Below are 63,590 nucleotides of genomic sequence, written 5' to 3' on the forward strand. Positions count from 1 at the left end.
GAAGCTGCAGCCAGGGCAGAAGACAGCAGCCATTTCAATGTTTCCCAAGTCACAATAAGAAGTGGGGCAGGGAGAGGAGGTGCCTGGCCTCAGTTGGATGACCCACTGCTGCCCTGAGAGCACCTAGGTCTGGGATTGTACCCAGACAGAGAGCTTTGTGTGGAGAACAAAGAGTCCCCAGGCCAGAGCCAGTCCTCCCCTCATAGGGGCAGGGTAGGGTGGAGCCGCTTCATTCTGGGACAGGCAGATTTGCTGTGCGCTCTGACACCCCTCCTCCTAACCCCATTACTGTCCTGCCCTGCCTCTTCAGCCCTGCCCAGCTCCCTGGCCCTCTCCGTGATGCTGTCACCTGCTTTCCCACGCCCAGCGCTCCCCAGGGCCTCCCCCCCAACCCCACCTCAGCCTTCTCTTCTCAGTATTCCCCAGACTGGCTTGCCAAGGTCACTGTCATCTCTGTGTTATTTCCAGTGAACATTTTTTTCAGTCCTTATCTTTGTTGACTATTTGGCAGCATGGCGGCTGAATTTTGAAACCGTCCGTTCCTGTCTTACTCCAGGGAGGCGCCTTCTCTGAGGACATCTATACTCCCTTCTAAAACAGCATGTTTGTGAAGCCTGTATTCTGTTGGCACTTTCCATCCCTCAGAGAGATTCTCCTTGGTGCAAGGCAGGTGGAAGAAAGAGATAAGGAACCCAAGGCTCCAGGCAACCCAGGAGTTTCCCCAAGATCCCATAGCAACAAGTGATGGGGTCTTTATTCGAACCTAAATCTGATGCTTTGCCCTGAGTCTAGCTCGCTGGCCTCTCCACCTTTGTGGCCCTCATCCTTACCTCCTTCGTGGACACTGCTCCTGCTCCTCCCCTTTCCCGTCGTCCCCTCCCCCACACCCTTCTTCCATCCACTGCAAGCTTCTTTACACAGCTCACATGCCCCCGTTGTTTTGTTTTGTTTGCTTGTTTTGACAGTGTTTTACCACTAGCCCAGCTCTCACTCCCAGATGCTACTTACACATTGCTGCTGTTGTTACTGTTGTTCTTAAGACCTGGGATTTACAATGTTTCCATAAGGTAGGTGTGGTGCCAAATTTGCTTTGTGTTATCTTATTAAACCCTTGCAACACCACCAAGAGACAGATATTGTCACACTGCTTTCCTAAGGAGACTTTAGTATTAAAAAGGTTAATCCACTTATCTCCAGGCCAGCAGAAGCTGATAGGCATCTGACTTTAAAGGCGTTTGTCTGAAACACAGTTTTGTTAGGTAGCTCCGGCTTGCCTTTAACTGCCATCCTCCTGCCTCAGACTCCCTAGTTCTGGGATTACAAGCACATAGAACCACACTTGGTTTAGTCATTGTCTTACCCGCTGACTAGACTCTTCCGGAGGTACCTTTAGCACCTTATATTTGAAATAGCTAAGTTTCAACTTGTCTGTCCTACACCAGCTTGCCCAAATCCTCTCTTCTTGTGATGGCTTTTTTTTGTTGTTGGATTTTTTTGGTGTTGTTCCTGTTGCTTTCTGTTTTTTGTTTTTGTTTTGTTTTGTTTCAAGACAGGGTTTCTCTGTGTAACCCTGGCTGTCCTGGAACTCACTCTGTAGAACAGCCTCAAACTCATAAATCCTCCTGCCTCTACCTCCCAAGTGCTGGGATTAAAGGTGTGTGCTACCACTGCCCACCACTACATGATGGCTATTTTAATAGACACTATTATATTTTTATCCCCAAGTGGACAAGCGTCTACAAGACTCTTCCTTTCTCCTTCCCAAATCCTGTTCTCTAAGATTTAGAATGCGTATTTCAGTAAGTGTCCTTCTGCCTGAATAGAGCAAGAAGCTGAATGTCTTGTTGCTGTAGTTGGATGGTTGGTAATTTGAACGGGGGAAGGGGAACTGTGGACCTATTGAATGTGTTAGTTCTTGATTTCATCTTGAGACAGGTCTTTTTTATGTGGAATTTGCCAGGCTAGCTGGGGGATTCTGTCTCTGATTCCATCTTCCTGTAGGAGTGCTGCTTTACCCTGTGTCAGGCTTTTATGCCGGTGCTAGTGATTTGAACTTTGGTCCTCACAGCAGCACATTAAGAGCCTTGGGGTTATTTTAAAGTCTGGGCTAGCCTCAAATGCATTAAGTAGCCGAGGCTGTCCTTGAACTTTTGATCCTCATACCTGTGCTTCCCAAATGCTGGGATTACAGACGCACGATGCCATCCAGGGCTGTGTGCACTCTAGGCAAGTCTTCCTCCAGCTGAGCCACATCGCCAGCCCATAGCTGCACTTGACTTTACATGCCATCCAATCAACGCTTCTCGCAGGATTTCTCATGGCTCCCAGCCACCATGATGGCCACCTTCGTCTCCTTTCCTGTGTCCCTGTGCTCAGTGAGCATGAAGCTGACCAGTTCCCTCACACCCTTACCTCTGAAACTGTCAGCGACAACTCCAGACTCTCGGCCTGACTTTCAAAACTTAAGGCATGTGTCCCACCGCTCCTGCGGCCCCAGCTCCGACCAGGCCCAGCACACAGCACTGCCTTCTGCTCATCTGTCCCCATGCTGTGCCCTTCGCAGGCAGGGGATGCCTTCTGCCTCATTATCGTCTCAAGATTTTTCCACTAACACTGAGCCTAATGTTGTGTGTGCTCAGGTGTACAAAAATCAAGTTTCTCTGTTTTATAAAAACCAAGTATATGAGTCCGCTGAGCTGGCTCTGAGGGTACAGGTGCTCACTGCCAGACCTGACAGCCAAGTTCAGAGCGAGCCCTCCAGCCTTTGCTTGTCGTCATCATCAGCGTCCCAGGCCTTCTCCAAGCCCCTCCCCCACTCTTTCATTCAGAACTGTTGGGATTCTCAGGCCCATCTGGATAATCAGAACAGACTTCCCATCTCAAGATCCTTATCCTAATCAGCCTTCAAAGTTCTTTACTCACATTAGATGAGGTTCACAGGTTCTGAGACTTCAGACCTTGGGCACTTAGGGTACCATTGTTCAGTCTACCACGGGAGGGTGGCATAGGATTCCACAGTCTTCAAAATGCCCTCTAAAGAGCGTTTAAGCCTGGGACTCTGAAATTGTCTTCTCTCTCTCTCTCTCTCTCTCTCTCTCTCTCTTTCTCTCTCTCTCTCTCTCTGTGTGATAGAGTTCACTATGTAGCACTAGATGGCCTGAATCTGGCTATGTAGACCAGTCTAGCCTTGAACTCACAGAAATCCATCTGCCTCTGCTTCCTGATTTCTAGAATTAAAAGCATATCCTGAGCTACAGAGATGGTCCAGAGGTTAGAGCACTGACTGCTCTTCCAAAGGTCCTGAGTTCAAATCCCAGCACCCACATAGTGGCTCACAACCATCCATAATGAAATCTGATGCCCTCTTCTCCCCTTGCAGTCATACATGCTGGCAGAACACCACAAACATAATAATAAGTAAATAATAAAGGCATATACTACCATGTCAGGCCTTAGGTAGACACTTTTACCAAAAGCGTTATTATTAAAGTTGTAGGTGAGTTTTCAAAATTGCAAGTCAGTGTCACCACCCACTGAAATATCTGGTGCTACATTTGGCTAGCGTGTGCATGCACAGAAGCACCGAGGGAGGGAAGAGAAGAGGCAGGGCTACTGCGGCTGGTCTATACAGCTGTGATCACACAGGCCAGGTCAGACTTTTTTTTTAAACCAAAAAGTAGAAAAATGTACTTTTACTTAAACTTAACCAGGAGAAGAAATACGTAAAAATGCAATAAATGAAGTCAGGTTGAATTATTTCTTCACCTCCAAAAGCAGTCATTCTTAAAAGACCTCTCTTGAATTTAGAAAAATGCTTTCGATTAAGAAGCCAGAGTAGGAATTTTACCGTCATGTTTCAGTTTTATACACTATTAATTGACTCTGCACTGTGAAAGAAAATGTGATTAGTGGCGTCGTCCCTCCACCCTCCTCTCCTCTCCAGACTATGTTGCCAATGTTGTTTTTATTTTATCAAGATTTATAATATTTACATTTTGTTCTGCAACTAAAATTCCCACAGTTTAATCTTAACCTAAATGGAATTAACGTTGCCGCCAGCCCTTTCCTACAGCTCTTCCTTCCTTCAGTTGTGGTTCTGATTAATTTCTTGGCTGACTGGATTTTTGTCTTTAAAAAACAAAAACAAAACCCACAAGGTTTCATGTGTCCCAGGCTGGCCTCGAACTCACTGTGTAGCCGAGGATGGTCTTGACCTCCTGACCCTCCTGAGGGCTGGGATTGCAGGCTTGATTTAAGCAATCCTGGGACTGAACCTTGGGCCTCACCCATGCTAGGCAAACACTTCACCAACCGAGTCGCATCCCTAGTCCTGAGGTTTCAGGGTTTTTATTTTTCTAGACAGGTTCTCGAGTTCTCAACCCCACCCTCCAGGTTCTGGAGTAACCTTTGCGGTTGGGGTCACCCTGATGCCTCCGAAGACACGGCTTACCTTTGCCCGTGGGCTCAGGTCTCTTACCTGCGAGGTGCTTTCCCGGCCTCACCCCTTCCCGCCAGCTGACTCACCCCCCCACCCCACCCCCTTCCTGCCATATCCCTTTCCCATCCAGTGCTTGTGTGAGCTGCTGTTTCTGGCTCATTTGCTACATCGGCAACATTGTTGCTTTGGTCCCGTATGATTTCTCTCTGTTCTCTCTCCCTGTTCACCTCATCCTGTTTTATCATCTTGTCCTTGGGTTCCTGTTCTTTGTCCTATCGATTTTATACTATTAATAAGACCTACACCAGGAAGAACCTGTGGGAAATATGCTTTTCTTCCTTTGGTTATGTTTTCTCCTAGGTTGGTGCGAGTGTGTGCACGTCCTGTTCCAGGTTCCCTTCCTCCCGTCCTCCCCTCGGGCTTCCGGCTCTTTCCTTCTGGCCTGTGGTCTTTGTGCCCGAAGGCCATATGTATGTTTCTTTTTCTGAGTGCTACGGCTCCTGCTTCCCTCTGCGCTTTCTCCTCTCGCCCCGGCCAATTTATCCTCTCTGGAAAACAGCTGTTGCTCTTGGTTTGCCACACCAACTCAAGGTGGCCAGGGCTACCAGTCAGCCTTCCTAATGCATGGGAATTTGTCCTCCCAGGACCCTCGTGGGGCTTCTAAAAAGTCCCCTCTCGGCCACGCTCTGACCTTCCCTGTGCCTAATGCACTTAACAGCAAGGCCACCGTTGGTGTGGATTCTCATTTGTCAGTTCATCTTTTCTGAGTGCCACTTTTGTGAAAGGGAACTCAAAGCTTGTGTTACTTTTGAGGAGGGAGTTGTTATTGAAGAGATTCCTCTAAATTCCTTTGGTGTTCCTGTTGCTTTTCTACGGCTACTGCAAAGGCCATATCTGTGGCCACGTCCGACAAGCTACAGACACATCGTGCAGATGTGCCCGGTACATCCAGTCACCTAACACCTAACCTGCAGCACCACAGTAGTGTGTGCTGCTCTGCCTATTCCCTCTGCACAGAGCCCCAAACAGCCCAGCTTCTCCCTGGGGCCATTGCCTGAGCCTCCTGAGAACCTGCTCTGCCCCCTGGTGGCCACTCCCCAAGCCGCTGCCCTGGCCTGTTCCCCAGTCAAGGAAGACTCTGGCCTAGAACCGCATCTCTTTCAATGTAACTTGTCAGGTTAGGACCTTACAATATCCTCCAGTCTGTCTCATCCACTAAGACTGTTCCGGGCAGCTAAGCTGTTGCAGATAGACTGGATCATTTTGCCTGGGGTGGGTTTTCCAAGGTTTGAGATATTTAGTGCTAAACCTGGGAAAGTCCCAGGCAAACTAGGACCAGTTAGTGATCTCATTTCTCAGACACACAATGTCTTCAGATCAGCCTCCTCAGCCAGGACCCATCAAACCACCTCCTGGAATGCATGTGCCAGACCGGCTTCCCTTCAAACGGATCCTGTTACCCAGGCCTCTCACTGTGCACCAGCAGTTAGGCCTCCCCCTCAGAATGTCATTACCAGATAAGGTCTCTCCTGCTGCTCTGCTCAGGCCTTTTTTATTTTACCTCTCAAGAGAGGTGAAAATTATAACCCAGTCCTTCTTTCCTACAGGGCTCTAGCCCCTAGTTGTCAGAGAGATGGAACCTTCTTAGGTGCTCTTGGCTGTGGATACAGAGGGCATGCAGGCCTAAGGATATACAGGGGTGCAGGACAGCACCAAGATTCAGAGGCAAGCACTCTGTTCTCTCTTTGCGACAGGAGATCTCGAATCTCATCCTATACAGGTAGTAAGTGCCCTACTGCTGGAAGCTCTCAGGGCTGGGGGCTGCCCAGGGGTGTTGCCTGATAGTTACCTCTGCCCCGCCTAGCTGCTGGGATGCAAACCCAGGATTCTGACGTTGATAGTCATTGGCCCCAGAACAGGAATGAAGGGCAGGCACGTGGCCGAGAGGGGGCAGCAGAATCTAGAACAGACAAACCCTGGCTTTGGCCAGAAAGGAGCAAAGGCCACAGACTGGGTCTGCATGTGGGGTAGGAACTCAGGGGGGCAGAGAGGAGGGTCGAGTCTGGGAAGAGGAACCAAGACTGAGCTGAACATAGGCAAAGAGAAAGGCATGTATACAGAGACCAGGGCAGGAATACGGAAAGACAGAGGCAGATAGGGAGAAGGGGGGAAGGGAGACGGAGGGAGGGGGAGAGACGGAGGGAGGGGGAGAGAGAGAGAGAGAGAGAGAGAGAGGAGAGAGACGCTAGGAAGGAGGATGAGTAAGAGAGCAGGGGATAAACAAAGAGGGAAGAGAACACCAAGAAGAGATAAAAGACAGAGGAGAGAGATAGAAATAAGACAGAGACATGAGGAGAGAGATAGAAATAAGACAGAGACATATGGAGATGCCAAGGTTGGGAGCAGAGGCTAGAGATGGCTCAGTGGTTAAGAGTGTGCACTGCTCTTCCAGAGGATCTGAGTTCATTTCCCAGCAACCACGCCAGGTAGCTCACAATTGCCTGTAACTCCAGTTCCAGGGGTTCTGACTCCATGGACAGCCATTCGTGTGTGTGTGTGTGTGTGTGTGTGTGTGTGTGTGTGTGCGCGCACATACTTAATTAAAACAAAATAAGTTTAAAAAAAGAGAGACTGGGACCAGGACAAAGACTACTTATTTAGAGACAGGAATAGGAAAGAGACAAATATAGAGACAGGAATCAGGTCAGAGAGGAGAGGGGTGGAGGGGTTGAGAGTTCTAAGCATACAACAGCCACTGTGGGAGGAGGAGAGGTCCTGTAGCCACAGATAGATAGATCAAGCATAGAGGGGTATCCCCTTCCCAGGGCACCTTAGGGAGCAAACAGAACTAATGTCTGAGAGGCTGGACCACTGGGCCACTGCTGCATAGGCTGGGGATCCAGCCTCTTCAGAAACGTTCTGATTCTCTGAGTTCTGTTTTAGCTCCAAGAACAGAAGCTTATACTCATCCCAGGCTCCCCGAAACCACCCTTGCAAAGGGTTGCAGAGAGCTGGTACTCAAGGGGGCAGTGGCTGCCGGTAGTCAAGACCCTCGAAAGTGAATGGTCTATGAGGTTAAGGGGAGAGGACTTGCAAGGACGGACAACCACCCTCATAGTCAATGACACTGACCAGAAGGGCTTAGGACAAGGGTGATCCCTTGAGGTTGGGGGCAGGGAGATACCCCAGTTCCTCCCCCCCGCATCAGCCTCCAAGGCTCGAGCAAGCCCCCTTTCCTTGTTCTGCCCCCTCCTTCCCAAGCCCAACATAATTGCTTTCCCATGTTGCTAATGGAGGCCAGATTGCTGATGCCCAAGCCCTGGGTGGGCGGTGGGTGGGTCAGGGCTGACCAAAGCTCTGAAGTCACAAAGGCAGTGCAGGCTAGACGCCCTCTAATTTCAGCCCACCCACCTTAAAGATAGACAAGGGGCAAGGTTCTAACACATTGCAGAGATATGATATTCTTGGCAAGAGAGTTGGTAACCCCTGATCTCTCTAGAACCTTGCTGGACCTAGCCTTAGCCACACCTCACTGGCCCTAAAGAAACAGGCAGAATGTGGGGGCGGGAGAATGTCAGGGCGCAGGTGCAAATCCACGGCTATTTCTCAGGATGACCACTCTGGGGGTCTCATTCTATGTCCAGGGAGCCACAGGTTAGACAGGCACAGTGGCACGTGCCTTTAATCCTGGCACTCAGGAGGCAGAGGTAGGCAGATCTCTTCGAGTTTGAGGCCAGCCTGATCTACACAGTGAGTTCTAGGGTAGCCAGAGCTGCATAGTGAGGCTTCTCTGGGTTAGATCTTTTCTGTTCACAAGTCCCTCCCTTGAACAGACCGGAGGACAGGAAATCTTTGCTCCTCAGACCCTTGCCGGGGACTAACTCAGTCTGTGCCATGTGTAGCAGATGCACCAATGCCCCAGGTGCTGTGATCTTCCTCCTGGGGCACGGTCCCATGTGGGCCTGCCAAGGCTACTGAAAAGTACCTGGTCTAAGAAGGGTGGCATTGTGGTGACATCAGGGGGATTCTTGGTGGCATCCAGCACTTGCTCTGGGGAGTGTGAACTAGAGCAGATGTTGGTGTAAGGCCAAGCCTACCTCTCAGCCTGGGACTCTGGCCTCTTCCCGTTCTACATTACAAGTCTGCCGACCTGACTCCAGGTCCGGGCGTTTTCAGCAAAGGAGCTTTAGTAAAGTGACTTCTGTAAGAGCAACTGGACCTTCAAATTGGGTCTCTACATAGTCCTGGCTGTCTTGAACTCACTATGAGACCAGGCTAGCCTCCAACTCACACAAATCTTTCCTGCCTCTGCCTCCCAGGGGCTGGGATTGAGGCATGTGGACCATACCTGGCTGTGACTGCACCTTGAGCGGGTATGGGGCAGCCAGAAGTCAGAACTTAAACCCCAGTTTAGGGACTGGAGAAGTATGGAGTCAGACCAAAGCCCAGACCCTCTACCTCCATCCTCTACTTCTACAATCAACATCTGAGGTTTAGCCTCTTGTAATCCCAGTTCAAGCCCTACCCATGTCCTAAGGAGCCTCTGCCTTCAGGCTGCCGTCTTGCTTGGACAGGCCCAGGGCTCTGAGCTCTGACCCTCTGTGGCCTGGCTGAGTGCTAACCCTGACCCGCTGATTCCTTAGGACGACACCGTCTGCCTGGGCACTCCTAGAAGGTAGCTCTGAGTGTGACTCAGAAACAGCCTCCAGCCAGCTGAGCCAGACAGGCACAGCCTCTGCAAATGACTGAACACCCCATGGGGGTCCACCCTGCACTCGGACCCTTTCCCACACGTTTGCCCCTGGCTGCATACTCCAGAGATGTCCAAACCCTTAAGGAGTAGAGCAGATTATCCCTAATGATTATGGCCTGGAAGCTAAACCTCTTTGCATGCTCCACAACCTTGTTTCCCTCTCCTTCCGTGCCTCAGGCAGGGAATGAGGAGTGGTTCCCTCCCAAAGCGGTTCTGCTCCGAGGGCTCGTGAAATGGTGACGTTTAATGAGAACTCCCTACACCTCCCTCCCATGTATATACATCTATAAAAAATTCAAATACAGCAAGTTACCATTGAGTCAGACTAGAAGGGACTGACAGGACATTAAATACTGGGGGGTAGGAAAGGGCCAATGGAGGATCGTACAAAACAGGGGCAGAGGTGGAGGGACTGAAAAGTGTGGGCACCAGGGGGAGGGGGATGGCTGGGCCCCCCCAGTGTCAGGAGCTTATAATCTGATGGTGGCAACAGAGACCCTGGGACAGACAGGAGGCTGGGGCAGGAGGAGAAAACTATGGATATGGGGTGGGGGCTCCCCTCAGGTCCCCCAAGGGCTCCTGGGAGTCGCTGGCGTTGGAGGGTCCAGCCCGAGGGGGGAAAGATGAGAGGGGTCTTTGGTGGGTGGGTTAGCTGCATGGCCCTCCTCTCTGGATGGAAAGGAGGGCCGGCTTGGTGAGATGAGGCTAGGGGGACAGACGGCAGGCCCGGGCCTGCCGGGGTCTCTACAAATTGTGTCTGAAGAGAATGCAAAAGGTCCTCCTGCCCGTGTGCAAAATAGAAACCGGGGTCTGCAGGCTCAGCTCCGGCCTCCTGCTCCTCTGCAGGTGCTGTGGCATGTCCCCATGGGATGCAGGGCTCTGGGGAAACAGGCAGGGGACCGACCGTGAGGGCTGAAATTCAGGGAGGTGTCCCTAAGGCCCACCTTCCCCATGCCCAGCTACCTTCAACCTACCAGATCAGGAGATTGTTGGCTGTGGCAGCAGCGGCAGCCAGGACCAGAGTGACAGGGACACTGGGCAAGAAGGGTATAGAGGGTCCTCCGCCGCTGCCAAGCTCCACAGGGTCACAGATCTTCGTGGTGGGTGGGGGTGCCAGTGAGCTGGTCGTGCTGGTCGTGGTCTCTGGGGAGCATGGGGGAAACTCAGGGCAGAGCCAGGGCCGGGTCCCACCCAGAGCTGGGATTTTGTGAGGTCACTCTGTTGCTGCTTCCTGATGGGGTTAGTGTTGCCTTTCCCATCCCGCTTACAGGTGACCAGTGCACCCGGAAGTCCCTACCAAGGACATATAGAAAGCAAGCACTAGGAACACAGGCATTGGGCAGATGGGTAAGTCTGTCACATCCAGAGAGGGTGTGTGGCAGAGGCTCTGATGCATAAGCACAGGGCGGGGCGGGGCGGGGTGGGGGACAGGCAGGCTCACCAGGGGCCTGGGCTTCGGTGGTGAGGTGCCTTGGTTCCTCAGTCCAGGGTGTGGCATGAGCAGCCACGCTCCAGTCACTCCACGTCCCAATCTCATTGTCCTTGGCTGCCACCTGGATGATGTACTCCTTCCCAGCGTAGGCATCGGTGATGGTGTGTGCTGTGCCATCAGAGAGCTCCACCTGCAGGCCCAGGCATGGGATGGGGTAAGAAGTGAGCCCCCAAACCCACAAGGGAAGCAAAGACACATCTACAGAGAGGGACAGCAACGTATCCCTGGAGGGAGTGAGGGCCTTCCTGTGGGGAGAGGGCCACAGCGAACAACCTTCACTCTCCGTGGGAGAGTAGAGCCATCAGGACCGCGGCCTAGGGGAGGCCCTCAGGCATGAGGGAGGCTACAGTGCCTCCAGAAGGACTTTGCTCAGTAACTGTGAGGCCGTTATCCAAGACAGGGTGCCAAGGGGGAGACTGCTGGGGAGCGCTGTGGTGGTGGGCTACGTCCTCTCAGTGAGCCGTGGAGTAAAAGGTCACAAGCACTGAAGCCTGTGGAAGCCGCAGGGAAGATGCTGAAAATAAAAGCTTGGCTCTGTCTCCCGCTAACTCGGAGGCCAAGCTGCAGAGCCTCCATACCTATAACTGAGTGCCGACGACAGCGCCTGCCTTAGGGTTATAATGAGCCTAAGCCATGAGGATACCGCCAACTAGACTTCAGCCAACACTGTCAGTGTGGGGATCAGCCCAGAGCCACCACCACCACCTAGCCCCCGCAGGGCCTCTCCCAGGAAGTCTGTCCTCAAGTGTTACCACCCAGCTAGGAGTAGGAAGGATGGGGACAGCCCCTAGGGTGACGGATTGAGACTTCCTTTCTCCCTGAGGCAGGGCATCACTACCGCACCCCGGCTCGCTGGCCTCATCCTGCTGGTCTTCCCCCCACTCTCCAGGGCGGCCTGCCTGTCCGGCGCCCCTCCCAAGCCCAGGCTGGGCTCTGGTTCATCTCAGCGGCACCCGCTGCCTCATTAAGCCGCCTCGTAAACAGGGGCAGCCGGTGGGGGCGAAGGAGGGGGCCTCTCTGGGCCATGTCTGGCTTTAGGGCCCTTTTGGTTCCCGTTCCAAACTTCTCCCCAGAAATATAAGGTCTGGGCCACCTGACCTGCTAGTCTGTTATACACGTGCATGTGTGCCTCTGTGTGTGTGTGTGCGCGCGCGTGTGCACGTGCGTGCGCATGCTCTCATGTGCAAGAAGCCCCTCTAATTCTGGGTCTGTGGTCCTGAGGCCCTGGTAAAGTAAAGGTCAGGGTCACGATGGAATACACTTGATCCCAGACCCTGCCCGAGCCAATACTGCTCCCAGCCCTGGAAGATGAGTGGCCCCCAAAAGCCCTCCTCTCACAGTGGGATGTGTGCCAGTTCCAATCTGCACCCCAGTTTCCCCGTCTATAAAGATTCCCTCTGGCTGGTCAGCTCCCCTCTCTCTCCTCTTGGCCTACAGATCTCCACATGTCTTTCCCCAGAAGAGCCATGGGGTATAGACCAAGCTGCCACCTCGCTAGTGGACTTGAGACACTACACTGCTTGCCAAGGATCTCTGCACAGTGACAATCTCAGGCCTGGCCCCTCCTGGCTAGGTTGTCACTGATCCTTAGGAGAAGGGCCCTTCAATTAACAGGAGCTGTTACTGCCGCCCACTGGCCTCGAAGCCCTCTCCTCCGTCAGCTACAAGTGTCAGACACTGCCCTCAAGCCTCCCCCTGGCTGAGTTAGGACAGAGCAGGTAACATAGGATTCCCACACTGAACTCCAGTGCCTGCCTTACCCGTGTCCATGCTGAGACAGTCTGTGAATTACCACCTCATCCCTATTGGTTTATAACTCATGGCCCATATTTTCCCTGAATATCCAAATGATCTTTTTCTCTGCTCTCCTCTTGCAGTCACACACCTGTTTCTCTCCAAGATCAAGGACAGGGAATATATTCTACACAAAATTCAAGTTGAAAAGAGCCACAAGTCTAACCATTTCCAACACCTGTGAGACCGGGAAGAAGGCTGTGCCGTGCCGTAAAACATGCGCAGTCTCTGCGACCACAGAACACACATGTTCTCGGAGTAGAAGTGAGTTCTGCCCACAGTACTGTCCTTGGCATGTTGGTCCCAGGCATGAGTGCAGCATGATTCCTGCTGGGAGCCGTGTGTGTGTGTGTGTGTGTGTGTGTGTGTGTGTGTGTGGTGGGCAGTGTGCCAGGTCCACTGCAAGGCGTGTGCACTGCAACGCGCAGAGCTGCTGCCTGTACCTCGTTAGCGGGGGAGGGGGCTTGTGAAACCAGACCCTGGTTATTAGCAATGCATTAGGCTCGGGCAGCTGGCCAGGCAGGAGGAACTCCGGACTCTGTCAGGGAACACATGAGAGAGAGCGTGAGTAGCCTTTGTGGGGGCCAGGCCTACAACCAGGACAGGCACCTAGGAATCAGATTACAGACTTTAAAGGCCAGACAGGAGAAAGGCATAAGGAGATGGCACTGGAGCCTGGTGGGGGTCCAAGCTGACCCCCAGGAGACAGACTGGCTTGCCTCATGGAACACTTCCAACTCTAGTCCTTGCCCAGAGCTCAAGGGCCACCCAGAGTGCCCACAGCCTATAGGCCTGGGGGGCTCTCGATAGGAGAAAACCCACAAGTATTCATATCCCTGGCCATTTCCTAGGCTCTCCATCATAACTTGACCAATATCCAGACCTCTCCCCATACTGACCCTTGTCCACTGTTTGATTCCTAGCCCAGGCTACCACCTGACCTATAACCTCAAACTGACCTTTAATTTAGGCCTAATTGATTGATTGGACACTGATAATCCTCAGGATCTAAACTCAATCCCTAGACCAAACTCAATCCCAATGTCTGGTCCTAACCCCTTAGGCCCATTAGTAGACCTCTGAGGAGCGGGACCATTCTGTTCTTTGGATCCAGCACAGCCCCACGCCTGGGCTGGGCTGACTGCCATTGGTCCCCTGTTGGTGGCAATCCTACCTGGAGCACCGTCTCCTCTCTCACTGTACCACGCACACAGCTCAGGGATCTGGGCAGGGCAGGGTACTCACATGCTGCCACTGGTCCAGGATGAGAGGCCGGTAGCGCAGGAAGAACTTGAGAGGAAAGGATTCAGGATCAGGCCAAGTGGAGGGCGTCTGCCACGTCACCTCCAGGCGACGGGGGTTGCTGGGCACTGGCCGGGCCACCACATTTTCTGGAGGATCGGGCTTCACTATTCAGGAAGACAAAGCTTCATTAGTGTGCCCGCCTCCAGAACAACCGTCTGCTGTCAACTCCAGCCCCTGATCAGCCATCTCGAATGCCAACAATTGACAGTCACAGTCACTGTCCCTCCTCTCTGTCGCCAGCTCTGGCAACTACAGTGAACAAGCATCTGATTACCACCTCTGCTGGGTCCCCATTGTCGCCACTGGCTGTCACTAGTGAGAGTCACCAGCTCTTGGTGGCAACATCCTAGATGTCAGCCAGCCTCTATCACAACTCCATTCCCACAGTGTCCAGCATCCTGAAGACGAAGCCAGTGTGATTCCCGGACCATCACCTCTAGTGCCACCCTCTTACACCACAGCACTCATGGCCCCAGCCAGCTTCCCCTCAGGGTTTTTTTTTTCCCCAGTTCTCAACTGAGCCTGGGCTCCCTCAGAAGAGTCTGGATTTGAGGATGCTCTGTGGGTTAGCGGTAAGCTGGGGAATCTAATAATGGCGGCATCTGAGAGCTCAGCTCTAGAACAACAGTCTGACTGAATATGTAGCTGTAGCGCTTGTGGGGAAGACAGGAAGGGAAGACAGAGTTAGAGGAAGGTAAAAGAGTCTCTGAGACCGATAAAGGGTTTGCCTGGGGTGGGGTACAAGCAGGCAGAGCCTGCAGGGTGAGGGCAGGCAGAGGGTCTGGATGGGATAAGAGGTGGGGAGAGGGCAGTGTCTGTCCTTCTCCTGTCTCCTGTTCTGACACCTCATTCATCACAGGCCGTAAGGAAGCCATTAGCATGGGGTGGGGGGAGCCTGCAGCTGCGCAGGAGTCTGGCCCAGCTTGCTGCCTTTCCGCCTGCTGCATGTTCTCTGAGCCAAAGAGACAATGAGAGGAGCCGCCCGAGGCGTCTCCCCCGCAGGTAAAGGATGGCCGTGTTCCTACGGTCACCGGCGCATATGGAGGCACTGTGCAGGTGTGTGAGCGTTGCCAGCAGGGCTCATGCACGCCTCTGACACGCCCACTCCCAGGACACTCAGCAGCCACCCCCCATTCCCGCACGCACCAATGGTGAATTCATCGAAGGTGATGGCCGTGGTGTTGTGACCCAAGGCGTTGCTGACACTTATGGAGACCTTGTACTTGATGGTGGAGAACAGGTGCATGTAGCGAATGTGGCAGCGGTTCTTGAGGGCTGGGTCCTTCTCACAGACCATAATCTTGGAGCCATGCCTGGAAAGGAATGAGGCCCAGGTACTGTTACCAACATCAAGGGGCAGGCTGGGGCAGGCGAGGGGAAGGAAGGTCAAGCCCAAGGCCAGGCTGGGGTCTTGGACTCCGGACGTGATGAGGAGAGGGGGAGGTCAAAGGTCAGGGCTGGGACTGGGTCAAGAGCGCGGTTACTCACAGCACAGTCACATTGAAGGTATTGGGGATGTAGGTGGGGGTGGGCAGGTGCCAGCTGCAGTAGAAGCCCTTGGGGTACGTGTTGGAGCGGCAGCTGAGCACAGGCTCCCGAGGCGGCACTGGGGGTGAGGACAGGACAGGGAGGTCAGGGTCCCCTGGAAGCCTCTGGTCTCCTGTACTAGTCTGGGGACAGGTGGGCCCCAGAGCCCCAGCACTCCCCCTCCCAGCCTATCATCGATGCCAAAGGTGGGGGTTGGGCTGTCAGCGAGGGTCTGAGGCTTCCCAGGCCACAGAGAGCCAGATGTTTAATTAAAGAAAAACAAGGCTGTGCGGAGGATTTCTCCCCCCCACACCTGCTCAATGGAAGGCAGGAACTGTGGGGAGCAAGGGGGCCTGTGGGCCTCAGCTCATCAATCACAGCATGGACGTGATGTCTCAGGGAATTGTCTCTGTCCATGTCTCGTCACGCTGCGTCCACTTCCAGAAGAGTACCACAGAGACTGAAGGCCTCCGAGTGGCCCACTCTCTACCTGCCAGGGTGACCCTGCATGTTTTGGAGAAGAGACGCGCGCGCGCGACTCCCCCACACGCCCTCCTCCCTGCCCCTCCAGGCTTCCCATCTGTTGGTTGACAGATGAACGGGCCTGGTAGCCACACAGGAGTGCACATGGCTAGACATGAGCATGTCCATGTGTGTACATATCTTCAGGCATCCATGTATGTGACACACGTGTCTCTGACACGATGGCGTGATTGGAGATGCCAAGCATCTATGCAGCTCTTGCTCATGTCACCCATGTACAATCATATGTGAATATTTATGTGTACAAGGTGTCTGTTGGAAGAAAGTGGCTGATCCCTTGATGTGTCCCCCACTGGTTCCTGGCTCCAGTGGCCAAGTCTACCAGCGCCTTAAGAAAGGACGTGGCAATGATCATGGCTGCCTTCAATTTGGAATAGAGGTACAAAGAAGGGTACTATTTTGCTTGAGGTCACACAGCAACAGCACTGGGATTCATCTCAGAAAGGTATTACAGGATTACGTTGTTTGGGAAGTCCTTTCTGTTGTCTCACTGTGGCTTTTGATGCTGTGAGCACTTAGATCAGCTGTCCCACCTTCGGGCACTGGGCAAGGCGTGAGGACAGGCGGCTCAAGTTCCTGGAAGGAGGCAGCTTCTGTGATCTGACCCAGGCGAGGAATGTCTGTGGCTCTGCAGACATGACACCTCCCTTCTGTGCTCCTCCCGCCCCCTGCCTGACAGGTGGACAGGAAATGGGAGGGGGAGCTCAGCAAGCCGGGGACAGTGAAGGGGAGTACACGTCTATGCTGTTAGGCTCACAGTGTGGCTGTGGTGACCCTCGGGGGACTGAAGCTTCCACCCACAGCATACGTGATTTGGGGGGACTTCATGCACACACCTAGCGTGTACAGTCTGTGTCTAGCTCTGCAGCGGGAGATGAGGGCAGGAAGGCACCAGGAGAACTTCCCTGAGCAGGTGGAGCAAGGCGGCCATGGGCAGGGCCGCCCCTCCCAGCTCACGGGGGTGGGGAGAGGAGGGGGCAGGAGGGGAGGGCACACAGGGGCCACCTTGCATTCTACCCGCCACTGTCTGCCTGTCCATCTTACACTGGACTCCTGTCACCCAGGGTGCCTGTCTCGTTCCTGCCCTATCTACCCACTGGTAGGGAGCATGGGGGTGGGGTGGGGGTGACCAAGGACACAGGAAGTGCCTTCTGGGGGCCTGTGGGCCAGGCCAGAGTTGGCATGGGCTCTAGGAGGAAAGGACATTCCGAGGTCGCTGAGAAACCTCCACTCCCCGCTCCTGCTGCTGCCCCCCCTTCACCCCCAGCTTCAAAGGAGAAGAGCGCTGGGGGGGGGGGTGGCGGGGGTTGAAGCTGCAGAGTCAGCTCTGTTGCCTGCCCGGACTGTGGAGGGCAGAGCAGGCCATGGCACTAGACTCACAGCCCCCTCCCCTGGCCAGGCTCACTATCTCCACCCCTTCCCTCTCTCCACCCCTTCCCTCTGTCCTCCCCCCTGCGGTCCAGTTCCCCTGTCTGAATGGGCAGGTCACAGGGGGGTAGGGGCCAGGCAGGGGGTTGGGCTGTCATCTGGCTACTCCTGCCTGGCCCAGGGCCCTGAGTAGAGAAGGGTTTGGGTTTCCTGACAGGGACCAGGTTTCTCAGAGGGAAAAGAAGGAAAGAAAAACAAAGAAAAGGAAGAAAAGGAGTGACTTGCTGCAGCTGGAGCCCAGCTGAGGGGCCGGGTGGGCGGGGATGGGGGGGCTGTGTGAGACCAGGAGCGAGGCCGTGGGACACTGTGGGATTGGGAGGCCCTGTTGTGAGTGTGCTGTGAGCTCCGGAAAGCTGGTTTTAAGTCACTGTGACTGCGACGGTGGCTTCACGTGTGAGACTCTTGGTGGTGGCATAGAGGCTATGTGGGGCACACTGCCTGACTGCCTCCGGGGACACTGCTTAGTTGGAGGCTGTCTATGAGGGCAAGGCTGTGATTTTATGCCCTCCAGCGTGCCACTGGATATGTGATGGAACTGAAGGCTCAGTGTGCTTTTTTTTCTTCTCTCTTGAAACAAGGTCTCATGTAGCCCTGACTGGTCTAGAACTCACTATGTAGACCAGGCTGGCCTCAAATTCACAGAGGCCCAAAGGCCTCTGTTTTCTGAGTGCTAGGACTAAAGGCATGAGCCATCACACCTGGCTTTGAGTGTTCTTTCCAAACTATGGGTCTAAGAAGATGCTCTGAGTTCCTTGCATGTCCACACATGGCTGGGCCAGGACACGGGTGTCTGAGCAAACTCCTACATGTGCATATGACAGTGTCATACCTAGGGATACGGCATAATCTCAGATGCCCAAGCACCCAGAGTTCCTCTCGTGGGGTTCCTGAGATGCCTGAGAGACTGTGTCAGCTGGGGACAGTGTCTGAATCCCATCCAGGGCCGTGTGCGTGTGCGTGTGTGCGTGTGCCTCTGCTGGCCTGAGGTTTGTTTGTTTTCCTCCTAATTGGCTTGTTTTTCCATGTCCAGCCCACCAAACCGCATGTTTTTCCTCTCATCTAGCCAGCCTGCTTGGGCTGGAGCCCCCAGCACGCATGAGGCCTGCCCGCTGGCCTCGAGAGGAGAAGAGGCAGGCTGCCCACACCCTGGGCCAGGCCAGATCAGGCCAGGGTGGGGCGCACTGACCCTTCCGCTGCAGCCCTGCCCACGCCACACCCACACTCCTCCCGCCTGGCATTCAAGGCTCATGGCCTGTCTTAACCTTTGCTTGTGGGATCCCTTGAGGTACCCCAAGTTCTAGACTCCCAAACACCCTCTTCTGCCTCCCACTCACTTCTCCTCGACATTTTTAACCACAGTCCTGTGGGCTAGTCTTTCCCTCCCAGCTAAACAGAGCTTCGGGGGTGGAGGGGTGGGGGTGGCAGCAGTAGTGTTGAACCTGGAGCCTCTATCTTGATGACTCTTGGCGGGAAGGGCTGAACAAGAAACTGTCCATTTAAAAATTATTTTAATCTCTGGTTTGTTTTAGCTTAAGATCGGAATGATAAGCACTGTCCAGTAAACAAAAAAAAATATGCTACTAAAAGGAACATTGTGATCCCGTTTCCCAAGATGTCAGCAGGAGCCGCCTTGCTGCTGTGGGGATTCACCTGAGGGCGGGAAGATGGGTCAGGAGAATGCAGAAGGGAGCTGCCCGGCTAAGGAGGCTTCTACCAGAATATCACTACAGCCAAGTTCCTTTGGAAACTTGGAAATAAAAATTGCACATGTTAAGAATAAATATTAAATCATAATTCTTGGTCTCAAGGACCCACAAACCACAGGTAACGGCATCATCATGCTCTTGGGAAGCTGGCAAGAATAATACTTTGAAATCGAGTCTTTTCAACCCCAGCCTCTTGTTATTAACATAAAGTGACCAAGCCCATCGTAATTAATAGCCCCCTGTTCCTCTAACCAGATCCTAAGACAGAAATAAGGCAGCGGGAGATAAGCACCTGTTACAGATGCTACTGCGTTTTCACGACCACTCCTCCCCTGAGGGGCATGGTCAAGAGAGAAGGGTGAGCTGTATCTAAGTGGCCTGGACTCTGGTCACAAAGAGATGATGTGGCTATATCCTGTTAGTAAGGACTATGGACATTACTTCAAAATCCAATTCCTCTTCAAAGATCACAGCACCAGAAACAGGGTTGAGGGTTACCAGACACCAGCCATTACCACCAGCCTTATTCATCATTTGGGGAACCCAACTGAGAAGCCAGAAGGGTGGGGGCAGCTGTGGTTCGAGGGTCTCATTCTACAGACACTTTCCACGTAAGGGCCTGGAGCCAATCTTGACTTTTTCCACTGTTACCTGGTGCTAAACCAAGAGGATTTGGCTAAAAGGGTCCTGCATTTCTCCGTAAACAATAGGAGTCACTCCATTCTTGGCTTGCATCTAAGGCATTTGGCCTAAAAGTCATCTCTTCAGTTTAAACAGTTTGAAATACTTTCCCAGGGGGGTAGTGTGCTGCACACCCATCATCTCAGTACTGAGGAGGCAGGAGAGTTTCTGAGTTCAAGGACAGCCAGGACTACACAGAGAAATCCTGTCTTAGGAAAAAAAAAAGGATAAAAATGTTCCCCCAGGAAGGACATCTATCCAAACTACTAACGTGATTTCACACCTCATTCAGCCCCAGCAGCGGGCGCTTTAGTGGGCGGTCCTGAGCAGCTTCTCAGCTTAACATTTCACATGGTTGTCTATACTGGTCTCTGAACAATGGCAAAGGCTGCTCCCAGGTAGCTTCCAGGAGTAAAAAAGAACTATCTTTTGGCTGTCATGTGAGTTAAATCCAAACGTAATGAGGCCAAAGAAGATTGAATCTTTGGCTCAGGAGAAAAGATGGAGGATTTTCCAAACAACCACTCTGTTGGCCAAGAGCTGGGCACCTGTCCACCTGTCCCCAGCTGATGACCTCACCATGCTGAGCACCTGCCCACCTGCCCCCCCAGCTGATGACCTCACCATACTGTGCACCTGCCACCTGGCCCCCAGCTGATGACCTCACCATGCTGGGCTTGTGCCCACCTGCCCCCCAGCTGATGACCTCACCATGCTGAGCACCTGCCCACCTGCCCCCCAGCTAATGACCTCACCATACTGTGCACCTGCCACTTGGCCCCCAGCTAATGACCTCACCACGCTGGGCACCTGCCACCTGCACACACACACACACACACACACACACACCTGCTGATGACCTCACCACGCTGCTTCCCTTGACTCCTTTGGCCAGTCATGCTATTCTTCCACCTTCCTTCCATCTGGCCTCTCCTCTCCATCAACATCTTACACACGGATGGTCTTCAGGGTTCAGTTCTGTCTTCTCCAATCTCTCCTTTGCCCATCTCATCCCCTCTCAGTTGTAATAATGACAAGCCCTGAATTTCCATCTCCAGGAGCTGCCTGGCCTTGAACCCCTTGCACCCTTGAACCCCTGGCCTTCACTCTGGACCAATTCCAGGTTCCCGCCCCTACCAAGGACCTTCTCGTAACATCTACTCGACAGAGCTGCAGATCTCACCTACTCCATTACCAACTTCCGCAGTTATTTTCTGGAGAGACCTCTCTGGCCACCAAAGCATTGCACCAAAAGTGTGAGGTAATTAAGCACCCAAGCATGCCTCGCCCCCACCCAGGAGACTCCTCCATCACTAATGGCAGGAGAGTTAAACATTCTAATTCCCTTACCCCAGGAGGACAACGCTGAGGGTCCCTTTTACATCTTATACCCAGAGTGCCCTCACTGGTGGCTCTGATCATCAAGAGACAACAAACACCTGATAACGTACATTTTCTTTTCTTTTCTTCTTTGTCACTGGCTAGGTCAGGTCAGCATCAAAATAGAATTTTCCTGCTCCTGTTTCCTGAGTGTTGAGGTTATCATATGTACGTCATGCCCGCTAATAACTAATTCATCATCACCACCACCACCATCATATTTGGTGTGTGCTGTGCATTTGTGCTACAGCATCAGAAGATGCTGCCACGTGAGACAGAGTCTACCTGCTGAACCATTTTCCTCATAACTACTTGTTTTTTATTTTATTAACAACTTCCCTCCTCTGTGTCTTTTTACCACTCTACAAGGTTTCCACCAGTTGCAAAATAAACAGCTTGTCTTTAGATTCACTTTATATTTAGACTGCTTCTTCCTGTCACAGTGACCATGTCTTCAGCCCTGCTCTCCACCTTCCCGCCTCCAACGCATCACCAGCCTCTGAACGAACGCTCAACATCCGGGTCCTCAACTCCATTCTCTGGTCCCAGCTCCTCAGCATGTCTCCTGTACCATGCCAGCCTCCTTCCTGCCCCTGCCTCGCTCCCTCCCACCCTCTGCTGTGTTTCTTTTCACTCTCTAACCCTGATTCAGACCATGTCACTCGCCAACTTCCTGGCACTTCCCTGTCCCCATTGTCACCAACCCACATGGCTTTGTGGCCTAGTCAGCTCTGGCAGAAATGTTTCTAGCCAGGTACGGTGATGTACACCTCTGACCTCAGCACTCGAGACGCAGAGGCAAGCCCATCTCTGTGAGGTTAAGGCCAGTCTGGTCTCTACTTTGTTAATTCCAAGCCCAGCCAGGTTGACAGAGTGAGACCTTGCTTCAAAAATAAAACAAAATAAAAATGGCAAAAATACAAATAGAAAGAAATTCTGTTTCCTTGTATCTTCTAAATCCAGATCTCCATGCATCTCCCACCTTCTTCCTCCCCTGGGCCCTCCCAGACTGCTCCTGCGCATGACAACTGTATGCCCCATTTCCCTTCCTTAGGCGCTTTGGCTGTCTCCCGTGGGAGCGGACACAGTGAGACAACTCCAGATCAGAGCTGTGACCCTAGGATCCCTTGCTACACACCTTTACGCACTAGGACTCGGGGGACAAAAAGGACTTCAAAACTTAAAGACCTCCACACAGGGAGTTTGGACTCACTGAACAAGATGAGACTCCAGAGGTCAGAGGACAGGTTCGGGTAGGATCCGAAGGCAAAGGTCAGGTGGAAGCCCTCCCTTTTCAGTCCCTCCCAATGGGAAGGGGATGTGGCCCAGTTCTCAAGGAAGCTAAGGCATCCGATAGGACAGGACATTAGCATCCGTGGCCATACTTACAGCCCACATGTAGAAGGACTTGGTGGCGAAGGTGCCAGGAGTCGCGGTGGAAACAGGCGTACAGGCCACTGTGGCCCAGTTCTAAGCTTCGCAGTATCAGCTGAGAGCCATTGAGCAGGTCAGGGGCCAGATCTGTCCCGTTTACCCTCCATGTCACAGCCGCGTCCCAGCTCGCTGTCCCACACGGCAGTGTCACATCTGCTCCCAGACGCTCATACTGCACGTGGGGTGCCTCTGTGGGGGCAGGGAGGGCACAAGACAGAATTCACAGGTCAGGGTCCTGCCTAGGCCCTCAGATGAGCATGCGCAGGTGAGACGGAGGTGCGCGGGCGGGCGTGGGCGGAAGGGAGAGGGCCATCCCGTGCCCGTGCACAACTTCTCTGTGACTGTGCGAGTGTGTGAGTGTCTTTGTTTTGGTATATACCTGTGTAGAGCCACCCTCTGTGGGGTGAGGGAAGGAGAGAGAGAGAAAGAGGGGGGCATGGGGAGAGAGCATGTAGTATTTGGAGGAATCTACTCAGTGAAAATTCAGCTCCCCTCTGTCTCTGAACCTTTTGCTAAGCTTCCTGACCTCTGTGGTCTGAACTTTTTGCCATTAGCAAGCCCAGCCCCATGCTGGAATATCTGCCCTGTTCGATGCCTCTGTCACCCGCCCTGTGCCATGAACTGTATCTCTGGGTCTGTCTCCCTCGCTGGCATTACAGAGGCAGGATGGTGCGGAGGGATGCCCCTCTGGACTCTCTTCTTTACCTCTTTTCTCTGCCTCATGCCTTCCTTTCTGTTCTGTCTCTCTGTCCATTATCCACCAGTACCACCAACACACACACACACACACACAGCTCACACCACACAAGTCCCTCACCCCCACCTTAGCCATCCAGGCTGTGGGCAACAGCAGGAGGGAGAGCGGGCAGGCCTTGAGGAGTAAGCCCTGGGGAACTCCTGGCAACTGGCAACTTTGTGAAGCAGAAACTGCTGCGTGGGGTGGGGTGGGGTGGGGGCTGGGACTGCCAGAGTGATCTGCCCGTTCCTCTCGCTTGCCCCCAGGAGAGGCCTGTCAGAACTAAAACCAAACCCCTGCCCTGGGCCTGGCAGTCCAGGCCAACCCAGGCGTGATAGACAGAACCCAGGAGACTGGGCATAGAAGGGCAGAAGGGAGCACCTGTCCAGGGCAGAAGGGAGCACCTGTCCAGAGGGAGCCTCAGGTGACAGAGGCAGCGAGTGAGTGAGCAGGACAGTCAGAGGCAGATCCACAGGCAGCAACGGCAGAGGGCCCTCTGCCGGGCATGCAGGATCGGAATCTTCAGACCCCCCCTCCACTGCTGCCCCAGAGCCTGGAAGGGCAGATGCTTCCCTCTTCCCAGCCAGATCTGTGGAGTGAGGGTGGGAGGGGAAAAGGGAGGGGAAGGGCAGGGGGCTGCGGGATCCCTCGTTAACACTCGCTCACGCTCCCCTCCAGAGAGCCACCCCGCTGAGTTGGGGGATTTTCAGAGGCAATTCCTGTTAACGAGCCAATTAAGTTGGGCCAGTGGCCTCTTAATTAGACTTGTTAACACCACCAGGACGGCTGGGGGAGGGGGGAGATCCTCCAAGGGCCCCTCAGTCACCCCCCTCAATGTAGCCCCTTGCCTAGGACTGCTTGTCTCTGGGCTGGAACATCTGTCCAGTTTGCTGCCTCTGTCACCCTCCCTGGCCAGGGTCTCTGTCCGCCTCCTTCAGGCTGCTTGTTTCTGCTTTGCCCCTCTTCGAGCCTCTCTGTCCCTGTCCGGAGGAGGGGAAGCAGGAACCGGAGCCAGCCCTGACCACTTGTCTGTGGGGCTTGGGACCAGACGAACAGAGGATGAACAGGCGGAAGGGCGGCGGCTGGGGGCCTTGGAGGCCACAGCTGTGAGGCTGGACCAGAGACTGAACGGGGGCCTCCCCCTGACCAGAGGCCCAGTGTCCAAGACTCAGGCCATTGAGCCCCCCACCCCCTCAATCAAATAGCTCCGGCCACTGAGCCCCCTTCCAACCTCCCTTCCAAAAACCTGGAGCTTCCAGGAAACGTGCCAAGCCCCTCTCTCCACACAGCCCCCCCAACAAAGACTCTGCATCCAGCTGCCTGAGGAGGAGGCTGGAAACTGACCGTCGGGGGGGGGGGGGGGGAGGGGGGCGTGGCCATCAGGGTCCCAGCGGCAATACATCAACACTGACCAAAAGCCGCTCAGAATGAGCCTGGTCTCCGTATGGGTATGGGCCCTCAGCACTGGGCCAGGGGGTGGGTGGCACAGCCACAGATGAGGAGACACCTCCTAATGACAAATACAATAGCAGTGGGCTAAACACTTCCCCCATTGCACATTGTCTGCCTTGGGAGAAAAAAAAAAAAATGAAGACACAATCTGATAACAATGGCAAAGGGCAAAAGAGATACACAACAACTGCAGGCCAGAATGCAGGTAGGGGCAACTCGGCATGACAATCACACTGTGTCACGACAGTTACAATAACACAACTGCAACATGCATGGCGACACAACGGCTTTGGGAATGGCACGGGCTCAATCCTCTGTCTCTGGACAGCCCCATAGGTGCCCCCTCCTGATGCTCTGTCCATTTCAGAAATTAAATCAAGCAGCAGCGGCAGGGCGGGGTTCTTGGCCCCGACCCGGTGACAAATGCTCCAACGGGATCAGCTGTGAAAAGGTTGTTAGAAGCCAGGATGAGAGACAGAGACAGGATGAGGTCATGGACGAGGGGAACACAGAGGGACAGAGCTGATGGCTCCCTCACACCTGCACACACAGACTCTCACATGGGGACTACGTGCCGGAAATGGTTCCCCCTGGGGTGTCCAAAGCAACTTCATATCACCACACATGCAGGATGAAGTCGGTCACCCACAAAGCAGCAGCACACACCGGCCGCTCCTCACAAGGTTACAGTCACACGTGGGTTCAATCACACGGGAGACGCTAGCTATGCCCTTTCAGGGGTGGTTACACCCGACACAACACCACAGGGCATGTACAAAGAAGGAACTATCATCTAGAGGCACAATTACTCATGGGGACAGGGTCTCATGGACAGGGTGGGTTTTAACAAGAAGAAAAACATACCATCACACACAGGACACGGTCTCAAATGCAATGATAACAGCCCCTAAACAAGCATTCACTCAGGTAATACACAGCCTAAAGATACAGGCACACAGACACCCAAACAGAGCCACGCTCTCACCTAACTTGAAACAGTCTCACATACTCTGAACTGTGACCTTACACCAGGGCCCTTGACCTTATGCAGCCCCGACTGTAATATGCATAGAGACATTTTCACGTCAGGCAGAGGCACCTGGTAGGCCCTGTGTTGATCCGGCCAGGAGTTCTAGGACTGACCAGGCTCTCTCTGGGCCTCAGTTGCCAGTCTCACAAGGAAGAGGCCACTGATGCCTTGACACTACCCTTTCAACCCTTGCACAGTCCTGAGGAGGGTGGAGATCAGCTCTTGAGGTCTGTTAAATGCCTGTGCCCTGAAATTCCTCCCTCTCCCACCCTACTTCTGCCCCCACTCCCACTCCAGCCATGGTAGAGGCAGGACTGGATACTCATGAAGGAACTCAGGGAACTTAATTGGAGACAACTTGCAAGTTCAGACTTTAATGTAGTTAAAGGGTTGATAGTCAAGTTGAAAGGGCATGTGCTTCCCCAGCAGAGATGCAGCTCCTTGTCCTATAAGCTATGGGGACAAACAGGTGGGAGACAGGTAGAGGAGCTACCAGTCACCCAATCCCCCAAGTAGTGTCTCCCTCCTCCAGCCGCTCCAAATACCCAGAACAACTTATTCACCTGCCCTCTCCCAATCTATCTTGATGTCTGTCCACCATCTCTGTCATGATTCTCCTTCAAGGATAAAGCTGACATCGGGGAGTGACCTGTATGTTTTGCCAAGTCTCTTAAATGCCCCCTACACCCCTACACATCTAACCAAATACTTTACAAGGGCCCTGTCCCCGCCTGTCTCCTCTCCCAACTCTTATCCCACCTGCCTGCATCCTCTCTACCCTCCCTGCGGGACAAATTATTTCAAGCCAGAGACACAACCCACCCAAGTGAGGGCAGTGCCTGTGTGAATCAGAGGGTCACCCTGCTTGTCACTGCCACACGACTACACGTCCTTTGGGTGATGTGTGTGGGACAGGACCGTAGCGTGACTCTTGAGGGCCACTGTGTGCAGGTGTGCAGACAGGATCCAGGAACGGTTCTGGGAGGGAATGGGCAAGCGGCTCTCCCAAGCACTCACCCTGTGGGCTGTGTTTCTGGGTGTAGACAGCAGCAGCGGCAGCAGCAAGCACAGCGCAGCAGGCCCATGGGACAGAAGCAGCCATCTGTTGGGAGAAACGGGTTGGGGAGGGGCAGCATCAGCCCAGGCAGGCACCGCTGGGTGGGGTTGGGGGTACTGCTCTCCAGGAAGGCTGGGAAACCTCAGTCTCTGGGCACCTTGGTTCCAAACACCCTTCTTAGTGGGGCTTGGGGGCGTCCCCTATCCAGCAATGGAAACCAATATATTGGCTCCTGTAGGAAAGGCTCGCCAAGATGCAAGAAGACAACTACAGTGGTTTGTCATTCAGTAAAGACTGCTGACTACAGAATGTAGTCAGCCGTGGATGAGTTATAGATCATCCGTAATGCCGGGGCCATTTTTCAAAATTAAAAAACACATCTCTACCAGTGAGCTTAGCTAATTAGGTGTACGCACCACAAGTGGTAAGGGCAATGTTTTAGCTTAATTGGAGGTCTGCATGTCTCCAAATCGCCTTCAATGTAAGGCTACCTGCTATACTCCTGGGGAGAAAGCCTGAAACCTGGATGTTCAAAAGCCCTTTTGATCTATCACTGGCCTCCACACAGATTCCTACTGGGCTCTGGCAAGCTTAGGACACCAAGACAGTGGCGTGTATGCTAGCCAAGTCAGAGGTTGCTTCAAATGAGGACTGTTCCTAACATAAGACCTTACCAAAGGTCGTAGACACAGGATCTCAACAGCCGGGACCCCAGCTCCCATGTCTACATGTGTTCATGGAGGTACACAAAGTACACCCAGGACACGTCCGCAGAAGCCAGGAAGAATCCAGTGGTTCCCCCACTTACTGTCCTTCCTCCCGGAATCATTCCAATTCCCCTACCCCAGCACAAGCGCAGACCTGAGGCAGGGAACTATTGTTTGCAGTATAGGCTCTCTATTTTCTAATCTGAGGGTGGGAATTGGGGAACTATCAACCACGCAGAAGCAGAGATCCAAAGACAGACACCGGGGGCTACTGGGAGAGTTAACCATGGCTGCCGTCAGGTCTGGCCAGCTTCACAGTAGAGCTTGGCCAGAAACACTGCCCAAACCACCAGATACACACCCAAACAATCAGCTCCACACTAGCACTGTCAGAGAGCCCATCAGACAAAGATGGACACAGCCGTATAAGCAGTGACCAGAGTGTAGTCCGCAAAGCAAAGCAGTGGCCAAACACATTGTGAGCTGCTCCACCGGACCCCAGCCAAGGGAGAGCAAGAACTCAGGCAAAGACACCGGCAGCGAGGGACACCCTCAGAAACACAGCCAGGGAAACTCTGACACACAAGCAGAGAAAATGCTAGACGCAAACAGGCATACACTCAGACAAGAAGCTCGGGAGAGAACCAGAGCTGCAGCCGGATGCTCAGTCAGGAAGTATCTGCACCGCAGAAAGCATTGCCCGAGACACCGTCAGGGACACAGCCAGAGATAGCATCAGAAATACTGCCAGAGAGTCAGCCAGACGCACAGCCAGAGAAGCTGACGTACTGCCAGATACACCCAGAGAAAGCGGAGGGGAAGGTGGGCATCCGCTGAGGCAACTAGGGTGGAAGTGAGCCTGCCTTCTTGGGAGCCCCAGCACTGGAGCGGGCTTCTGCTTGCCTCTTCACTGTCCCCCACCCACCCCAGATGGCTCCCCTCCTCTGAGCCTGCCTGTCCTTATGGCCAGAGCCACAGGTACTCCCTGCTGCTGTGGTCTTGACCCCTTTCCACACCAGCGACTCCTAGGGCCTAGGTTACCTTTTGGGCAGCTTCCTTATGACCCTCAGTTGTTCCTCATCTCCAGCCACTCCTCAGATCTAAGAGGTTAGGACAATGACCAAAGACACAAAACTAGCCGATCACAAAATGACCCCAAGTCAGCTAGAATGCTGAGCTGGTTGTGGAGAAAAAGAGACAGGCAGGAGTCCTACCTGGCTTCCCCGAACCCCAGCTTTGGACTGTAGCCTTTAGACCCTCCCCCACCCCCGCCATCTGTTCATGCTTTTCTCCTAGATCCTCTGCCTCAGTGCCAGTCCACTGACCACCACCTGGGAACAAGAACCAGCACATGGGCAGGCAGGCAGGCAGGCAGGCAGGCAGGTAGGCAAGCAAGCAGCCGGTCAGAGGTTAGATCCAGAGGGAGTGTCAGAGCAAGGCCTGTGCTCTCGGCTCCTTCTAGGTCCTAGTCACGCTCTGGAGGCGGAAGATGTCCAAGACAGGCACACATGCATCCTCCCCAGCGTACACACACACACACACACACACACACACACACACAGTCAGGCCCCCACAGGGGGAGGGGAGGCTTCTTCATCAAAGTCGCCTCCATCAGCCCGATGAGTTACTGTAAGGGCCGGGCCCTGGGCCAACGGGGCTGCAGCCACAGGAGACGGGTGCTGCTGAGAGCTAGCTAGTGCAGCAGAGAGTGGGGGTGGGGTACCAAGACAGACACTGCAGGGGCTGGGCACACAGAAATGAGAGAGCCTTGGGTAAGAGAAACAGGCACGGTGAGGCAGAGTGCTGGAGTGGGTACTTACAGGGACAGGGACCAGAGACAGAAGTTGAAGAAGAGACATTAGGAGGAAGACAGGGCATCCTGGCTGGGAACTGCAGCTATTCCAAACAGACACACACACAAAGGCTCACTGAGCCCACCCTAGACCATCTCAGAAGCTCGTGTGACTCCTCTAGCTGGAAGGGGCAGGCAGTCAATGCAGCCACCAGGACTGAAAAGGTGCAAGAGCAGGCTCTTCCTGCCGTTGGAAGGATTCTCACTGGGGCTCTAAAGGCCCAGTCTCTAGGAAACAGGGGAGAAATAAAGCCCCAGCCCTCTGCTTCTGCAGAGACAAAGAAACAAAACAAAACAAAAACCACCACCACCTCTCTGCCCTCAATCACCACCAACTCCCATCTCAGGGAAAAATGCTCTTTTCCCAAGTCCATACTTTATGACTCCAGGATTGATCTAGATGATAAATATCATACAACCCCTGAGAAGGCTGTACTACAGCCCAAGTTCCTTTATGGACCACTCAATGAGGTCAGCCCCAGAATAAATATGCAACAGGGTGCCCAAATATGAAAGCAGCCCCGTGCTCTGCAACCATTTCTCATGTGTTACCCTGTGTTATCAGTACCTACACATACAACTAATGCAGAAGACAAATCCTAGGGCCCCAATTGAGTGACACTGTCCCACAAAGACACCACCACACAGTGTTACTAAGTCAGGGGAAATGATACAGTTGCACTGTTCACAATGACAAACAAGCACTAGCAGTTATCACAGTAACAATGTTGCAGTAAGAGTCAATCAGAACAACACCAACAATGCACTGATAAGCTGTTGAGATGGATACAGTCACAGAGAGTAACAGAAATGTTGACATGGATACAGTCCTGACACAGTGATGCTGACAGACTCAATGGCATACAGAATGATACCAGTCCCCAGAAATGCTATCACCCATGCAGGCTGACAGTCACCATTAGTAATCCTGCCAGACAGTGACAAGCTACATAGACTGGTGATCTCAACTACCCAGTATTGGAGTCGGGTTTAGGATTCTGGACCCCAAGACCACTCTTACCAGCCCCAGCAATGTCAGAGATGCCCTGTGTCCCCCACCTCACTTGTTGCCTAGCTAAAGGGACAATCTAGAGGGCTGTTTGGAAACTACTCCCTTAGGTCTGCAGAGCCACAGTCAGAAGTTTGGGGAATCCCTTTCAAAAACAGGTTGGGCTGTGGGTTTGGGGGACTGCTGCCTGATGCCTGGGTCTCAGCTCCGGCTGTGTGCCAGTGATCTGCAGAGCTGTGTGGGTGGAGGCTGGTGTGAGGGTGGTTCATTCTGCCCTTGACAGTGAAGGAGAAGGGCCGCCTCACAGCGTGACCTCAAAGCAAGGTTACCAATCCATCTCCAAGTTGGGTAACTGAGATCGAGTGGTCACTGGCCAGGACTCCTTGCAGCGCCCAGTGCAAGGCCGAAGTGACTCTTTCACAGCTTCCGGTCCCTTTGACAATCTCCAAAATCCCACAGCATGAGTAGAAAGGGCACCCTTTGCTCTGGGTCCTCATTTCCTTCCCATCTCCTCAAAGCAGCCTTAAGCTCCTATGCACGGGCACAAGGCAGGCAAAGAGGACACTGAATTAAAGGTCTGGGACATCGGCAAGCTTCCAACCTATGGAGAAATTAGAATGAAGCAAGAAAGAGAAGGCATGGGGACAAGGAGAGGGTGAGCAGAGAAATTTAGCCCTGGCCTGGACAAGGGGAGCTTGGGAGAGACCGGGCAGGGTCCTCCAGGAGGGGAGGAGGGCTCTAGGCTGGAGGCCCCCAGATCCCACCAGGCCTAGACAGCCTGGACAGTGTGGGCGGTGGGGGCTGGTGCAGAGGCCTAAATGGTTCACAGGCTGAATTGGGGGAGGACCAGACCAAGGAGGGAGGTCTGGCTTCTGGCAGTTGGCCAACAGGTCCCCTGGCCTGGAGGGGGAGGGGAAGGGCACAGATCAGGGCCAACTCCTGAGCTATAGACTCCCACTCAACAGTAGTGTGCCTCCGTCCCGTCTTTCTGACTTTTATCTCTGGTTCTATCTCTTTGCCTCCTTTGAATCTAGCCCTCCTCTTCCTCTCATCTCTTGGTGCCGCCAAGCACCATAGGACCCAGAAGCTATGACTGAGGTTGGGATTCAAGCCTTCTTCTCCTCCTGGGCTGCCACAGTCCCTCCCACGGCAAGCTTCAGTGCTCAGGGAAAAGGACCCCACACCAGCAGGCATGCCCCCTCCTCCTGCTCGGAGGGGGTAGGATGAGCTGAGCACTGGGGAGGGGGCAAGAAGGAGGCAGCAACAGCAATCTCCCAGCTCCAGCCTCTGGCTGAGGTTGTGGAAAAGGAGGCCGCGATGTGAGTTGGGGAGGGGTGGGTATCCGCACCTGCTGTTGTGACCTCCAGATCCGGAGATGGGGGCCCGTGGTGGGGGACACATACAGATTCCGATGGATTTTGGCAGCAGCCTGGACTCTGAGTGCTCACACACACCCCCACCCCCAGCCTCCTGTACCGTGGGGACCCTGAGTTCAGCATGTGCGTGCCCTGCTTGCTGCACGTGTGTACAGGCGTGTTGGAGGAGCCTGGAGCCCTCCTATGATGGGTCTGACTGAGCAGCTGGGGACATGTCCTGGGAAGATGGGAATCCACCCCGCCAGCCTGTGCCCACATGTAGAGGTCCACTCAGAGCCCTGGAAGCTGCACTCAGAGCAGCCCTCTCGATGCAGGAAGTCTGGGCTTTTTTCCTTCAGAAGACATTTGCTCCAGCCCCTGCCTCTTGCATGGGGAGCAGGAAAGGGTAGAGGAATTCATGCCCTGTCTTTGGGCACATGCTCCTGACAGCTTCACAGAATCAGAGGTGCAGGTGACAAACTTCCTACCGGCCAAGCTTCCACAGCCCAAAGTTTGTGGTTTACAGAAGAACCAGAAGGAACTCTCCACCCAGAAGATGCCAATATACCAGTTATGTGAAGGGTAGCAAGGGGCACTCATTGCCTGGGGAGGTTAGACAGCTTGGGATGCCATGATCTCTGGGGAATAGGCAAGACAGCATGGCTGAAAGAAACTCTCTAGCTGGGGTAGGAGGAAGGAAAGGGTCTACAGCAAGTGTGAGTGGGAAGAAGATGGCGGGGCAGTGCCCTTCCTGGAGACGGGACAGACAAAATGGCTCTTCAGACTGGGGGCCTAGGTGTTTCTCTACCCCCCACCCACCCACCAGATCACTGCTAGAGTACAACATACCTTCGAAAATATAGACACTGGCTGGGCACAGTGGCACATGCCTTTAATCCCAGCACTGAGAAGACAGAGGCAGGCAGATCTCCATGAGTTTGAGGCCAGCCTGGTCTACAGAGCAGTTCCAGGACAGCCAGGGCTATGTAAAGAGACTGTAAAAAAAAAAAAAAATCCATGCATGGACACACACACACACACACACACACACTAGCAGGGCACTCGAAGCATGAGTGTGTAACAGGAAGAACTGAAGATGGTCTTTTTGGCAGAGCCAGAGCTGGTGGGGGGAGAAGTCTCTTGTTCCTTATGGAACAATGTTCTGTTTTCTCTGCCCTCTTAGCATGCACGTGGACCATGCATGCTACTTCTGAGGAACCTTCTGCTCTGCTGGGTAAGAGCGAGCCGTCCTCCCTCCCCCTCCCTGCTCTCCACAATCTGTTCCTGATGGTAAACACAAGCGTGAGTACACATACCCACACGCTCACACACACCAGCAATTCTGGGTGACACAGGACCCAGTGTTCACCTCACTCCGGGATGAAGCACATGCTCAAGGGTGCTCCCAGCCAGCCAGCGGAACTTCTCAGAGACCCTGTCTCCACAGACACAGCCAGTGCTCGGCAGACATACCAGCAGCCTCATATACAAGCTGACAGCCAGTCACAAGCATGTATCGCGGCCTCCCCTGCAGGCATGCACTGCCAAAGCCTCATACATTGCTACACATACGTACACATGCATGTACACATACACACACATGTGCATACATACACACACACACACACACACTGTCTCGCTCTCTCATACGTTAAAGTCACAGTTGCGCACAGAGACTCCCTCACACACATCGACCACCGACTCGCATATGGATACTATCACACTCAAAGCTGTCGCTCCTCCACACAGATGCCACCATATGCCTCCAGAAACCCAGAGCTCCCCAGTCACTCTCAGCCCGCCATGCTCCCAATGGGAAATACACAGACACCCATGGCAGTCGCGCTGTGCTGGAGCCTGGGTGTGCTTGACGAGGAGATATAGCGAAGTGGCTGAAACCAGGACTGAGAAAATCAAGGAGCGCTGCGCTCCTTTCAAAGGCGAAGAACAACAATTATTCCCCAGTCAGCAACTTCTTCCTCCAACCCTGCTTTCGACAACATTATGGGATGGAGGGAGCTCCAGGAAGGCTGCAGGGGTGAGGAAGTCCTGGGGTGAGAGATGGTGGCACTGGTCACGGCAGGTACCAGAAAAGCCCCAAACAAGCCTGTGCCCCATGCCCTACCACCTCCCCGGTTTGGTTTCTCCAGGCTAAGAAGTAACAGCGCTCATTCGTTCAGCCTATCTTCTCCATGGCCTTCTGTGCTCCGTGCTCCTGCCTGTCTCCAATACATCCAGACAGCAGGCCTCAACACAGCCTGGGCAGGAGATGGGGGCGGGGAAGGAGGGAGGGAATGAATAAGCCTTCACCTGGACAACCCCACCCAAGCCCCTCAGCACTGTAGGGCTAGACAGAGGCGGAGACAGAGGCAGAGCTTTGGGCAAAGTAGACTCTCACCTAAACGACCACTGAGGACAAGAGTCCTCAAGTGTTCTTGGGTATTGTAGTTCCACCCCCAACTCCTGTCACAGGATAGGAGGTCCTGATTCTAGGTCCTAAGGCGCTGTCCAGGCAGAAGGGAATCCAGACTGAGCTGGCCAATCCCCAAGCCTGGACCAACTGGCAACAGGGCTGACACTCTCAGCACTTGCCTGTGTGGTTGTAGCAGTGGCCCTCATGTCTGCACCCTGCGCACAGCCTGTTGTGTTCTCTGGTCCAGGCTTGACAGCTAACACCAGGCACAACACCTAAGGAAACTAGCCAGGCAAGGGCAATCCCATAAAAGCCAGGCGCTCACAAATTGAGGAAAGCATAAGAAATCAGGCGGGGGGTGGGGGTGGATAAGGAACCCAGATGACAGTACCCCAAAGACGGTAGGTACTGGAGCCAGACGAAGCCAGGCACTGGCGACTGCGGAGAGCTGGGAGGTGTGGACAAATGAAGCCAGGCTTCGGGATCAAATGAAACTAGGCAAGAGGCCCACAGGATGTGAAAGAAGAGAGATATCAGGAACTCATCCTCCTGTCTGGATGTCACCCCCACACCCTAGGCCTCTCTCTCTCTCGGTAGCCCCCTCCCCCAGGCCGATGGACACAGTCAGAGCCCCCTCCCCTCTCAGAGGCCTGGTCCGCCTGCAGCCAATGGGCCCCGGCCCCATCCCTGAGACCTCAGGAAGTCCCAGTCCCTCCCACCGGCTGCTGAGGCAGGGGGGCTGGGGAGAAGGCGCAGAGAAGAGAGACAGCTTGGCAGGGGGAGCGCCGAGCAGCCGCGGGGGGCGGGGGCCGAGGAAGGAGCGGGAAGCGCCGCGGCGGGCTGGCGGGCTGGCGCGGGCGGGGGGTCTCCGCCGCGGCGGGGCGGCGGGGTGACAAGTTCTCGGCCCCGCGGCCGCGCGCACTGACCTGGGTCCCCGCGCAGGCGCCCGGCCGGTGCTCGGCGCTCCGTGGGTCCGCCCGGCAGCCTGCGGGCATCGGTCCCCCGGGGCTTCCCCCCCCCCCCAGGGGCCGGGCCGGAGCGCCACGGCCGCGCCGGAGCCGGCGGGCGAGCAAGAGGGCGAGAGGGCGAGCGGGGCGGCGAGCGGGCCGGGAGGGGGAAGGCAGCGCGCCGGGAGCCGAGCGAGCGAGCCGAGGCAGCGAGTGAGGGACGGCATGCAGTGAGGTCATCCTTTGAATCTAATTGTCTGAGTCAGGAGGAGATGTGGCACTTGATGCTGGGGGAGGGGCGGGGAGGGGACCCTCGCACGGCCGGGGGTGGCGGGCTCCGCTCCCCCAAACCCGCGGTGTGGATGCGGGGCTCGGAGCTGACCTCTGCTGCCTGGGTACCAGCCAGCCAGCCAGCCGGCTTGGAGACGCGCGTCTCGGTCCCAGCTCTGGGCCACCTTCCTGTTCTCTTGGGACTGATGGGAACCTGCCGAAGCCCGGGTCATCTTTCCATATTTTTTTAGGGAATAGCAGGACACCCCCGCCCCCGGCACTCCCAGTCATAATTCTGCCCTCAAGGAAGAAGAGTGTATTTCACCCTTCGCCTGCTTCCACATTGTCTCTGTGCACATCAGGAAAATGGGCCTGGGCTCTTCTCCCAAGTTAACAACTACCTGCACTGGGTATCTGGTGGGATGTAGAAATTGAGCCCCGTTCACCGCCTGGCTCTCTGGGGAGGACGGTGCAAAGGCCACAGGTCCCTCACTCCAATAAACGCCCTCCCCCACCCCCATTCTTGCTCTACTTGCCCAAGCCTCGCTCAGGAGGGCCAAGCAGGGCCAGTCTCCAGGAGGCTACTCTACCCAAAGGACTCGGCTGCTCACACTGTCGTGGGCCAAGTCAGCCACTAGGCCTTGGGCTGGTCCGGCTCGCACACCCGTGCGTGTACACAGAAGCACATGCACACATCTGCACACACGGGCACAAGGATGGTCAGGGATGCTCTCACCGAGGGGCCACATGCCCCTCCTCTCGCCCCCGTGGGGGAGGGGTGATAAATATTTAAGGGGCTTTTAGCTCAGAAGGGGCTGAAGCCGGGGGAGGGAGGGGGATCCACGCTGCCTGATTAATGGGGTTACGGGCTTGGATCAATCTGTCCGCCTGCCGCTCCCTCCTTCCCTCCTCCTCCCTCCCTCCGCCTAATGCGCTTTATCAGGAGACGTTTTTCTGACTTGGCAGCGTCGCGCGTTTTAAATAGACCCATTTAGAGCTCGGGTTGGGGGAGAAGAAGGGGGAGGTGGAGGGAGACAGAGATTGAGACGGGCAGGGAGACAGAGACAAATAGGGAAAGAGACGCCCGGAAGAGAGAGACAGGAGAGAGAGAGAGAGAGAGAGAGAGAGAGAGAGAGAGAGAGATGCAGAGGAGAAAGGAGAGGCTGAGGGTGAGACTCCCGTGGAGGCTGAGATGGAGGGAGGTGAAGGAGGCCAGAGCGAAGGTGGGGCTGGCTGCACAGCAGAAGCAAGACCGAGAGAGGAAAGCAGGCACCGGCCGCCAGCGGAAACCCAGAGAGGCTCTCTGCAAGGGCTGAGTGCTAGCTTGGGAGACAGCAGATATCTTTTATTTCCAAAAACAGTTTTTCATCCACTTTGTTAAATTAAAAAGCTGTTTTTAAAGTGGTGCTGGAGGTGCTGCTGGGGGGAAGGGGGATGGAACTGCCAAGCCCTCCCTCCTCAGCCCCACTGAAGCAACTTCAGGCTGAGCCCCTGGGGTGTCTCCAGCTCCCCTGCTCTCTGCAATCCTCTGAGATCCCCAGGGACAGGGTCAGGGCATCTGAGCTACCGTTTGCTGGCAGTAAGTCCTTCCTGCTGTCTGGCCTCAGTCTCTCTTGCTGCAGGGAGTTCATTTTTTTCTTCTCCTGAGCAACATCCTCTCTCCTTAAGCCTCTCTTCTAGCTCCCTACAGTGTTCCCAATTTGGGGGTGCTTATGGCCCAGTAGTTTGTTTTTCTGGTAGGACATCAGATTTCCAGGTATACCTCAATAAATACTATCTATTATTCTGTAATATAAATCCATTTCATAGCCCCTCTAGCTTGATCACACTTCTAACACCCCATGACCTTAGGCCATGGAGGAATGAGGTGGGAAGCCTAATTTACACTACAGTATCTCTTCCTCCTTCCTCCTCTGGACCCCTGAACCATCTAAGTTCCCTGGAAGGCCATGTGTTAGCCTGGACTATCCCACTCCATCCTTAACAACATGCACTCCTGGATCTGAAGGGTTGGTGCCCCCCTCCTGCCCCCAACCTCCCTGCCCTGCTGCCCCAAGCCAGGAAAATGGCCAGTCTGTTTGGGAGCAGAGATGAAAAGCCCAGCCGGCCTTTGTGGGCCTCTGGCCTTTGTGGGCCTTTGGCGGGTTTTGGACAATAGGCCCTTCCGTTCCGCTCCAGTGCCTCGATTCCTCAGATGCCCCCACCCTGAGGCTGCCAATCCAGGGGCCTTGCCTGCTTGAATAAGAGGCAAGAAGGGTGAGTGAGAGTCAGCCCCGCTGCTGGCCCCACAAGATCTTTGGACCTGCCATTCCATCTCCTTCAAACTCAGCTACTCCTTCGAGCTCAGCTACTCCTTCGAGCTCAGCTACTCCTTCAAGCTCAGCTGCTCCCCTAATGGAGTCAGAGATGTTTTAGGGGGCAGAGAGGGAAGAAAGAGGAAGACACAGACAACAACATGATGTTCCTAAATGTGACATTCAGCATCCTCTGGGCAGAAGGGTACCCTGACCTGGTGTTGCTCTTTCCTGTGTGTCAGGTGGATGAGTCTCTTTCCTCCTCTGGATCTAATTTAGGGGCAGGAGGAGCCTCAGGCCTCTGGTCTTGGGAGACAGGACAGGAGAGCTGAAGGAGCAGGTCTCAGGTCTGTCGTTCATGGCCCAGTGCACCTGCCTGATGCCCCAGGAGCAACCTGCTCTGCCTGGGCTCCCAGCACCTACCTTGTTACAACCCGATGTTCTCCAAGCTCATCAATATTACCCTCCTCTCCAGACCAAAGGCTTCCTGGGACGATGTGACGAGCCGGGTTCTGGAAGGGCAAAGGACATACATCAGGTCACAGAGAAGCCACAGGTCTTCTCGGAGCCCATCACACATTCACAAGCCCACTCTTAAGGGGTGGGGGTGGGGGGCCAGTGTCTCAGCGTTCTCATCTGTGAAATGGAAACAGTTACCTTGGAGCACTGTTTTGATGACTCAGCACCTGAGCAGTTGCTAGTGGGTGGTCCCCGGAAACAGCTAAGTGAGAATGCTTACCTAGCATGTGTTCCCCCACACACACACCCCCAAGGCTAGCTGTCATTATCATATCAGTGGCAGACATGCCTGGAAGAGGGGGAAAAACCGTATGGTGTTCTTCTACCAGCTCTTTGCTGACTTCAGTTCTAAACCACAGGGACAAACAAAGGGCACAAGATAGGCCTGACACCACTCACAGATACATACCACAGATTCCCACACAGGCAGGGTTCAGACAGAAGGGCCTCCACATCACACACGCATGCTTGAGCACACAGGAGCGCGCACACAAGCACACGCATGAGCGTATGCACACATGTGTCGCATGTATCGGGGCGCTGGCATCAATGCCCACCGTTCCCACATCCTTCCCATCCCCCCCCTCCCGCTATGACTTGCCGAGCATTGTCGCATGCCCAGAACTGTTTAAACCGTGTTTGCACCCTCGGCTCTTCTTGGTGATCCCTCCAGGAGACAGGTGCTAACACTGTTGCCACCTGACAGCTAAAAACACCTGGCCTTCAAAGATACTAAATAACTTATACAAGTCTGTAGGTTTGATCTCCCTGGAGCCTAGAACGGAGTCAACATCCCTCCCCCTCTCCCCACCTTCCCATGCCAGTTAGCCACTGTAGCTCCCACCCACTTACACAGTGCTAAGGGTATTTATTCCTTTTTGTAGTGCTGGCGACTGGACACATGCTTACCGAGTTTATCTATAGCATCTGCCAGCAACTGCCCAGGTCCTTGGTTCAGCACATTTTACATTAAGTCTTTAACTGACGGCTGACTTCCCCCCTCAGACAGGCTCTCACTGTGTAGATTAGAGATTTTCCGGCCTCTGCCTCCCCAAAAGTCAGAGTGTTGGCTGCTACACCCAGTGTAACTTACACATATTCTTCCTTTATTCCTTCTTACTTTACCTACATGAGTCCTTTGCATGTACGTGTTTTGCCTATGCATATGTACATCCCGTGAGTGCACAGTGCCCTTGGAGAGCAGAGGAGAGGTTTGGATCCCTGGCATTGGAGTTATGAGCTGCCTGGTGGGTCCTGGGAATGGAACCTGGGTCCTCTGACAGAACAACACCTCTCCAGCCCTTAATTACATTTAAAAACAAAATGTCATGTCATGCGTGTGCATGTTCCTAAGTGTATGTGTGTGCACCACACGTGCGCAGGAGCCTGCAGAAGTGTCCGAGGTGTCAGATCCCTTTAGCTGAAGTTATAAGCCATGTGCGTCCTGCGATGCGAACCTGGGTCCTCTGCAGGAGCAAGTTAGTGCTCCTAAGCGCTGAGTCATCTCTCCAGCCCCTTAACTTATATTTTTTGTGCCGAATCATCAAAACAACCTTCTGAGATAACCTTATTTCTGTTCAGTAGTGAGAACACTGAGACAGCAAAAGCAGCTCTCCCCAAATGGTGCAAATGGCCACTGGCAGGACCCCTGGGAATTCAGCGTTATCGAAAAGCTTCAATGAAATCTGGCCACTCAATAGACCCCTCACCTTTTACAAGTCCCCAGGAGATATTAAGGGTCTGACTGCCTCCTCAACAGGTCCCAGAATAAATCTGCCAAAGGTGTGATTAGGAGCCTAAATGCATGCTCATGAGGGAGAAAAGGGACTCTGTCATGGGATCCTGCCCAGAAACCAGAAACATAGCTAACGAGAAGGCCAGTAACTAAAACAGTGTGTTAGAGAGACAGGCTGGCTGGTGGGGACAGATACCAACACACCATGACACAGGCCCAAAGACAGGGAGCTAGAGGGAAGGCAGACAGACATCAGGCCAAAGGATGGCAGGTAGCTCTGCAGAGAGACAACAGCGGGCGAGAGAGCACAGGCTAACATGAGAACACAGATACACACTGAGACGCAGACACAATTAGAGACCCATCTGACCTTCACAAGAAAAAAAAAAAAAAGAAGCTGTGTGCAGCATGTATGTGCGCGTGTGTGGCATGTATGTGTGTGTGTGTGCGCGTGTGTTGGGGGAAGCATGCAGTATCTCCACGCACATTACACCAGCTGCTTCCAACAATCTCATCTGATTAATAATAAATGCCCTGTAATTACAGCTGCTCCCCCCCCCCCAGCCCTTCTTCCTGTTTTTTGTCAGCCGCCGCCAGGCCAGCCCCCTCCCTCCCCATCATGGATTCCATGACCCTCTCTGTCCTCACCTGCAGCTTTCCAGGAGACAAGAGAATGAGAGCTGACAGGCCAGATTCCCACTCTGCAGGGGCTACCGGGCTCTCTAACCTGGATGAATGCCCTTAGGTGCCAAGCAAGATGTCCTCCTCGCATTTCTTCCTTCTCACCTCCCCCCCACCTGTGTACCACCAGAACGCCAATATGGCCAGAGATAGACACAGGTGAGCTCTCCTCGGTTACACTCTCTCCTGCCCAAAGATGTCACCACCCACAAGCCACTTACCCTTGGAAACCCAAGAGCCTTGAAGGCAAAAAGCACCAGGACAACAGACTGGACTCCCCCACTTCTACCTCACCGCTCTGAACACCCCAGTTTCCTCTGGCTTGTTCGCTCTGATATCCTCTAGCTTTGGATACAGGGTGGCTTTGGTCCTCCATTCTTCAGTGACTCGCCCCATGTGCCCCCAAGTCTACCTCCTTCCAGGCCTCCCACCACCAAAGCATCTCTATCAGAATCAGCTGCTTCTCCGCTGATCTGTTTCTAATCGCTGGGGCCTGGTTCACGCTTGCCCCCCTCAACCCCCCAATATTGATTCCATTATTTGGAGAGACATTGACGTCAGGAGTCTGGATGGGTGCCAAAACCGCCTTCTCTCCAGGCCTGGGCCAGAGCCCAGCCCCCCACCCCCCCACCCCCCAAATCCTGCGATTTCACGGAGGGGCTCAGAAAGGTCAGCTCACAGGCCAAGGTCACGTGGCATCTGCCTTCTGATACTGGATTCCTCTTGCCTTTTTGGGGGCCACCATGCAGTGTAGTCCCTCCTCCTGAGGAGAGGGCCCACACAAAGGCCTGAGGTCAGAAGTGAGGTCTACAAAGAGGGGTCTTACTTAAATCCTTGCTAGGAGGCAGTTTAGGGATAGCCAGTGGCTCAGGAGAGGGTACTTTAGGAAGACTCTCCTTTACTTGCCACACACTTACTAGGAACTTGAAAAGGTACCTACCAATTGAGCTTTAGTTCTGTTTGTGGGTGCTCTTAGCCTGCTAAGAAGGAAACTCCCTGGTTTTAGGATCCCCAGAAGCCCTAGGTGCTGCCGTCACTTAACTAACCTCACACAACTGATGTAATAAAGTTTGCTCTGTACCGATCAAAGGCCCTGCCTCTTCTGCATTGCCCACCCAAGCCTGCCTCGGTTTCCCCAAGATCACGTTCACTCCTAGCCTCTCACCGTGACATGGGTGTGTGAGTCTCTCCTTACCGCTCTCCAGCTAAGGAGCTGCACAGGCCCCCAACAGCAGCAACTCCAGGCATTTGGAAGGGCTGAGCTTGTTTTAGGGCCTGTGCTCTCAGACACACACTAACAACCAGCAGACCGTCCACCCTGCCTAAGCCTCAGTGTCTTGGATATGGGATCTACTCTCCAGACCTACAGAGAATTAAAGGCACACTCAACACCACAGGAGAATAGAGACTTCCGGTCTTCAGAAACATCACCGATGAGGGGAGAGGGCAGAAAGACCTCCAGTCAGTGCCTCAGGTTACTGTCTGCTGCTCTCTCTGAGGACATGTCTCACTTCCGCCCTCAGTCTCTGAGGGAAGAGCAGCTTTTCTCATTTCCATCTTGCATATCACTCACAGACCCTTTGAACCAGAGAGCGGTGCAAAGACGAGCTCTTGGGCCCCAAACCTTAAACCCCAAAGGGTCTCCTCTCCCCACAATCATGCCTCAACATTAAGAATCGACTTCCGGCCAAGCACCAGGAACATGGTCCTGCCCACAAGAAGCCACTTGTTTGTTGGAAGAGAAAAGGCTTTGTTGTCTTATTATATGTCCGATCTGCGGCACAGGCAGGGTATAGCGGTGACTGTGGCAGACCCAGAACCCACACAGGCTGTACTATGCAAGGAGAGAACACATAGGGACACCTTGCCCAGAATCAACAGAAATCTGTCCCCAAGTTCAGGGAGTCTCCAACACATTCCCAAGACACAGTCCCTGCTGCAGACCACAAGTCACCACCATCGCCTAATTTCAGTTCCTTCTGAGGAAGGCCCAAACTCAACTTCTGGGAACTGGGTCCCTAGAGCTGCAGGGTCTAACATCTGCTCCAGCTCCTCCTTTGGCCCTGGGGCAGCCAGAGCTCCTGACTCTGGCGACAGCCCCCCACCAACCCAGCACAGGCTTTAGGGGCTCCCTTTGCCTGTTGCAAAAATAAAGGGGGACAATGACCCTTGCTTTCCACCCACAGTTCCTCCCCACAGGAAGCCAGAGCCAGTGTGGGTGTGGTCACCCAGGGCCACAGGAGTTCACTGTCACTCCTCCCCCCCAACCCCCCCACCCCACAGTGGTTCTGGAGGAGGGGGTCAGTCCACTTCAGCCTTCTTGCTTTCTGGACCCCTCCCCAAACCATGCACACATGGTCCCCCCCCCCCAACCAATCTGCATTTCAAAGAAAATTCACTCCATATGTTTCCGATTCATTTACACTTCAACTCGCTATGGGGGGGGCAGAGTGCAGAACGCCTTGCCTCCAAGTCCCCCCTCCCGCCCCCATAGGGAGGCTGGAGAGCATGTGTCCAAAGGGACACATCTTTCAAGGCTATGGAGCAGTTAAAGCCCGACCACCTCAGCCTGATGTGCCCCCTCCGTGAACCAAGTCCCTACTGTATAAGCTTCTATGGGGCTGGGATGGGGGTAGTATGCTTTAGGTGGGCCCACTCACTAGTCTCCACACTGGGCTGGTGAAGTCCAAGACCATTTCTCTAAGGCAGGTAGAGTTCTGGGGCTGGCTGCAGCCCAGACTCCCGAGGGCTAGTGTTCTTTTAGGGAGCAGGGAGGGGTAGGTTGGTATTCCTGGGTAAACACTGGAGCCATGAGACATACAATGGCCCCTACCCTTCTCCAGCCTAAGCAGAGGTGAGGAGAGAGGGTGCAATTAGATACAGCCTCTTCTCTCTCAGAATCACTAATGCACCTGGGAACTTTCCTGGCACCCCAGCCCTAACCCCCGAGGATGAGTGGGTTGAGGGGAGGAAGATGTCTAAGAATCTGAGCCTCACCCCACCTCCCAAGCACCCTGATCCTTTCACAGAAGGGTGCCCACCACCGTTTAACAGATCTTTCGCAGGCACATGGAGGAATCTAACGATTCATCGGCCCCTGTACCAACAAACAACTCAGACATTCTGCCAAGAGCCTAGTTGGCTGGGAGGAAGGCTTGACCTGCTCAGTGCCTCCCACCATCCTGCCCACCAGATCACAGCCTGCAGGAAAGGCCAGATGTAAGCGTAGTCAAGCGTACACCCCATCTTCAGCCAGGACATGACTCTGTTCTTCCTCTTGACTTCCCTGATAAAGCACCACAACCCAAAGAACACGTGTGGGAACACATGACAAAGTTTAGGTTCCCCTGGCCCTGTGAACATCACAGTCTGAGTGTGGGTCTGACTGTGAGCCACAGGACGGAAGTATGAGTGTCGTGTGAGCATCGGAATCTAACGTCAGTCTGAGTAGGAACTCAAAGATCACAGGGTGGGTTTGTTTGATTTGCTGGCAGTGCTGGAGATCCAAGAGAGATGGGTGTATGAACCAAGGTCCTGAGGTGTGTGCCTGCCTGTGGGTCGGATGGGGCTAGAAAGTGAGCTCAGAGACTGAATGAGCCCCAAACAACTTCTTGCTAAATAGTGTGAGTTCTTGACTTTCAGGGCTTTCTGGTGTGAGTCCAGGTTTCCCTTTTTATGTATGAAAGTCAAGCCCAGGGTGCCTCTGGTGCCACTTCTGAACCAAGTGGCTCAGAATCCCAGCTTGATTACAGGAAGAAGTGAGAATCCACGGTGTGGCCAGTTCTAAGTAGGAACTCTCAGATCTTCCTGTGAATCTGAGTTACCCAGATCCTGGTATGAGTCCAAGGTTAGCTAGCCCCTGGAGTCTAACCCTTCAGTTCCCCTGGTGAATCTAAGCGTGAACCAAAGGTCCTCGCATGGCTCTGTGTGAGTGCTGTTGAGTTTGAACGCCAGCCCCATTTGTAGAGATGGGAGCCAGAGTGGGACTGTCTGGCACAGAAGGCATTGCGGCCTGACAGAACTGCAGAGTCCGAGAGAGCCCTTCACAGGGAGCCCTGCAGTCTTCCTGTGAGTTGGAGTTTGAACATGGGCCTTTAGTCTTAGTGTGGCAGGGTCCCTGGAAGAAATCAGCAACCCAAGGACACTCCCCGTGGTCTTACAGAGTAAAGCACCAGTTCATGAGCCCCAGGGAGCTCCCGTGGGCCAGGTCTAAGTCTCAAACTCGAACCCATGAGCTAAAGGATACAGACATGTAAGTGTGAGCCCCAAATGAAAGCAGACCCGATATGAGAGCACCCCCAGAAGGTAAGTGTGAGTCTACATGTGCACCCTGCTTGCTCCCCTAGTGTGACTCTGAATGCAAGTCTGAGGGTGTAGCCCCCCCCCCAAGTCTCTGGAATGAATTTAAGTATTCCAGTGTGAATCCGAGTGTGAATTCCAGAGCCCCAGGAAGTCTTGAGTGTGAACTTTAAACTCTTTAGTCTTGGGTAGACTCAGAGTCCCAAGTGGAGTATCAGTTCTGACAGCGTCTCAACCTTTAGCCCCATCTTAATCCCTCCTAGAGCCTCAGAAACTGACAGAAAGGATTTGTGTGGGCTGTCAGAGTGAAGACAGGGACAAAATATGAGACTCACTGTTCCCTCACCTCTCAGATCCAAGCTAGCCCTGCATCTCCCCCCCCCCCCCAGGGTTAGACACACAAAAATACACCCTATGTTTCATACCCCAGGACACATAACAGTTGAGTAATGCACAATCACTCTGTATTCCCAACTCTTCCCACCTCGGGGATACGGCACACAAATCCATCCTGTGACACAGACACAAATATATCACAGGCAAAACAACTTGTGTTAAAGACACACAGCATACAGACACACGCCCAGTGCTGCCGGCAAGATAAGGTGCTAGACTCGAGTGCACACACACACACACACATAAATGCGGGGGTGAGGGGGATGAATTCTCAAACAGAGAGACTAGACAGAAAGAAAGAAAATCCTGAATTTTCAACAAGGCGTGAAATAGTCCTGCCCGCCTGAAGCTACTGGAGGGGGGGGGGGGAGGGGGCCCTGGGAGCCAGCAAGCTAGACGCTGGAGAAGCTGGCAGAGGAGAGGAGCTGAGGAGAGCTGTCCGTCTGGTGACCTCCTCGCGGCCCAGCCCCCCACGCACCAGGAGATACACTACTCTGTACAACCTAGGGACACCCAGAAACACCGGAGAAGGCACACATGGGCAGACTCACAAAAGAGACACTTGGGGATATGCCACAGGCTTGGAATCACACACAGCAGAGGACTTACAAAGAGACACACTGAAGGCGACTCACTGCGTGGAGATACATCCAGGCGGACTCACGAGAAAAACACAGGCAGGATCACACCGACACACACATACATACACACACACACACACACACACACGCCCCACACGCGGATTCACACGGATACCCAGGCACTGGCACAAGCGCAGTCATCCGTCTACACTCCCGGGCACTTTGAAGTGTAGATTTTCCCCCTCGAGAAAGAAGCAAGCTTTAGGTGCGTGGGGGGTCACTGCGAACCCCCTAGCTCTGGAATTTTCCCAGACCCCGCGCATGCTGCTCAAGGGTGGGAAGAGCAGGGACACTAGGGCTAACCGCCCTGGCCACCTCCCTCCAACCGCGAGCACCCAGCTTCGCCACCACCACCACCACCACAACCACCACCACCACGCCCAACCCCTGGCGCGCCCGGACGTAGGGGGCTGCTGCTCGTGCGCCCCCGCCCCCGAGTTTGCGGGCAAAGTTTCTGGTGAACTTTCCTACCTCCCCCGATCGCGGGGCCCACGCGTGTCCCCTCACTCTACCCGCACGCACGAGGGCCGCGGGTCTGTCCGCCTGAGCGTTCGAGGGTCAAGCCTCGCGCAGACCGCCGCGGAACACTCACCGCGCCCTCGGGCCACCCGGGCTCCGCGCCGCGCCCTTCGGCCGCTGCAGGCGGGGAGCGAGGCAGGAGCGCGGAGCGAGCACTGCGGCCGGATCCCACTGCCGAACCCCGCGCCGCGCCGGCTGGAGCCGCCGCCTCCACTGCCGCCGCCGCCGCCCGCTCTGCACCGGCTCCTCTGCTCTCCGCGGCTTTAACCCCCCCATCCTCCTCCCTCCCTCGCGCGCTCCCTCCCTCCTTCCCTCGCCCATGTGACCGCGGGCGCCCGCTCGGCCGCGCGCGCCCTTGCTCCCCTCCCCCTCTCGCCTTGTCTCCCCGCGCCTCCGCTGCCGCGCACCACGACCCCCCTCCCCGCCACGGCCCCCGCGCGCCTCCGCTTTGGCACGTTCCCGCGCCTGGCACGCGCGGCACGCTCGCGGGGGCACGCTCGCCCGCGCAGGCCTGTGAGCCCCCACTCCCACTCGCCCCGCGCAGGCAGGCGCCCTACCCCCCGCTGGCACGCTCGCCCGCACTGGCACGCGTGGCCCCCTCGCATTCGCCCTTTCTCCGGCGCGCCCTCTGGACGGCTATGGACCCCGTGCTTCACGCGCGCTCCGGCCGCGGGTCTTACAAACGCGCGCGCACACCCACACCCACTCCGCCCGCTCTCCTAGGGCGGCCAGGCGCGCACCCCCCCCTCCCCCCCGAGTGATCGCTCATCACTCTCTCAGCTTTGGCCAGGTCTCTCCTGCGCACACTGCCGTCCGTTCTGCCCCTCAATGTCTCGCACGGACACTCTGGCACACCCGGGACCAACTCTGGGGTCCTTCTAGCATCCTCGAGAGAAGTATGAGACAGAGCCCTTAGTCCCCAATAACCAGCCCATTCGCTCATCCCCTGTTCCTCCCACCCCCATCAACGACCCCCCCCCCCCACTCCCGGTCCCTTGTCCGAGGTTAACGGGCTGTACGCTTCCGTGAGTCCAATGGGTCAGGATGGATGTCCAGGCCCTCGCTATTACTACTACTCCTCGGTCCCGAGACACCGGGCCTGGAAAGCAGCCTCCAGGAGAGGGCTAGGGAACTGTGACTTAATGCCTGGTCAGACGGTTCCAGGACAGGACATATAACCCTCTGTGAGCTGAGCTTGCCCCCCCCCTCTCTCTCACACACACACACACACACACAATCCCCACAGCCTGGGCCTTGGGGACGGGGGAGGGGCGGGGGCGGGTGTTCACTGGACCTAGGCCCCTGTTCTTTCTGTCTGCAATATGGGAGATTAAGGTTAGACAACCTGATCAACTTCTGAGGCCACACAAAAGCGCATTAGAAAAGGGGATGTCAGAGGCAGAAAAGCAGAGGTCCACCCCCTTGGATTTTTCGACCGGCCTTTGACCCATAATCCCTGGGCCTTGCCCCTCCAGGGAACCGTTCCATGACTGAGGGCTAGGGGAGGGAAAGATCTCGCTGTTTCTTCACACCCTTCCCCAGCAGGCTGCCTACAGCGCCCGGGCCCTTTCCCAACAAATGCCTCAGAGACTCTACTGCAGAGGAAAAACCTTCCCGCCACTGCTGGGGCTTCCCGCTTTCACTTCCATGGTTCCACCGTGCAACGGTCTGGAGTCAGGCTGGGGCTGAAGCTCAGAGTGGGTGGGCCAGGTCTTTAAGGACACACCGCGACGAAGCAGATGAGCCCAGCTCAGGTCAGAGCATAACTGCCCACAGGAGATTCTCTCTAGCTGCCTTCTCTGGACCCACCTCAGGTCCCCAGGAAACAGACCCTGACTAGTGGGCTAAGGGAAGGAGTGTTCAGGAAGGACAAGGAAATACGGAGCGTTGGTGATGGGGACACACACACACACACACACACACACACACACACACGGTCTTTCTGTGCTGATGGTAGGCCTGGACAAGGTCAGGTTCTGGAGGAGCGGCCGGTGCTGATGAGACGACGTGCTCACACCGGGCTGGGGACAGGCAGACAAACGGACACGGAGATCTGCGAGTCCTGAGTGGGTCGGGTTGACTTTTCAGATGCTCCTTCTGCAGGTTGAGGGCAGTCAGGGATTACACCCCGACAAACGACACCAGGGCACAGGGAGGCTACCGTCAGCACTGCCGCAGCCACCTGATGCAGGCTCATTGTTCGCACCAGACGTCACAAGTCCAGGAATACGACTCGGGGTGTGTGTGTGTGGTGGGGGGGGAAGATGAGAAGGGACGCACGTCGGACCCAGGGTGGTGGTGGTGGTGGGTGTGTGTCGGACGGCAGCTCCTGGAGCGGAACCAGCAGACGCGTTCGTTTCCCCGAGGCCGCAGCGACACCTGGCGGGAAGAGCGGGATGTGCGCCCCCGGCTCGGCTCTGGGGCCTGAAGGACCTACGGAACAAGGGAGGATCTGTCCCGGTTCCTAGCTCAGAGCCTAGGTTCTTCCTAGCTGGGCCCACAGCGTGCTGGTGGCTTCTCATTCCTGCCGCTTCGGATGCCCTGTCTATTCATTAGTCTCTGTGCTTCCTCTGCCTTGTGAACGCCTGAGGGTCTATGCCGCCTGTGGGTAGAGCTAGGCTTCTTAGGCAGGCCTTCACCTCTGGCCGCACCGCCCCTTCCAGCTCTTCTGGTAAGAGAGCAGGCCACCCACTACCTGCGCCAGCCCCTTCTCTTACCGTGTTAAGGTAGACCCCACTCACGGAAACCTTCATTCAAACCGTGCCTCAGTGGTACCCGTTTTCACCATTTGCCTGTGACAGGGTGGAAGTCATATCTCCAGACTGGAAATCTCACAATAGAGACCCCAGAATTAGTAAGTTTAAGAGGCCTTGGGACACTGGAGACGTTTTCTTTGATTTCAGGTGCCCCTGCTCACTTGTCACTGATATGGACCCAGTCAGGAAGTTGCGGGCAAACGCTCTACCACTAGGCAATGACACATCACTAACCGTCCTGGGGTCTTATGACTATTGTGAGAGAGGACTTCGCTGTTCTGGCAGGGTGAACTAAACTGACCCCACCCCACCCCAAACCCCCAACCCCCCAACCCCACCCCCCACAGAGTTAATTGTGCCATTTCGGGCCTTTAGGCTGCAATGACACTTTCTCATTTATACTGATCTGTCTCCAGGATCTCTCCTTTCCAAGTGCTCCTACCAAAAAGCCCCATTTCTAAGCAGAAGGTTCCAGGGCAAGGCAACCTCCTGGCTAATAGTTACACTTTCACACCGGCTGCTTTAGACGCACCAAACATGGGGTCACACAAAGTCACACACCCTGTCTCACTGAATAAATGCTTCCAGTTCAGCCTCACTATGGTCCACGAGGAGTCACGGGACCTTTGCTTAAGCTAGAAGCCTGAGCTCCGGGAACAACCGAACAACTGGACTGAATCTCTGAATTGCACATCGATAGCACACACACAAGGCAGGGCCATAGTGCAACGTGTGTCTCACAGGCGCGCACACACACAGTCACACACGCTCTCAATCACTCTGGGGTTGGCGGGTCGGGGCGGGCTCTGGAAGGCAGTTACGTAAACGCCCTCGCAGCCCCCCCTCGCTCCCCCTTACCCCCCCTGCTTCCTCGCACAGTGCCAGCGCCCGGGGCGGCTTGGCCGGGGCCCGGGAACAGCTCGGCCTCGCGGAGGCTCCAGGCGCCGAGAAACCCGATCCCGACACAGCCCCGGGCCGAGCCAGGGAGGGGGGCCCAGAGCCCCCCCCCAAGTCAGGGACCAGCCCAGCCACCCCCATAGGCGACTCACCACCCCCATCCTGAAACAGCTCCAGCACCATCTCGGGACAGCACCTGGGGCACATTCACAACAACCCCCTCCTTCTGGAATCCTACCGCGGAGACCACTGCCCTGACCCTCCCAATCCCTAGTACCAGAAAAGGACAGGCATTCGCTGAAGGTGGAGGATGGGGGAGAGGTGGAGTCTCATAGGGAGGCTAAGCCTGAAATCCTGCAGGTTCCCACCCCACTAGGGTCTTCACTGACGGAGGAGCTACCACTCCCGCCCCAGGCTTATGTCAGATTTCTTTTACCTACCAGATTACCAATTCCAACACATCCTATCAAAAGTCCAAGGTATTCAATAGGCCAAAGTCTCCTTCCCTCCCACCAGGAAGTTCTAACTCTAGTCTAATCACAGTTCCTCCTGCTTTGCTAAGAAGGAATCCTGAGGACAGATGGAAGGAAGCCTTGGGAATCAAATCCCTGGAAGGAGGAAAGATGAAGGCCCACGAAGCCCCTGGAAGTCAGAAATCCAAACGGAGGCCTTGGTCTCCTCGTTATAACCCTGCAGCCTGAGGCCCTATTTTTCACAACAGCTTTTGAGTGTCCAATTGGGCTGCCCAGACCCAAGAAGAAAGGGAATTTCCCCCTATGTTCTCTGCTAATGAACAAAACATTTCATGTTGAAATTCCTCCTCTACCCCCAATCCAGAGTCTCTGCCTTCCCCCACCAAATATGTCTGAGCTGGGGGACCACTAGGAGGGGTGTCAGAATGAAGAAAACTCCCAGAGAAAGCATAACTTATATTGGGGGCATCTTTGAAAATAAGTAATTAAAATGGCTCCCCCTCCTGCTTTTGGCTAAAATTACCCACTCCTGTGGCTGTGTCCCAGAAAGGGTGGCCGGAGCTGTCCCGAGGCCCAGGACACAGCCCCCATCCCCTGGGCAAGGAGCCTTCCTGAAGTTGTTTTCCTGGTCTCTTCCTCTTGGATGTTTTTTTGATTATTAATCACATTTTCCATTCACAGACTCAGTCCAGACCCCCTCCCCCCGCCTGGGGTCAGGGCTGGACAGGGAGGAGAAGCGGGCTCTTGCAAGACAAGTTGGGGACAAGATAGTCAGTGACCCTGGCCTTGGCTGACCCGAAAGAGGTTGTAAGTGGAATGTCACAGATCGCAGCCTCTGCATGCTGGCACGTAGTAGGCGCCATCCTTAAGCAATACAAGTGAGATAAGAGAGTGAACAGGTGGCAGTTTTCACAGCACCCAGCTGGCAAGGGCCAGCAGGGCCCTTGGTATCGGTTATTGTGCTACAGATAGGGGACGATCCTGAAGACAGGCAGACATCTGCCAGAATCACTCAGCAAGTCGATGCCGCAGCCAAAGCAGCCTGTAGCAGTGGTGATGGCACCTTGTATTCTTGTGTGTGTGTGTGCCCTACTGTGTGCCAGGCGCTGTGCTGTGTGCCAGGCACTGGTGTGTAAGTACAGCAGCGAACCAGACACTTCCATCTGAAGGATGTAGAAGGGCTTAGATCCTGTACATGGTTCACATATGTGTAACTTGGTACAACAGCTTAGGAAATAGCAGGGTCTACTAAGATGAACGTCCTTAGATCCTGGGGCCTGGCAACTCTACTTACAAATACAGACCTCAAAGAACAGCTCAGAAGTGCTCGGTTAATTATATTCCGAGTTAGGAACAACCCAGATAGATAGTGACATGGTCACAGCAATGTAAAAGAGTCAATCACAGGGAGGGGGGACAGAGAGAGGGAGGGAGGGAGAGAGGGAGGGAAAAGGGCTCCGAGGACACCAATTTATTTCATTTCTAGGAAACTTTAGAACATGCGAGACTAAAGTTGAACCTGTAATTTGAACTATAAACCCTTAAATTTTGTGCACTTTGCTGTTTACAATTTGCCTCAAACTTAAAACAAGTTTCCCACCCTTGTGGGACTCACATTCTAATCAAGAAAGACAGATATTTTAAAAAGAAAAAGAAAGACAGGCGGTGGTGGCGCATGCCTGTAATCCCAGCACTCTGGGAGGCAGAGGCAGGCAGATTTCTGAGTTCGAGGCCAGGCTGGTCTACAGAGTGAGTTCCAGGACAGCCAGGGCTATACAGAGAAACCCTGCCTCAAAAAAGAAAGAAAGAAAGAAAGAAAGAAAGAAAGAAAGAAAGAAAGAAAGAAAGAAAGAAAGAAAGAAAGAAAGAGAAAAGAAAAGGAAGATAATTGTACAGTTAGCCCGTGTAAAATTTCCATATTCGACGCCCCAGTCTCCTCAGCCAAGAATTGATATGTAAATGTCTCCTAAGAAATGCTCAGACTAAACCCTTTCCTTCCTCTCATGGCACCATATTCCTTTGCCTAATACGGTGAGTGTAGTGTCTGTCTTAATGGCTACTGTGATATCTGCTGAATTGCCTAGTTAGTCGTGTGGTGCCTCTAAGCTCTACGAGGGTTTTCCTTTGGCCCATCACGAGGTGCTGTGTCAGGCATGAAACAGGTGGTTCTAAAAGTCTAAAAGTTCTAAGATTGTGTGTGTGTGTGTGTGTGTGTGTGTGTGTGTGTTTGTGTGTGTTTGTGTGTGTGATGCTGGAGGAGAAGTCTACCACAGAGTTATACCCTACCCCTCACTCTCTCCTTAAGACAGGATTTCTCTGTGTAGTCCTGGCTGTTCTGGAAATCGATCTGTAGACAAGGCTAGCCTTGAACTCAGAGATCCTCTTGCCTCTGCTTTCTGAAAGCTGGGATTAAAAGTATGCGGCACTTTGCCTGGCTTCTTTTTAATTTTCTATTTTGAGACAGGGTCTCACCAAATTGCTCACGCTGGCTTTGAACTCACTCTTCAGTACAGGCAAGCCTTGAACCTAGCTATCTTCCTGTCCCTGATTTCCAAGTACCCAGGATCACCAACTTCCATCAACAGACACAGTTTGAAATAGAATTGTCAATATTTATGTATAGATCCTTTAAAATAGACCAAATGTGTACATGGTGTGTGGCACGTGGGACAAACTCTAACCTGTGAGAAGTAAATTTAAGCTTCAAGGCAGAGGGTGATAAGCCTTAGTAAAAGCGTTTCAGCCTCTAGCTATGAGATGATGCAGGCTTGGTACCCCCAGTGAGTACTAAGCAGAAGTCTGGGGGGCAGGCTGCGGCACAGTGGCTCAGAAACTACATCCGAACATCCCTCTGGTTCCAAGGCCATGGTGGTCTGGAAGGTGCAGGTAAAAGTACAGGACAGTTGGCTATTGGTGAGATCTTTTTAAAACTAATTTGTCGATGTGTCTGTGTGCGTGTATGCGTGTGTGCGTGTGGAGTATGTACATGTATGTAGAAGCCAGTGGAGGTCAGGAGAGGGTATCAGATCCCCTCTAGCTCGAGTTATATGATCGTGAGCCACCGTGTGGGTGCTTAGAACCCAACCTGGCTCTTCTGCAAGAACAGTAAGTGCTGTTAACCACTGAGCCCTCTCTCTGGCTCCTGCTACTGAGCTGCTGCATAGGAGGTCAGATTTTTGTCCTGACTTGGTCAAGGCCCTGGGTCTGGAAAGAAAGGACAGTGCCTCACTCAATGCAGAGGAGGCCACTTGGATTCATCTTTCCATCTGCTCCCTCCCCCCTGGGGGGGGGACCCCATGTCAGGTATACACAGAGGACAGGTCCCCTGAACACCTAATCCTGTGTCTGCTCTTCCAAGGATCTTCCCCATGGCTACCCTGGGGCCTGTTAAGTTTGGAGAGAGAAGCTACTGGGAGCAGAGGAAGGAGGGTGGAGAGAGCAGGGAGGACAACAACATTTGGAATCAGGGGACTTTGTGTTTCCTGAAGACAAAAACAGGGACACAACACAGACTTGCAAAATCACAGATGCGATTTTTTCATTTTGCAAAAATTCGCATGAAACTAATTCACTACTCAGAAATTGCCTCTCCACCCCAGCGGGCTCTGACACCCCCCCTCCCCGTTCTTCACAGTGGAGACATCTGTCCTCAAAGGATTGCCCCCTTCCAGTGATTCTCTGATGCTGATAACAGGGCTGATGTTTCCAAGAAGGCCCGAGACCCCAAGACTGTCTCTCCCTTCACCTCACATGGCTTCAGTCCTGAAGAGCCTGGGACCACACTGGGTCAGAAATAGAGGGGTAAGGAAGGACTGACGGGCTGACTCCCCCACAAACTCAACTCTGGTGACTAGGAAGACCAAGACAATTTAAAAATCTGGAGACTTATTGCTAGAGACACCCAGTACCAGGGAATAGGCAGAGGCAGAAGAGGGATTCCAAGAGAGAAAATTGAGTTAAATTCAGTTCAACAGACATTTATTAGCGCCTACTGTGTGCCAGGCCCAGAGGGAACATTGTGTACAAAAGCGCAGACGCCTCCCAGGCTCTTGGCGTGGGTGACTGGGAGACGGCGGTGCCATTCACCAAACCTTGACATGTTCAGCCGGAGGGTCTGTGGAAGGATGGACAAGGGTCTGTGGAAGGGACAAGGCTAGGGAGGGAGAGATGTCCTCAAATGGAGGGAAGCCAAGCTGGCTGGAGGTGTGCTGTCCTGTTCAGCAGGTCCCAGGGCCTTCTGTGCCAGCACGTGGGAAGGCTTGGGTATTCATCAAAGTAAGTCCCAGGCTGACCTAGGCATTAGAACAGTCCTGGGGGAATGGCAAGAAGGTCTAAGGGAACAGGCATGGGATGTGGGGAGATTCGGCATGAGGTGAACACTGGGCCAGTGTGCTGGTGTGCTGGGGCACCTGCAGTCTTAGCACCTGAAAGGAAAGAGTATCAGAAATTCAAAGCAAGCCTTAGCCACACAGTGAGTCCCAAGGCTAGCCTGGACCAAGTGAGACTCATCTCAAAGCAAATGTAACAAAGTAGATAATGGACAATACTCCAGAGGTTGAGGCAGGAGGATTGCTATGAGTTTTAGGCCATCCTGGGCTATATAGTGAGATCTTACCTAAAAGCCTAAAAAAACAAAACAACCAACTAAACAACAACCAAAAAAAAAAAAAAAGGAAGACACAGGACTCACAGATAAACTTGTTATGAGGCTTTAAAGAGAGCTTGGTGAGACCTGAACCTTGGCTCTCTCAGGGGCAGGAGTTGGGTGTGGGCAGCAGGACCAAGGGTGGAGCTAAGGGACTGGTTAGACCCTGTGTAGGAGTTCAGAAGCAGCGGTCTACACGGCTCCTCCCCAGCTTCCCACTATTTCTGGGATCTCTGTGTGGTCTGGGGGCCTCACACAGATATGTCCAGGGGTGGAAGAGAATGCAGAGGCCCTCCAGGCTGTAGACTTCTACCCTGAGCCCCTAGTTTCTTGGTCTTCCCAAGAGGCTCTCGAACCTTCTTCAAGCTCAGGACCTGCAGGCAGAGAGCCCTCGGGACCTTGTGAGTAATTGAAACCAGGGCTAAGACATTAGAGACCATAACGCCAACTCCCGGCCTCCCCCAGGAGAGCTCCTGGTTTTCTTCTCACCCCGATCTCCCCTGTTGTTGACAGCCTGGGTCTCTCAGGCCCCCACCAGCTGGGCTGCTGACCCTCCCCTCCAAACTAACAAGAAGGAAGCTCCAGGCAGAGACACGTAAGCCAGACCTTGGGGACCTCTTCTCTGTGCTTCGAGAACCTTGGTGTATAGGCTAACTTCCTTATTTTGAAGTGTCCCAGATTCTACTCGTAATTGCTAGTCACAGAGGCTATAGTAGGAGGTTGAAAAGAGACAGTAAGGGTTTTTCCACAGTGAAGGAGAAAAAGGGGGAGGAGAGGTGGGTGGGAGCAGGGGTGCCCTGCGCCTAGCAGGTGCTCAATAAACACATGGAGAAGAAAGCATTCTCAAAGTGGGGATAGGAGTGAGGGAGTGGGTGGGTAGGGGTGGGGGGTGATAGTGGCTGCTCACAAGGAGGCCTTGGTTGGCTAATCGGAAGCATCTTGGGAGGAGAAGGGTCGGCTAAGGAATTCCATGATGAGGGAGGCCTTTGTGCCCGACCCCCAGCCCTGATATCTCTCCCCAGTCTTTCCCCCCTCCATAGCTGACAAGAAGACCTAGAAGTTATTTTTCTTCTGTTAGTTTGATGGGAAGGCCCTCCCCCTAACAGTTGCCTGAAGATTCCCAGATTTCCAGATTACCCAAGAGGGTTGGTATGGGAATCTCTCTGTCCCCACCTCTGGCTCTCTGTCTGACTCTCTTCTTGGCTCTCTCTCAGTCAAACTGAAGGCTTCGAATACCTGCTCCACGGCTTTCTGGGTTTGAGGCCCCAGGCAAGTGAGTTAATGTCTCAATTACTTTACGCAAAATGAGTCTCAATTATCCCAGGAGTAAAATGGGATCATAACAGCACTCTCTATTTCCTAAGACATAGAGATGAAGTTAAAGGAGACAGTCCAGCCAAGCACTCAGCACTCTGTTTGCCAGCACTAAAGCCTGTTCCCAAGCAGGTGTCCTGTCACGTTCTTCCCTTGATACCTATATTAACTTTCATCTCTGTCTCTATCTCTCCATCTCGAGTCTCCCGATCTGCTTTTCCTGTGTTTGGCTCTCCGAACCTGTGACTTCACCCACAGGTGACTCCTTTCCGTGCCCTGGCACGGCGAGGGTGGGCCAGGGTAAGGGGAAAGACGTCTAAGACTTCAAACAGGATTCCTGGTAGCAGGCTCACGCCTGGGCCTGATCGTGGGTGAATCACAATTGGTGGTGGGAATACAAGTCTGTGGTCCTTCCTGGCTGGGTAGGAGAGCTGGGGGCTTTGGCCCCACCGCCTCTTGGAGGAGAGGAACTTGCCCTGACTGCTTCGGCCGCCCCCACATCTGGGTCCAGGCCAGATCCCCCACGACTAATGCCTTCCTGGAGGTAAGGCAACCTGCCCAGAGCCGAAGACCAAACGGGGGAAGCCCTCCACCTTCATAGAGAGTGGTTTACCTCCATTCAAAACACCCTGCAGCCTCCCGCAGCCCATTCCAGACACTGCACGGAGGCATCCTCCTTGTCTGCCTCCATCTTCTCACATTTGAGCCGTGACTTTTGCACCTGCGTTAAGTTTACATTCCCAAACTGAGACTGACAGAGAGGAAAGCTTGAAGGACTCTCCATCTGGCCAAAGACCTCCTTAGGGCTGAGGCACAAAATCCCCGGGTTTCATTTCTGCATAATGGAAGACCTATAGAGTGGGGGGCAGGGCGCGGAAGGACAGGTGCTCCTCAAAGAGAACCAGGCAGAAGGAGAGGTGGTCAGAGGGCCCCGATGACTGAGGCCACAGCAGGAAGGAGCATGGGTAGACCACCGAGCGGCTGCCTCACACTTCGTGGCTCAGCAAGGAGTCTTTCCTGGGGACCAGGATACGTCTCAACTGGTCCCAAACACCCCCACACCTGGGCCTAAGCCAGACCCCCTCACGTCAGCTTTTGGGCAGAGGGCCAGATGGGCAAATTAATTAAGGCTCTTCTCTCATTTTCCTATTCTGAACACATCATTGCCTCAAGGTGCCCACCAGCTTCAAGGAGAGCTAGGAAGATAAACTCAGAGAGGCGGGAATACGGGGCATTGTCACACGGCAGGCAGGGTCTGGGACCTTGGCAGCCAGCCAGGGCCTGTCATGGGAATCTTGTGTCAATACTGTGACAGGGGCCAGATTCAAAGCAGGATTTTATTGAAGGGAGGGGAGAGTGCTTAGGAATCCTTGAACACGTGGGCAGCAGAGACAGAAGTGGCACATCCCATCAGGCAAGGGCAGATGTGCAGCTTCCTGTCTTTCCCATCAGAGACAAATTGTTGGACAGGAGGTTCAGAAAGACAGAATCAGAATAAAGATCTCAGAGATACAGATGCAAAACTCAGAGATGTGAGACAGAGTAACAGGGCGATGCGGGAGGGGAAGTCCTGGGATTACAGACAAGGGGCAGGCCGGAAGTCCCAGCCAAGTGATGTTTCTGTCAGAGACACAACAGCACAGAGAAACACAGGCAGAGAAACTCAGAGAGAGAGAGAAAAGAAAAAATAAAACAGTTGAGAAAAGGTTAAAAGAGGTGGACAGAGAGCCAGGCAGGGAGATGAAGCCGGAAGCAAAGAAAGAGATCAAAACGTCGCGGTTGAGAAGAGCCCAGCCCAGGCTCCTGGTCTCAGTCTCTCCACCCAGGTCTCCCCAGGGTGTGCCCCTCCTTGCTAGTCACCTGTTTCCATAGCAACAGCGAGGGCAGCACCAAATTTGCATACACATTTACATCCTTTCTATCTGCATAATTCAACAGGTTCTGTGCATATTCATGAGAAGAGGAATGAAGGTGACTCCTCAATTCCTTCTCAAAGTCTGACTCTGGCGCCCCCTACTCGCGGTGTACGGTTGTGGCTCCAGCCGGAACCTGAGAGAGACCCGGCAGACGACTGCCTCCCACCCCCATTCCTTCCACTCCCAGCTGTGCCTTTTATTCTCCCACTTCCAAGTGTTTCTCTTAGGCGTGTGACCCTCTTCCTGGTGGGACGGCCCTCTGGACATCAATATGCAAGCACACGTAGGCACAGGAGCGTACTCCGTCTGGTGGGAGGCGGTTGAAGGTGAGGGAGTGACTAATACTCTGGCTTCTTTTCTGGAAGGCCCTCTTAGCCACACTGAGGACGCACGAAAGGGTCTCTGAGAAATGCGTAAGGCAGGATGAGCTGACAGCTGAGAGAGATCTACTAGCAATAAGGAACTGTGGTGGTCTCTCAGTATAGATGCTCCTGGTTCTCACCAAAACAAGCAGAGAAGCTACACTAGGGTTCTAAAGAAGAGAGGGCGTCTAGGGCTAGGAATGCTTTCACAGTAACAGGCATTGAGAGCCCTGTGGGCAGGGAAAGACTCCCCAGGGCCTACCCTAGTCATGGTTTGAGCCCAACAATCTCTTCCTGGCTCCCTGGCTGATGTTTTAACCCTATGCTCACTCTTCCCAGCAAGCTGTAGCACCCAGGGTCCTCGCTCTAAATGGTCTGCCATTTTCCCTTGCACTCCTCCTCAGAGACTTCTGGAACCACTCATTTCTCCCAAGATAAAGTCCAAACTCCCTAGCCAGGTATACAGTGTGGCCCCAAGCCGGCTCTGAGACTCCCTCCTCATCGGCCCTTCCCTGACCTTCAGTCACCAGACTGTTTATGTTTCTTGTGTCCTCCTATGTCTCAGTTCATGAGTCCCCTCCATCCGTGTCCTTCCCAGGTCTCTCCCAGCCAATTAGTCTTCAAGCTAAGTCATTACCTCATTTTTCCCTTGAGATTTTGCTTGTCTCCAAGTGCTGGACCAGGAGCCTTTACTTCTGCAGTGAAGAACTTCCTTCCTTTATCTATGCCCCTACTGCACCTGCACTTTCCTGAAGTGAATGGCCGACATCATAGTTCGCCTGAGGCTGGGGGCTCTAAGGACAGTCACTAGGTTTGTCACACTGTCTATTGTCCTCGGCTGCCTTTTGAACAGCCGAAACGTCACTCAGTCTATTAAGGACCAAATTTCAAGACTAGACTGTTTTCCTTCTACCAAAGTAGATTTTACAGAGCACAGACGGACTGTCCCTTTGTGAATGCTGCCACCCTGTGGTTTCAGATAGAAGTTCTCTGAGGTTAATGCTAGGTCTTTTGAATAGGTTTCTGATTTTTTGTTTGTTTGTTGTTTGTTTGAGTGACTTAGTCTCTGCGTCTCAGACTGGTTTGGTAATCATGCTTTAGGCTAAGGTGGCCTTAGGTGGCACTTAGATGCTTCCGTTTTCCCAAATGTTAGGATTACAGATACAAACTTCCAAGTCTTGCTTTTGAATTGTCTTGAATTTGAAGGGACAAAGATTCGAGGAAGAAAATGATGCTTGGGAGCAGTGGGGCATTGGTGTGATCAGAAAGCCAGTCTAAAAACAAAGCCAAACAGCCGGGCAGTGGTGGCACACGCCTTTAATCCCAGCACTTGGGAGGCAGAGGCAGGCAGATTTCTGAGTTCAGGGCCAGCCTGGTCTACAGAGTGAGTTCCAGGACAGCCAGGGCTACACAGAGAAACCCTGTCTTGAAAAAGCAAAGATGGACGGAGTCAGGGGGTGGGGAGTGAGGGTGGGGGGCAGGCAATCAAGAGTGTCCTTTTAGGCTGCTCGGTGAATAACTCTGAATCTTCTCCTCTCATCTGAGAACGGAGGGCCAAGGGAACAAGGAATGGGGCGGGATCTAAGAGTGTCCACAGCAGAGGGTCAATATTCATCCCTTCTTTAGAATGATTATTACACATCTACTATGTGCAAATCTTGTTCAAGACTCAGATCACTTCAGTGAAGGAAGCAGACATCGCCTGCTTGGCACCCACATTCTCACCAGAAAACATCACATGTAAGTCTTATTTCATTTATAGTTTATGTTTATGGTATTTTGCTTGCATAGATGTGTGCTACATGCATGCCTGTTGCCGAAGGAGGCCAAAGAGGGTGTGGGTTCCTCTAGGACTGGAGTAGCAGGTGACTGTAAGCCACCATGTGGTTGCTAGGGATCAAACCTCTTATCTATGAAGCCTCCTCTCCAGGTTCCCAAAATGCCATCTTAAGCCAATTATAAGATGGGCAGTGGTGGCACACGCCTTTAATCCTGGCACTTGGGAGGAGGCAGAGGCAGATTTCTGAGTTCGAGGCCAGCCGCGTCTATGGAGTGAGTCCCAGGACAGCTAGGGCTATATAGAGAAACCCTGTCAAAAAAAAAAAAAAGTCAATTATATTTAGAGGGTGAAAATGCACATCACAGGAGGTAGGGCTGTGGTAAAAGCACTTGCTGCCGAGCTTGATGCCTGAGTTTGAGCCCCTGGTCCCACATGATGATGAGAGAGCTGACTCCTGTAAGTTGCCCTCTGACCTCTGCCTGTGGCACACGCATACCCACATGCCCATTAAATAAACATAATAAAATAGAAAACCACTTTTGCCAAAACTCTAGGAGGCAGAGGCAGGTGGATTTCTGAGTTCGAGGCCAGCCTGGTCTACAGAGTGAGTTCCAGGACAGCCAGGACTACACAGAGAAACCCTGTCTTGAAAAAAACCAAATCCAAAAAACCAAGAAAACAAAACAAAACAAACAAAAAAACCACCCCACCTTTTGACAGCTGGCCTCTGGAACTGTCTGCTGTCGTAAGCTCCTCAGTTTGTGGAGCTCTGTTCTACCAGCCCCCATGAAGCTACACTTTCCTGTTGCTATGGTATTCTGCGTCACCCTCCCCAGATAGCTCACAAGGACTCCAAGTCACAGAACCCTGCGCTCTTAACTTTTCTTCTAACTCGCTGTGGGCACCACAGCCCTACTCTCACGTTGCTATTCAGCCTTCATCTGTTCCTGTCTCAGTCTCAGAATGGAGCCGACTGGAGCCCACATTCTGCTAAAGACACGCCAAGTTCATAGTCAAAGCTTACGGCTTTGCCGGGCCAGACCTTGTCATCTCTCTCAGCTGCAACAGCTGTCTCAGGCATCCTGACCCTGTCCCCTCCATTTCTTTCTGCTTTGTGGAGAGGACTTCGGGATTCTCATATCCTACCGCACCCCCACAGCAACTGCATCCTTGCTTGTCCTCAACTCTTCCCGTTACAGGAAGCCATCTTTGTTCCTGCTTAAAAAAAAAATGTTGTTGCTGTCTGTGTGTGAATGCGAACGGAAGCCTGCTTTCTTTTTTTTTCCGTGTCGGCTCTGGGATTGGACTCAGGTTAAGCTCGGTGGCAAGTGTTTATCCTCTGAGCCATCTCACCAACCCATGCTCCTACTCAAACAATGTTAGTGTTTTGCTACATGTGTGCCTGTGCACCATGTGTGCCTGGTGCCTGCCGAGATCAGAAGAGGGTAACAGATGCCCTGGGACTGGAGCAGTCGTGAGCTGCCATGTGTGTGCTAGGGATTGACCAAGTGATCTTTTCATATTTATGTATATGGGCATTTTGTCTGCTTTTCATCTGGGCGCCATAAGAGGGCATTAGGCCTCATGGGACTGTAGTTAAAATGATTGTGAACTGCTGTGTAGCTGCTGGGAATTGAACCTGGGTCCTCTGGAAAAGCACCCAGAGCTCTTAACTGCTGGGACATCTCTCTAGCCCCAGAACAAGTGCTTTTAACTGCTGTGCTAACTCCCCTGCCCACTGCTCCTACCTTTTGAAAGGTCCCTGCTCTCAGGTTCTCTCCTAACCTTGAGCAGACATTTCTCACTCCAAGTCTTCATTCACATCTGGTTCTCCTCCCCAGCGTTCCTCCCCCGGGAGATGTCAGAGCCAGGCAGACTCCCTAGGGACCACAGGTTAGGGAAGAGTACCCTGGAACCTGTCCTCTCGAGGGATTCTGACCACAGGAGTTTCCCTTCACATCCCATCACTAATCATTTTGGAAATCTCAGGGGATTTTTAATTAGGCAACCCACCTGGGAGACCCTTCCTGGTTTCTGAAGCTCACAAAGGCATCCTACTGAATCACCCATCCAGTGTAAGTCACTGTTGTTATTACATGTGAGTGCTTTAACCTGGCCAAAGCAGCGACCACGACGGGATTGCAAGATCAAAACGTATCAATAACTTACAAGATGATGTGGCCCAAAATTCTGTGGAGACCTGGTGACACTGAGAATTGATGGTGGCAAATATATGCACTCAAGATATTCAGGGAAGGGCATGGGGACACCAGAGAGCAGTAGGTAGAAGGGGAGGAGCTGAAGACTTGAATTAACTAAACAGAGTACGGAGGTCAGGCATGGGGCGGTGTAAAACATCACAGTGGCGTTACTGTCTCCAGCAGTTGTTAGATCTTCAGGACCCTCTGTATTTAAAGGGCTTCCTAGAGTAGCTTGTTTTACTTCTCCCAATACCCTGAATCTTCACCCCCTGTCCCTTTCCCAGAACTCTTCCTCTCACAGAGATGGTCTACATTAGAAAGCAAAGGGTGTAGTGTTTAAAGTTCAGGCTATACAGATGTGATAGCCTTCTGGTCACATCCCACTCGCCCCATAGCAAGTCCTTAAGTTCCCCAACGTTTTCTCCCATCATTCCAATCTCTCCTCCCTGGTCTGAGAGAAACAGTACACACCTTCAACCTGCTGGGCCCTGCTATAGCCCCAATCCGGAAGAGCCCCAATTCTATTTGCTCATAATTGGACATCCAGATTGCTAGACACACTGGAGAAAACCTTGATTCACAGCAAGTGGAGTTGATCAATTCTTGAGACCATGGCTGCTTCCAGCCCCACTCTACTGCGTGGAGACTTGCCGAAACAAAAACAATCATCGTCTCTCTTCAGATGCCTGTGGTAAATCTGAATCAAAGGCCAACGTGAGGCAGAAGAAACCAGCAACGGGGGGGGAAAGGCAAGGATGCCATCGGAAGAAAGATGCGGGACTGTTTTCTCAAGAAAACAGCACGTTTGTAAACCTGAGCTTCCTTATGACAAGTTTATAGGCCCTGGTGCTTG

The 63,590-nt window shown here is 53.7% G+C and overlaps 1 protein-coding gene across 4 annotated transcripts; it reads right to left on the reverse strand.

Moving 5' to 3' along the window:
• Positions 1 to 9,417: 9,417 nt before the first annotated feature.
• Cntfr (ciliary neurotrophic factor receptor) lies at positions 9,418 to 49,274 on the reverse strand. Of its 4 annotated transcripts, none has more exons than XM_052176289.1 (10): positions 49,111 to 49,274; positions 38,027 to 38,115; positions 26,717 to 26,801; positions 22,437 to 22,670; positions 15,271 to 15,388; positions 14,929 to 15,095; positions 13,723 to 13,886; positions 10,633 to 10,813; positions 10,166 to 10,334; positions 9,418 to 10,070 (listed from the first exon to the last, which is right to left on the reverse strand). In XM_052176289.1, coding segments are annotated over exons 3-10 (1,119 nt in total). In that variant the 5' UTR covers positions 38,027 to 38,115; positions 49,111 to 49,274; the 3' UTR covers positions 9,418 to 10,069. The 4 variants fall into 4 exon arrangements, with proteins under 4 accessions (XP_052032249.1, XP_052032250.1, XP_052032247.1 ...); XM_052176290.1 differs by lacking the exon at positions 49,111 to 49,274 and adding an exon at positions 46,951 to 46,970; XM_052176287.1 differs by lacking the exon at positions 49,111 to 49,274 and adding an exon at positions 46,467 to 46,651.
• Between the last annotated feature and the right edge of the window lie 14,316 nt (positions 49,275 to 63,590).

This window comes from Apodemus sylvaticus, chromosome 3 (genome assembly GCF_947179515.1).
Source record: "Apodemus sylvaticus chromosome 3, mApoSyl1.1, whole genome shotgun sequence".
NCBI classification, from domain to species: Eukaryota; Metazoa; Chordata; class Mammalia; order Rodentia; family Muridae; genus Apodemus; species Apodemus sylvaticus.

Coding starts and splice junctions, on each gene's coding strand:
- Cntfr (XM_052176289.1), bottom strand. CDS start 26,801: ATGGCTGCTTCTGTCCCATGGGCCTGCTGCGCTGTGCTTGCTGCTGCC. Junction 10,814..13,722: donor TCCTGGACCAGTGGCAGCAT/GTGAGTACCCTG, acceptor CTGGGCCTGCAG/GTGGAGCTCTCTGATGGCAC. Junction 10,335..10,632: donor CACCGAAGCCCAGGCCCCTG/GTGAGCCTGCCT, acceptor CATGCTCCCCAG/AGACCACGACCAGCACGACC.